We start from the raw sequence: 72,089 nt of genomic DNA, 5'->3' as shown, positions 1-72,089 counted from the left end.
TGTTTTTATATTAAAAATATATTTAAAATAGTAAAAGATTGATTGATGAAAGATAATCTCAACGAAGATAGTCGTGATAAGCAACCATCACAATACAAATGGCCTAACTTAAATCAAAACAAACATCGAATAATTTTAAAGAACTTTTTCAATCCATAAAGGAAGTTTCTACATAGTTTCGATTTGTTTGATGTTCTTAAAAAGTCTGCTACGTCAGTCTTACCTTCTGTTCAAAAGTCTATTTCTCAAGGTATAAACCTGGTACAATCATCAATATTTAGAACCATTTAAAGTATGTAAAATTGTACTCGCAACTATTCGTAAGTAGCGAACCAAACCCCATCGCTATCTTTAATTTGAAAACTTTGCTCATCAATTCATTGATTTACGTTATTCGATTATCTCAAGAAGTATCTCTCTGCTTCGTTGCCATGTTCAAAGTTTCTTATTTAAGCCCTGACCACGGTTAGCCAATTAAGTTAACTAAAAGCCGTGACGATTTTCCCCTCAACGATACAAATATTCCGAAAATGAAATCAAGCGAAAGGTACAAACCAAGCGACAGTCAAAAGTTATTTCGACATCTTCTCAAGCACTTGCCGTTTCTACTTCTGTATTTGTAGAGCTCTCGTTGTGTCTTCATCTCAATCGGACAACAAACTAAGGAATAACATGGACAGCGGACGAAATCCTGAACTTTATTTCGTAGAAGCAGTAAGTGTTTTTTCTTATAAGAAAGTCGGCATCTTTCACACTTTTAACTAGAAAAATACTATTAATTTGGGTGTTCGTTCATTTTTTCGTGATTAGAATATCGGTTCCTAAAAGTGGATGATCCAAAAAGTATTTAAACTTATATTATAACGTTGATGTAGAGAGTAAAAACGGGTCTCTAATTTATCTAGCCTTATAGCCGTTTGGGGCATGGAGTTGTTTTAGTTTGCTTTACAGAACATAAAAAGGTAATAAAATTACATAAAAACTATATTTTTATCTCACTTTAATCGTTAATTTTAGAATTAATCTTGCTTAGGAAAACTAACAGATTAGTAACGGTAAACAGATATTATTGGGTACGCCCAATCATGTTACTACATAAAACCACAATAGAGCACTTTACTTACTTATCCAACATGCCTCAGAAATAGTTAAATTTATATAATTAAGCGTTAAATTGCAATTGAGTTGCAGACCAGTCAAGGCGAGACATGCAAACACAGATAATGCGTGTGACAATTTCGGCTGCAACAATGCTTTTACTCGGCTCGCGGTTTGTTTGTTCACGCATTGGTTAATCTGTTCGACGTTGTTACCTACCGTTCGGAACAACGTGGACGGTTTCGAAATCATGCTGGTCCTTGTTTGCATTTTTTAAGGATATTCGCCGGGACCCTACCGAGAACTTGGTTCTTTGGATGAATGAATGGGCATTTCGTGTGGAACGTGCCTCGCATATTAGCAACACTGCTCTTGACCCGCATCTGCCCATGGCATTGATAGTGTTACTACAGGTACTGTGCTGCGGAGACTGTGAATCATGTGTGTGCATGTTTGCTAAGCACCATTTTAAATCCGGAAATGGCTCCCCATGCTCCGCGAAATGCTCGATGAAAACAAATGGCTGACAACACCTCGTTCTTTTATCGTAAGTAGTAGCATCCTGATAGACCATTTATGCTGTATTGTTGTTTAGAAATAAGTATCCCTAATGACTCATTGGTATCATTGACCATGAGTCATTTATAGTAAACAGACAAAGTGGTTTAGCATCCTCAATTCTTACAATCCATCCATGTTTCGATGCACTAAATGAAAGAAAAGAAATTCCTTCTTTTGCCACAATCAATGCATCTCGCTTCCTAAGCACAAGCGATAACAACAGTTATTTTATCATCACAATATTTCGGTTATGTAGATCTACAGGTTAATTTCCAACAACAGGATTCACGTATTGCACCCACATTAAGACGAATGGTCAGAGGTTTACGAGTATCATCAACTTTCGTTGTCATGCTTTTAATTACGATGATGTGCTCAAAGTTGTTTTTTCTTATCAGCAGTCTCTCAACATGCAAATGATGAAACTTGAAACTGACCTTATCCAGTCCGCCGTTTGATTTGCAGGATGACTTATCTCATCAATCATGGCCAATTAGCATAATGTTTTGGTAAACAATCAATTAGCCCTGTGGTAGCATTCAGTGTCAGCAGTTTCCGTTTGGACCAACCGATAAAACACCCACAGCTCATTTTGCAAGAAATAGAATTAAAGGTACAATTGCGGGTTGGTTCACTTTGTAAGGATTTCAATGCAACGTTTGGTGTTCAATAGAAATCCTCAAAGCTCATCTGGTTTTCTGTCTGTTTGTTGCGTAAATCCCAATCGCTTTAAGCTAAATAGAAATAAAGTCGACGATCACACATTCACATAATTCAATAGGTGGATCGATTTACTTCAGGGTAACTGTATAAATGTTCACAAATAAAAAACCAATCAAGGCGATTTGGGATCAAGGCCGTTACAACTTTTTGTAATACTATTGGAAGGCACTTTATTTAAATTTTTGACCATAAGTAAACCTGGAAGTGCTGTAGAAGTTTTTATTTTTGCTATTTTGTTTATTTTATGTTGCTCTTTTATATCATTGCTATCTTTTGACAAAAGTAGGTTTAGCTATAACTCTACATTGTCACCCATGATCCTTTTTTCCTTTAAGATGCTTCTGTCGCCCGAATCAGGGACACATTCGTTACTGACACAGATTATGCGGACGTGTGAGAACTTGTTGAAACAGAGCGGAGAAATTGGATACACTTCGCCTCTTAGTAGAAAACTATTTGAATGTTTGTAAGAATCTTTATATAACTGGCAGTTCTTATGGACATACTATGTAAATAGAAAGAATGAAAGACAGAGAAGCAGCACCCAAAGGAGGAAAGTGAGTGGAAAACCAATTTTGTTCAAAACGCTTGCACATGCTATGAATATTAATGAGGTGAAGTTTTCCATAAGGATACTCCAAGGAGCGATTGCTCGTCGGAAGAGTGTTGAATGCAAATGTCTGCTTTTCAATAGATAGTTTGCAAGTAAGACCGTTTAGTTTGGCGTTGTGCAAAACTACGGACCGTGATTCGTGTTGCGTTTTAAGCAGTGTTCAAAATCAAACAAATTAATTTTACTCTCTTTAGCAGCAGATACAAAACGTGTTTCACCGTACTGTTTTGGGTTCGTGTACCCTTTTAACTTTCAATTTTCTTAAACCCCTAAAAGAATGATGCGTTATTTTCAGCCTTAAATTTCCGTAGAAACCTTATACACGTTATTATTTTATGTAATCATTGCCTTCGAGGGGCTCAACACGAACTCATGTTTTTTATGATTGCTGTCACCACCTTAAGCACCTTTTCCTGGTGCACCTCAATCATCTTTCGACTGAATCGGGTACACGAAAGCATCATTCGCTGTGAAAGAACACCGCACGAAACCGTATAAGTATCCAACAGCGTGAAACGACGTCGACCATCTCCCAGGAGTTGTTCAGTGAATCAACACCAGCATCAACTCCGAGCCATTTGAATGCAATTCCTGGAATACTCGTCCCGTGTCCATGTCGACATGCAACCGGTTACGAGGCAAAAAGCATCTGAGATCTATCGACTAGATTCCAATTCCTTCCCATGAGTTTGCAAAGAGATATTTCTTCTCTTGTCAGAGTTCTCACCATGACCCTAGAAGTTAGCTAATTATTTATATTTCATTCACTCTCTCGTGTTGGTTTCCCATTAATTTGTGTGACTTTAAATTTTATGAAGCGAACTGCTCATTTGGAATATGGCAAGGACAGGGCAGTCGTTGAAGTCTCTTAGCAGTTACCGAAGCACAGAATTGACATGAGGCATTTTTTATTACAATATTCTGTTCTCATACTGTAAGATTTGAAAAATGAATTGAACTTCTAGGAGAATTTCCTTTACAAAGTCCTAAATTCAGGACCGAAAATTCTGGTAAGTTTTCCAAGCATTTGTTCAACGCAGCTTAGTTTTGCATGATGGATGTAATCAATCAATAAATCAGTCTGTTTAAATATATAAATTACATATATACAACTTGGTGATATCCTATGATAAAGGTTAATTAATGATATTGCTCTTGCTGCGACCATGCCGATTCTGGTCACACACCTGTCATAACCGTTTATAGAAAGGTCCATCAATATCAATAACGTAATTATGCTCAGTAGAGTAGAGTATATCCTGATTGTGTACGGTGATTGCTTTTGGCAGGATAAAGCATCACCAGGAAACAACCGATGCCCGATGCACTGTATTGGCGTATCACCAATTGCATCACCGACCGACTCAAAACCGAACACCACGTAAATTGAAGGGTCTCTTGGTGGGATACAGCACATTGGCTCTGGTCCTGTTTTGGACGTGGTTCAACTCATCGTGAAGGATAAACGCGTAGAAATATCGACCCATGGAAATTAAATTGAAAAATAAATTCGAGCTTTAGTCAGGATATGATGGTGTTCGTGTGCTCGGAACAAAAACGAGGTCCTCGTCCGCTGGTTGATCGTATATGGTTCCCGAAGGCTATTAGCTCACGCAATTTGACGCTAATTGCATCAGTTGCGCCAATGTTGATCAGCATTGCACATATAGGACCATCGTCGTGCAAAACATATAGGCAATTAGCTTTCGAAAATCGATATATTCTGTCCAGATGCTCTACTCAGACTGAAGTGTAGTTTGATTCAGGTGAGTGTCAGGAACATCTAAGTCTGCCTCAATTTCAACACCCGATAGGTCACGAGAAAATCCAAAAGCGGCATGAAAAACCAACCAACTTAACACATCCAAATGGAGAAGAGTCTCGCCTCTGGTTGCCTCTTAGTCATGAATGCTTATTTAGTTTATAATTTTCTATCTAGGCAAATATCTAGGTATTGTACAACTCGTGCCAATGTCTAACAGACGAATAATTCAAATGCTCGTCAATTCCTACTAGGCCGGTAAATTGTCAATTTCGAAACTTAGTGACCTGAATGAAATGAGGCGAAGATATATTGAATGCGATAAGAGGAAAAGTGTTTTCAGTTGATTTTCGGTACTCAACTGCGTAACAATAGAATAAATATTGAAATATGACAACATACCGGAAGCTGAATGCAGTTTCACACATTTTGCTCAAATTTTTAATGGGTTTGACTTCCTGGGTATATGAAGCACACAGCAACATAACACACGAAATGTAATTATTTCATTTAAACATTTTTTTAAGGCAAACTGAACGTTTAAAAATCGAAACATTATAACTGAAACTTTTCATCTTTCGTCCTCAATATATTCTCTTCCGCTAATTAAGCATATGCGCAGGCAATATTGAATTTCGCGTAAGGCACGAAAAAGCAAGGAACAAGGAACGTTCTTACGGTCCTGCAAATTTAAGAGGTTTCACAACTGTGAAGAATCGTAAAAATTGTGTTGCTTAATCTGTTTTCCAATCTGCCCAATTTTCTTCAGCCATAAATTTCATGACGAACAGCATTGCGACAGCAACAAAGGCAAAGCCGTCAGTGGAAGTTTATGGAGTATATTGATTAAGCTAAAATTGTTATTAAAGCCTGCAAGCGAACGAAAATCGGCATCTTGAACACTTTCATGAACGAATCACCCGTCTTTCCAAAGAGCCTACCGAACCAAGCTATAGCGAAAACTGACGTCTCGCTGGATGGTTTGAAAACGTGACCTCTGTCAGGGTCTAATTACGCCACCCACGCCCGTCATTTAACACCCACGGAAATTTCTCACTTCCACCAATGAAAAATTAACCTTACCACACTTACCCAGACCCTAGAAGGTGCAAGCCTCAAGTGTCACTTCGTGATCGCCTTCGTTTTCGTCGATGATTTCCCAATGCAGGGTCGTGAATGCATGGTTTCGTTTGTCACTTCGCACTTCGAAATCCTACTACGGACAGAGGAGCACAAAAGCCATTCCACTGCATGTTTAGCAGAGGTTCAGAAGCGTGTGCATGTTATTCGATCACGAATCAGTCGGGACTTTCTTACCTCGAGAAACGGTCCTCCTAAAAATGTCAACGGTTGCTCTAAACGCCTACGAAGTTTAAAATGTCACCATCATCCCGAAAAATGTCAGAAATGTTGATGGATGACGAAGACGGAAAACAATCTTGAAGCCAGCTTATGTGCTAATTGACAGTCGTTTGAAGGAATCTCGTCATCATCTCGTTTCATCTCGTCCAGGTAAAAGAAAACTTGATTTAAGGATTTTCAAACTTATTGATTGTACGAATCACACGGAATGATTGATTAACATTATTTTGGCGCAAAACAGTATTTCATTTAATGTTGAAAAGTAAAATTTGTGAAATTTTTACTTTTGTGAAACGATTTAATTTTGCGAACCTCTCATGTGTAGCGATTTGTACGGAAGTAGCTATGCGCCTCTCGTATTTCCGTTGCTTTCTCAAGAAGTGAATTTAACATCATTACTAAGTTCTACTAATACGACAAGGTGAATGCTCATGTTTGTAACGCTACATTACAACTCAGGACTCTATTAGTAATCAATACTGTTTACGTTAATGGCATGTTGCATCGATTCCCATGGATTCTATTTCTTTTTTCGTTTGTTTACGGAATTTCCATTAGATCCCTTTTGAAATATTCTGTTTTACTGTTGACGTTAGCATATCCCTTTAATTGAAGTTGATTTTACTATACTTTTCGTTTAGATTGTCCTAAAACAACAGCGAAGCTTTGCGAAGAACATCGGAAACTACACGTTTGTCATTTACAATAAAAATTGTCCGCTAACATATGAAGCGATTGAAGTGAAAATGAGAATTTATTATTTCTTGAAATTTTTCTAAGTTTGAAAATCTTAGAGATAGCAGTGAATTTTGCGTCGTAAATAGCGCAAGCTGTGTAAGTTTGAAACATGCTTACTGAAACACTGTTTAAACTAAATTGTTATTCCCACATCTGGTTTTATCTGAAGCACATCATTTTGTAATCTTATTTAGTTCTTCAAAATGCATTATAAGAGCAAATATTGACGGCAAATATCCACCATTCCCCTTCGGGAGTAGAATATTTCGTACATGCCTTGGGTGCGTGCCTTTAACGAAAAGAAGCAGTCTCAATATAACTGTTACTTAATGTTAGTAAATTGGAACGTGACAATTTCGTGATTTTGCTGTTTGTTACAAATAGAGGTGAGCACGTATATCGGCTGAGGAAAGCAGACTTGATTCATTATAGATTTCCTGTTCCATTCCAAGTGCGACAAGGACGAAGTCCTGAAGCTCGAATGAATTCGGTATCGGATTGAAGATAAAGTTTTTCATCCGATGCTCCTTTTTGCTCACATTTAGGGAAATATGCAAATAGCGAATTGTATACGCCAAATGTTCTATCGTCATTAGTTTCATTCTCATTAAAATCTTTCCGGCTCTGTTTACAGTGAAAAATGTTACCAATAATTCAATACAGAATGAGGCAATTAGTTCACTTTTCAAGTGAACCGCCAGTGCTCATAAGACATGTACCAAATTCAAAAAGGAAATCGTACGGATTAATTGTAGAATGTCTGATTGCCGTTGCCAGAAATTACCTTCGTTCAAAAAGCAAATATTTCTCCTAAAAGAATAGGAATAATTATCGTACTTTAAACACAACAGGGTCTTCGATAGGAAAAAGAATCAATAAGTTTTTCTCATATATCAGGGCAGACTGCTGGCTTAGTGCACAGAGTGCTGTCATCGGAAATACAAGAGACGCAAAAAAAACCATCTTCTAGTGGAACATGACCCATATTTGAATTGTGATTAAGATATTTGCCAAGCGTCGACAGAAAAACCACCCTTCCTATACAGGCTTTAGGGATGTCTTTGCCATGTGGTGATCATGTCAATTTGAAATTGTAAAACAGAATAAAAGTGAAAACTCATCTTCTACATGCAAAAGAATGGGCCTCCGCCGCTGGTGCTGCAGAATTAGTGAGCGAATTAAACGAACAGTTTGATTGACAGCTTAGCAGCTGCCCTCTGAGCGAACATCTTGACGCCCAGAAGAAGCCGAGACGAAGTGCACATACTAAAAGTCGTTCCAGTGGAACGCACTGCAGTCTTTGGTATCGATACGGAAACTCAGACAATATTTTTAATTACGTCATCTGGGGACAAGAAATGATCAATTTTCGTGATAATCTATTTTATTTACCAAACCAGAAGTGTCAGCTCCACTTGCAGATGAAAAAACAGAAAAAAGTTATTTGACAATTTTAAAAAAATCTACAGGAAGTATCTACGTTAACCCGAATATTTGCGGAAAGATACATTATTATCGATGCAAAAAAAAGATGCAGGAAAAAAAACAGACTATCAAGCGACATATCCACTACCGAGCACAATCGTATATCGTTTTATAATTTCCCGCATAATTAGGACCAGTTCCAGCCCCTTCGTGCTCGGAAACGCCACCGATCCTTGGGAAGTCCAGCAGCGCGGTGAAGTGCAGATTGGCGGGGAAGCTGACCCGCAAAGTCAGCTTCTGTCAGATCCGGATGCCACATCCTGATCAGATCTGGTCAGATCCTGATGCGCTTGCGGCATCAGGATCGGCATCGACAGCCATGGAAGGCTGGGTGTCAGCGATCCACCCCGCTTGGTGCCGTGCAGTCGCTGGTGGTGGCTGACGTTCCCTGTGAGGTCGTTCGTGACGACAAAATAGTATGTTACCCCTAAAATTTTAATCGACTACAACACGACGGATACAATTAATAACGTGTTCGCCAGCAATCAACAAATAATGAGAAGCGCCATCTTCAGTGGCCATTTCGCCAGCCGTCTTCGTTGGGCAGCATCGCTACATCTTCGTTGCAACTTCGATTAAATGAAGACTGTTCTGCTATTGCCAGACGCAAACGAAAAGATACGCACGCAAAAGGAAATGTAAACTAACCAAAGACAACGCGTGATAGTAACGAATCACGCGATTGAAACATTAATCTCGCAATCTGGGTCACCGATGGCAAAAGAACGCAACATACGTTCGAGCATCATGTAAATGTTGAAATGCTTTATGACCGCTGCACGAAAGTACGGCGCCCTGCTGATTTATTAGTTATGGGGAGACGATGTTCTCTACTTTTTCAAGATGATTTACTTTCTCTCGTCTTGCTGATCGCACATAAACCAGATGGGCTTTCAAACTACTTGGAGCACAAAGCACAAGAAAAGTCAGTAGCTGCAGCATGATAAATAGCAAAAACTCGACCCATAATTTTCAGATTTGCGGAAGAATCAAAGCGATACCATCGGGATACAACAGACCAATCAGGCGATCTTTTGCTGTAAATTAAAGATCGCGTTTAATGTTGGCAAAAAATATGCTTATGGTGGTTCAGCGAATGGAGCTTAAACATAAAAAAATATTGTATCCCTTTCTTACCTGATTTATCGATAATCGAATTAGTTAAGAAATGTAATTTTGTTAGCTTTCGTAAAAATTTAGTTGGGAGCGCTCTTTTACGAAGTGTTCCTCAATAAAATTATTATAAATTATTATAAAATTATCATTATCGATCGACAAATTTTTGATGAATGAACATCACAATCAACTGATGTTGCAGAACATCAAAATCCCAACCTTGTCTTCTATAAATGAATCACAAAGCATTTGTGATTGTCAACATACTCGTAAAAACGAACAATAAATTACCAACACGAAGAAAACATGGCCGTTTACAATATAAGCGTCTTTGCAGGGAAGTTGAAAAAATGTATTGATATATCGTTGCTGTCCATCTTTTTCCTTTATTTCTGGCGCTGCAGAGGGCTGACGTTATATACAGGACGTTGCTGGAACAACCGTGACAAATCGAAAATTCGTCAGGCGTTAATATACGGTCGATTAATAGCTTTTTCTTGATTGTATCTGCAACATAATATGATTCATATTGTATTCATGTAACCATCGGATTATTTCAAGCATGTTACCTGACCTACACATGTTGCGAACTTAGGGAATGTATACCGAGAAGAAGAATCTTTTCTCATTCATGAACCATACAGGCTCGCTAAAGATCAACATGTAATTGTAATCCCATACATGTTGCTGACGGACGTGATTGGGAAGCGCAAGTGGTCATACCCATAAATTACGTCGAGGTTGTGTCTCAATCGAATGAAGGACGTATCATAAGTTGTCCCTGGCAGAATGTGCTTGTTGTCTTGGGAAACTGCAATTGCGAAATGCTAAAAACCAACAGAGCAATCTGCCTTATCTCTATTGTTTCATAGACGGAAACCTAATATGCAAGCATACTGACCAAGCGGTGGCTTTTACAGGAAAAAAGCTTTTATAAATGTTGTGAGATGGCATACTTGGGAGAAGTTGCAAAATGTTCCATAATAGAACGTTCCATTAAAAGTAGTTTAACTGAAGTAGTTTAAAATGTCTTACCAAAATGCTCTTACGCAAAAGTTATAAGTAACACTTATGCAACGGTTTGAAATTATTTAACGGTGGTGCGTGGCTAATGGTATCAAAACAGTGTTTACAAATTTTGATTATCACTTAAAAAATCAATTTAACATTCGTCGTATTGTATTGCATTGTTCGTCATCACTAGGGTCGCATTTTGCTGTGCCAACTAGAAGAAGGGTGTTACAGTGGAGGACAGCGGCAAACTTTTGGATGGTTATAAATGTATTTCTAACCAGGACATGGATGCGTAATTGTAACAGCAGAAATAAGTGTCAGTCATACACATGACTGACAATAGAAAACAGATGTGGAACCCTTTTTAGACTTCGAGACTTCGCGAGGAACCCTTCATTAATCACCGATTGGTTAAACGTTAGTGTATTCGAGTTGATGTGAATTAAACTTACCAAACCTCCAATAACGTCTTCTGTTTCAATAAATATTAATGACATGCCAAATGCAATCCTGTCATCAACAGATGCACTGAAAGATTTTTTGAAATATGCCTTCGCTTCCGTCACAATTGAAAATAATAATAGCTCTTTATATTATGGCCTTCGCTATCGGATATTTTAAAGTCATTTTCCTTTTTCGAGAACTGGAACGATTACAATAAATCATACACAGTCACGTTACGAAACCTTTCTTTTCCAGACGGGTTTATGTCCTCTGGTAAGCATAAGTCAACTGTTAGTAAGTTCATCGTTTATGACATGTCTCTGAGTGCAGCGAGAAATACATCGTAGAGACTTGGAAATAATTCACTAAAAATATGGACAGTCTTCTAAAGATTATTCTAATTAATTATATGATAATTACAGTAATATCGATAATTACAGTAATTGACGATATCGAGAACGCTTTATTTCTTTTCAATTTACCTCAACACTAGATTGAGAATACCATACTGCGTGTCTAATACCTAAGCAAAAAAAGGATATGAGCAAGAAACTTTTACTATACCATAGCTATGAAACCGCATTTTCAGCATGACGAAGGATAAGTGAAAGGATACGAAAATCCTCGTAAAACCTTATAATATTCTTTTGCTTTGCGTAAATGAATATGTTGGTGAATTTTTTGTTTAACGTTATTGCTGCATCAGCACGAGCAAATTAAAGAGTCGTGCAGACATCATTTTGCGTTCGTTAGCATACTTATATCCGTTCGACAGGCGTCATTAGTTTGGTTGAACATCTTTTTGGAATGGCCAGAGGATATATGAGCAGAAGGTAGCGAGAGAGTAGTAATTAAAAATAAATGGAAAATATTATGTTTTTTTTTGTAAAAAAGAATCGATTGTATTTGATACTTTACTTTAAAACCACCACGATATAACCTTCAGTAAAGCTTATTAGCTATAAACTTTGTTTGTATGTGCTATGATTTTGGTTTGTTTATAGTAAATCCTCAATTAAATTCCACATAATTCCTAAGTTAAATAACCAAATCCGAAAGAGGAAACCGTTCGGTGGCTAATAGCATTTTATGCTTATCCACCACAATAAGCACTTGTGGCCATTTCCATTCTTCCAGCCACTTCGTTGAACCTACTTAACAGATTATATTTGCCCTCGAGGAACCGCAAATTGGCCGGGATTTCAACCAAACACGAAACCGATTGCATTCATAATTCACACCTTGCACAAAACACGATCTTCAGAACATGGGTGTTTAAGCCGTAGTTTAATTGCAATGAGTGCACGGACACAAGAGCACCGTGAAGGTGGTTAGAATCGAAAACACAAGCAAAACGAGAAAAAATTAACCTTATAGAGAAGCATTAAGGATTGAATTATGTGTTGTAGGGCAGGTTTGTCTTGCGGCCATTTTCTACACTTCAATAAAATGCTGAGAAAAATTCATCGCATCGCAGTAATTCTTGAATTTTTCCCTCTAAAACGTTCCATCGTCGTCGAACACATTGTTTCCTCAATAATGCTGCAACTGTTTGAAGGTCATGTGTTGGAAGTCAGTATTGGGTTGAATTGGCTATGCATAACAAAACCAACCAAGATGATATATTTTTAAATAAAATTAAATTGCTAGCATGCACTGCAATTAATTTCATCCTCCATCAAATCAGAATTACCTTCAATTTTCTCTTGGATGTATCGATAAATGCGCTTCAGTACACCGCCACATCCTGCATGATGTTGCTCAGTTTAATTTCTAAAGGCCGTTTTGTGTTGGTTCAAATCTGGAACGTGTCATTACCGAATGGCGTGACGCCCTCAATGAACTTGTTCCAAATGATTTTCCGTCAACATAGCGTTCAGTACTTCACTTTTCCGTTGTAAACATGTAGCTCTGCAAATTAAAAGCAGAATGACGGTTAAATGGTAGCTTGAAATCAATTTCACACTTGATTTAGGCAATTTTCTTTGAAGTGCCCAAAGGAGAGATTTGTATGAAAAGCATTTTAATTAACGGTCAACGTTCCGGCATTCGTATGCGGGGTCAAGGCAGTCGAAAAAAGGCACTGGCGTTGATTCACAAAAATCATAAATGATTCAGATTATTTTTGGCTATCGATTGGAATTTATAACGTACGTATAGTTAAAACTAATTAAACATGTGAATTTTATTCGTTGTCAAATGCAAACTTAAGGAAAAAAATGTGTCGTTATAAACATATAAACATTTACGAGTGTCGTTATAATGAACATACTTCAGAAAAATCGTTCATGATAATAAAACCGTCATCGATCGTACCATGATTTCTTACAATTAAACGTTAATGGGAATGTCATAAAATGCTCATGAAAGATCACCGCACCTGGGTGATGACCGGAAAATAAATGTTTCATGAAGAGAGCGTGGTAATTTTTACTGGATGTCGGCGAAACTGCCCGATAACATTCTTTTTTACGCACATCACTCGCCAATTTGTTCTGCGGAGAAATAAAACCTTCAAACTGTCTGACACTGATTTCAAAGTTGTGTTTTAAATCGGTATGTAACTTTTCCAATTAAACCAACAAACTCTCCGGGCTTAATGTGAACATGAGTCGACTGAATGAGATGCAATTAAATTGTGGTTTTAGCTAGTTCATCAGCTAAGCATGCATTTAAAAAGTTTCTGACAATGTTAAATGTACGATGGTGAAGACATGTGGTCCGTAACGCTTTAAACTGATTTTATAATTCTTCCTTCCGTTAAGAGAGCTAACCACTATGATCAAACCTACAATGAATTTTTCCAAAAAAAAGTGTTATTGCCTTGCTCTAGTAGAAATAAATTTTGAAACAATGCTGTAAACAAAGAAAAATACACGAATTCGGTTATGTTTCCCTTTTGTAAAAAAAATCCCTTTTGTATCTTAACCAAAGATGATTGTATACGAGTAACACATTTTTATTGTACTTAAGAATACTAAATTCAGTTGGTTTTTCTAAATATTTTTTAACAACAACAATGGCGGGTTTTTGGATCCTGCCGAACCCGAAAACTTTCGGTAAACTAATCTTATTTCCAATTAATCCAATACACCTGCTCTTCCGTAAAAGCCATTTTTCTTCGTTGATGGATAACAGCAAATTTGGCGAAAGCTAGGCACTAACCCAATCTTAAGCAATCCGAACAGGGAAGCCTATACTAAAGGGCTAGATTAATGTTCTTGATGAATAATCGCCTCTACGTGTCTACCATGCGACGGAGAACGATAGAAAGAAGTTAGATAAACTATCATGTGCAACGGTTTTTTCGCAGCATGTTTGTATAACATACTAAATTCGAATACATGTTGGATACAAAAGCACAAGCACCATACCAAAAACAGCCATAGGCATTCGAAATTTAAAATTCCATGCAATCAATAAGGTGCTTTTATAAATACGGCCCGGTCTGTTCTTCTAAACTAAAAAATTAGTAAGGTGCTTTACAGTAATTTGGAAAAAAAATATTGGGGCTGTTCAAAAAATTTTACGACATTTGCATTTCCGCGGGCTACGTATATCTGATTTCGTATTTACTCAAAATGGACGAACTTTTCACCATAAGTCACTGACATGTGTAGCAACCTAACGCCATTAAATTGAAAATCAGATATACGTAGCCCGCGGAAATGCAAATGTCGCAAAAATTTTTGAACAGCTCTCGTATTACATTTGAAAAGACAATAGCAGTAAGAGATCGAAGTTACTCACTAATCACTAGTGATGCGATAAATAATTGGGTGCAATTATGCTGGCATATTGAAACCGATCACCTCTTCTATGTAGTCAACATAATCAATGCTCCAGTCAACATAATTTGACGGTTAAGAAAACTAAGGGCTTATCAACCACAGAATGCACTTTGTTTAAAGACATCGTAGGACGTACTTTTTGTGTTTGTCAAATAATTGCATCTAAATCATAGCAATTAAATGGTTGATTTCCCAATCTGTTATAAATTCTATACTGTTATCAAGTAGAGCTTTCTGATTCCTAGCGTTCAAAAAATATGAACTTACCATCTAAGTTTAGCTTTCTAAGATTCTAGGCGAAAATATACTTTAACCTTGATATGTGTTCTCATAATTACTTTCTCGGGAAGTGCCTTGATCAGCAAAATGACGCGCATGACATGTTACCAACATCGACCGATGGTTGAAAATGTTTCTTTTATGCGACATCCAAACATCATCAGTCGATTGCAGCTTCACTTTATTACGGTAGGCATTCCGTCAGCATTTTTTAATATATGTCTTAGGCAAATAATATGTACACCAAATTTTGTAACCACAGTAATTCTATATCGAAAACAAATGTTTTGAAATTAATACTATGGGACAGGCAGAAAATATAATGTTGACTCACCATTCAAACTGTACTGACGAAGGTCTTTCGATTGTAGGATCATTTATAAAAGGACGGAAATTGAATTTCTCTCCAGAACGGGATCTGATATCTTCAAATCTCCAGTTACATGGCGTGGAAATGATTGGTTTAATCATGCAACCCGTAATATAGAAACTGCTTCAATTAATTCAATGGGATAGACTGTGTTTGATACAAAATTAATTAAAAGTTTGATCCATCGTTGGCGTTGCCTGCGTATGGTTTTAAGGTATATTTTATCAATTCAATAAAACTTGTTGTAGGATATTACTTATCGTAGGCCCAAGACGCAAGTTGCTACGGCAAGAAAGGGAAGGAAATCACCACCGATAACAGCTGACAGGTGTTTCGGTTTTCATTTCAGTCTATTCATTTTGCAATAAGTTTGGTTTGATTATAGGGGATGGTTGCGAATTATGTTGCAGCAATCCTACATAACAGTGAACCTATGCGATCGTTAGGCATATGGTGGTTCACACAATTAAAAAATAACGAACCTTTTGTAAGGGAATCATTAAAAGAAAGCGATTCACAATTTTACTGTGTTCGTGAATAAATAATCTGATGCTGGTCTCTCCATACGCTTTTAAACCATTTCTAATGTGTACAATCATTGTTTTAGTCGAATTTTATACGGGTGCTATCATTTTCTACGTTGAAGTGGTTTTAAGAAATTGTTAGACTACCTTACAACACGTTATTTAGTTGGGCAGCAAAATACAAGCTCAGAACCGAAGACCGACTGTCTTTTAAATTAAAGATCAAATGACATAAGCAGTAGCGAAAAGCACTAAACTACGATAAGCTCTACTTTGATAACGTCAATCAAACAAAAATCGTTTTTTTCTGCATTGTATTTCAAAATATCAATCAGATTGTTGTATCACTTTTGTTCTTTCAAACCCTTCCCTCACACAAAGAACACAAAACAACACGATTTTCGCATCATTTTGAACTATTCGCCATCTGCTATTCATCCTCTCAAGCTGTTAGTGAAATTCCCATATTTTGAAAGTTATCTATCCGAAAAAACTTCTCTCAGTGTAAATTCTTGTCACAGAGCGTAGATTTATAGTCTCAAAACAGATGCTACGCAGCGACAAGTAATGAATAAGAACAACTTCGAATGAAGTAAGTTGTGGAACGGACTCAACTTTATAGAAAAAGCTTAATACAACTGCAAGTTCGATAGAAAAACCATTTGATGACCCTCCAAAATCGCTATCTGTAACTTTGTGCTCAATCGTACCAATAGTGAGTAATTCAAATTCCATGAAAATAAAGAAGATTTCGTGTTATTGCTTGGGTTGTGGGCTATTTCGTGTCATTTCCAGAAACATCATTTCATTTTTCCTTGAAGTTTTTTCTGAAACGCTTTACACGTTCAAATCATCAGCACAAAACTAGATGTGAGAAAAAAGTCATTTCAAAAGCAGTTTTTTGGGTTACAAGGCATACAAGTTTGAGAAGCATGGCCGGATGACATGCTATATCAAAGGGCTTACCACGTATGTAGGATTTGAGTGGAAAGTGTGTAAGGGAACTCGTTCAAATAACGCTACAGGTTCCATTTTGCTGCTTGAAAACACGCACTTGAGTATGGGATGGGAGCACTAGAAGAACGGCCACCATTCAAATGTCATTCACTGTCTTTCATTGCCTTTAAACACCACGGAAGTATGAAACCATCTTGCAAACGAGGGTACTTTTGCATCCTTGGAGTATGTGTGCTGTTGGTCAGTAAAAGTTTTCTAGTGCACTGGATGCAGCTTGTCAGTGTATTTACCTCTGGAAAGTTTCTTCGTATTAAACATGAGAACAATACGAATGAAGTACTCCAGAAGGTAAATGGAACACTCAAGCCATTCGAGTGAGACCATTAAGTGCAAATGGTCTTATGTAACAGCAGCAGATGCTAAGTATTTGATGTCTCCATAGCTCTTAACGCCAGAGACAGTTCTATTTCTTTCTGTTCTATGAAGGCAGGCGGAGTGCTCAACTAATACTATTAGAGAAATCTCAAGGTGTGCAAATGACTTTTTGCTGTCGTTTGGTTTGTGGTTTTCGATTGTTTTCATTATCCCCACTCCGGTATCGTTTGGAAGAGAATCCGTCACGGTTTTTAGCTAACTCAATTGACATGAACTGGAACATGACGAGTGCCCGAATGACAAACTTTTTAATTGTTAATAGCAACGAAAGCGGAGAGAGCATCAGATAATCGAATAAGTTAGCGTAATGAAATGATGGGTAAAGTTTTTCGCATTTAGAAAACTTTTCTGACTTTTCTGTTTGTATTTAAATTTTCCATGGATCGTGAGAACAATACGAAAATAGACCTGCGAACTTCTCAAACAAGTTTTATGAGTCAAGTGAAGAATGAAAAATCCAGCAATAAATTTGATTGTAATCCAAGATTTCTTTATCATCGCGCTAGAAGCCGAAAAGGAGATTTTCCCTGCTGCTGTAAATTTGACAACGAATCTCGGTGATAACAGATTGTTCGACTTTATTAATATTTATAAATCGGAGCAAAATCAGTTCGCATAACAATATGGATTTCGTGTTTTCTCTATTCCCTTCTATTCCCTTTGCCAAGAGTCCATGGAGAGTTTGCTCTATCGGCTATCGAAAGCATCCATTGCACACTCTATGAGAAGAGAGAAATCAGAAGTCTTTTCCTAGTCGCGCACCCACCAACGATCACATAATAGCCGAATAAATAATACCCTGGCGAGTAATCAGTGCGATTATTATGATTTCCATCACAGCCCGACCCATTTTCTCCCCTTGAGTGTCGGAAATCCCTTCGTCCATCATTCGACATCATCACCGCAGATGAATGATTATGTTTATTGTTGATGCTTTTTACAACAGAACCGTCTGCAATGCCCCTGCTGTGACTGATAGCGATGCACCATACTGATGGTCCTTGTGCGACTCCACTACTAGTGCAAATACATCCTTTCAGAATACACTGCGAACCGCAGTAAATGGCGGAAGAGAGGATTGGCTCTATTGGACCAGGCCAATGCAAAAAAAATGACGTTGCACGCAGCACGTTTTTATCCTCCACGAGTAACTGCAGTGCATCGCATCTTTTTTTATGAGAGTCATCATCGAACTATTCATTTGAGGTACACCCATAATTTTCTGCATTAAAAATGTTGATAAATTTTAGAAAAACATTTTAGTTCATCAATTCATCAATCGCAATTTAAACTGTTTAACTATTTTACTTATAGACTCATTTTATTTACGAAACAACACTTGCTTTACTTATGAAATCGAAATCATAAATAATTCTTACATATTTTTTCAATTACCATTCAGTAGCTTTAAAAGCTATTTAACTATCTGCCGTATAAAACAAACTTTACTAAAAGAACTCTTGTTCTTGCTGAAGGCCAGAACCGTTCGGCAGTTGCAGGGCAAAAGTGTCATTTATTACACAACAAACCTCGCTCATGAATTAGGTTAATTTGGTGAAATTAGTCAAAGAAAATATCCAAAAATTTATACTCTCGACGTACCCGTGTTTTCTCCTTGTGGTATGTGGATTGCCCATTTGATTTCAGTTGTATTTCGATTACTCAAATGTTTTAATTTGATTAGCGCGAGATAAGCCTGGTGGCCTAACCCGTATGCCGTCGCAAATGGAAACTGCTGCGGGTTGATCTGATGACATGCGCAGCAATTACATTTTTGAACGGCTTTTATGTCTACATTAACTCATTCAGTGAACCGAATAAGTCGACAATAGAATAATAACAGAACCAAATGTTCATTTTGGACATAGTACTGACTATGTTTTTAGAGATGGAAGAACGAAGTCCTTTTGATTTACTCAGCGATGATACGAAAAAAAAATATTTCTAAACATTTTGTTATGTGAACCTCTATGATGGGCGTGTACAAGCTTAGAAATGAAATATTCGCTGATTAATTCAATTCAATTTCCTAGCGAGGCTCATTTTTCCCTTGGGAACTTTTAAAGCGGATTGTAATTTGATCGGTTATGATGGCAATGGTTCAGAGGGTCGCATCCTCAAAGAACCCTTTTTTGAACACCATTCCGAACTATCGTAGGAACTGAGTTGTACCGCAAAACAAATACCATTTTATGAGAAAATGATTCAATTGGCACCGGATAACGACTGTTCCGGAGAGGAGTATTATTTGCTGGGTTTACCATCATCTTTTTACTTAATTGGTGTTATTCAAATTCAAAACACCGTGCACGGAACATCATTGTGTTTATGTGCTCAATGTATGAACGAAATTGTCAGGAAGGTTATTGGATACCTGTGGGAATATGTTGAGCGCTGGATTATACGTTAAAAGCAAAGAAAGATGTGTCCCTCGAGAATTTCATAGGGTAATTCAAGGCCAATGAATGACGCGCGTCAAGATATCGTAATTGTTGTGGATAAATTGCCCCAGTTCCGTTCTCGTGAACACGACATCTTTTATTTTCCCAATTAAACCACAACAGAAAACGTGAATGCTGGGCAAGTAAATATGATGTACATAATCATTTAACAGTGAAAAGCATAATCACTTTATGTAGAAGGTTTTTAATGGTATCAATCAAATATTTGAAGTGAAAGTTCTTCACTGTTTTGCTCATATTTTTGATATAAAGAACAACGTAATCATATAAATATGAACCGGTCCATTTTTCTAAAATTTAAAAAAACCAACACTATGATAATTTACAAATAAATGAATGGTTAACAAGACAAAATAGCGCCATAACCAACTGCTTTCAGGGGCATTCCCTGTGTCACATTGAATAAATAGATTTATCGCAAGGCAAGCAATTGAACAGATTTAACGAGAAACTTGCACACAGTTGAAATATTTTTTTAAATTACTTTTTTACTTTAAGTTCAACGACATTATCAACCCAACATTGTAACATAATGTAGATTTTTCTGAAATTATTCATTCAGATCAAAAAAGATGAGCTTTGCAAATGTGTGCAATTAATGGAAGCGTGACGACACATTGAGCTGAGCCATTACCAACATCATCGGCGATTTTCAGCTCTCTCAATCGAATCGAGCAGTTGTCCCTGATGACGAAAAACTACGTGTCACTGTATATCATGTAGAATGTCATACATAAAAAAGGAGAGCCTATTGGATTAACGGGGATTGCTGCTCGCCCTTGTTCCGGACCAGCAGTACTCACCTGTGTCATCAATTTTGCATTCGCCACCTCGGCAAACAATGGTCTGCAGATCCTTGCCATGGCAGCCGTAGGCGCTGCTGTCCTGCTCGTCGTGATCCTCCATCAAGGCTGCCAACTGTTGATGGCGTTTCACGAGCGCCTTGTCATAATAGTCTATTCCCTGCGTATGGCAAACTCTTCGTCTCGATTGTGTGCATTTGTTCGTGCACGAACTCCAGGCCGACCACGCTGACCAACGGCGCACTGTGATTGTTGTGAATGATAAGACGCAAAAGAGAACTCAGAGACGATTAGTCCCATTTAGAAGTGAGATGCATTTCGATTTGGAAGGACATGAGGAAGAAATGAATTGCTTTCAATTGGCAGAAGTGAACTCTTCGTCAGCATCTTTGCATATTTCACGTCTAACACTAACACGTGCCTTAGTTTCAAAACTCCCTCAATCGACTTCAGAATGCGATAACGATGTAAGGTTCCTCGGAACGGTGTTGAACCACAGAGAAGCAATTAGAAAGATGAGAATCTGTAGGATTTTTTTTCTACGAGTTTTAGCTCGAAGTTTGTACCAAAGATTTCTCATCGCATTCGTCACCAACCAATTTGAATCATATTTTTGGGAATCAACGTGGATAGTTTCGTCTGAAACCGGCTGCCGTAGACCAAGAGTAAAGCACTTCTGTTTGTAGAGTAGTTTCGTGTCTCGTATTTTTTCTTCCTGAATTTTACAGTGAATCCTGCATGCAGCATTGTCTTAAAATTCTACTAAAAGAGAAGCTGGGTTTTCGGTTAACATAACGGTTAGTTATAATTGTCGGTTAATAGCAAAGAATGTTCAGGCATTGGATCTTTTTATTTGATAACTTAATTTGGTCTTTCGTTGATATCTTTTATACAACTTTGAGTTTCATAGTTTTTTTTATGTTTCTTACTCAGGAAACCCATGGTTTAGAATAACAGTTTATGGCACAGCCCTACTCTTTATCAAAATCAGGTTTAAAAAAACTCAACCAGGTGAAGCTCCTTTACACCATTTCAAAAGTGTCTACGCACATGTATCTAAAGAAAATCTTTGCCAACTGTTACCGGTGGGATCTTTTCGATTTGCCGGCCCTCAAATGTATGAAACAGAAAGAGACAAATTTACATTTTCTCCAGTCTATTGTCAGCAGATGTGCCACAGTTCCTTCAACTTATCTCAATATTCAGAGCTGGATGGAGGATGTAACCCAAGCTGTTCGTCATGTTGTTTGCGAAAGTTTTCGAAAAAACATGCTCGGCCAAGCCTTACATTGCTTTACTAAACTTTAAAATTTGAATAAGGAAAGACATTTAAAGATGTTTTGTAATGGATGGTTTATTGATTTTCTTTGTCGTAGTTTGACAGAGCGATGTTGGAAGCCTGTCTGAATAAATTATGATATGTTGGAAACAGTCCAAGTTGATGAACTTATTCTCCAGCTGAAGCTCCTATTAATTACGAATCAACAGTTAAACCACCATAATCATCATATTATGATCAGGTGCACTTGGTATCAGGTGGAAACATACATCAATCATGAACCACCGTTTCTTGCTTAACCCGTTTATATACCGAGTTGACCCTTTTCATCTATTTATGGACAGAATAATTGTTAATAATTCTATGCACTTAATTATGTTTTACATTATTTAAATTCTCAAATTCCATGTTTGATATTTTCTAATGAGCAAAGAGGTGTTTTCGAGTAAAAAAAAGAATTTGCTCTAGTAACACAATGTCGTCAAAAGGCAATGGACGTAAAACGATCTATACGTGAAATGGTCTAGCGCACAATGACATTTGCAACATAAATCACGTTTGCACCCACTTCCTGAGTTCTTGCCCTTTTGCTGTTTTTGACTAGCGACGACATTTTGGAAAGGCTACATTTTTTTCTATAAAGCATTTCTGCATCATTACCCTTGCCGAAAAAGTTTTTTTGACCTTTTAGTGGTGAATCATCAATTCTCCCGCAGTTCTAACTGATCGTTGACGATTTTCATTTTTTTCGTCGCTATTGCACACGTTTTAAAGTATTCATGTTACTAAAATGAATGATTTCTTATTTCTTTTAAATCCAACTCGAATAAATATTCAAATGTTCACTTTAAAATATGTTCTAAGAGTATTATACACCAAACATTCACAATACACAGCCTTTCTGATTGGCTTGCCGTAAACGATTACTCCGGTTGCTTAAAAAGTCTGTTTGACGCCAATTCTCTCACCGACCTAAGTGAAGTTCCCGGTGTTCTTGATAAAATCCATTGATTCCACAATATGTTCCACCGAAAACCAATCCGACAAACACGTGCAGTGTTCTTTTCGGACTACTGTTTTGGGAGCATACATTAAAAGATTTGCACATTTTAAGTTTAGAATAAAATATTCCAAGGGAAATCCGGGACGTGTTTGGTAAAGAATCGAAACACATGGGAATCAACTAGGGAGGGTAGTAAAAAGTATTAAATATTAATATCTGTTGTTGTGAAATTTACCAGCTGTTTTTGGCTTTACATGTGGACATCGATATCGATTTATTGGATTTCAGCACTCTGCACTCGTTAATATGATATTTTTCAACATTCGTTCTGTAACCTGTCGCTATGCTGATTACGATTTTGGTTTCATTATTTCGCTCAAATTACTTATAGTTTTTACACGCCATAGCATTTTGCGAACTGTACGTCGTCCTTCCATTGTACTACAAAAGAACCGTGTCCTTGTTAGATTAGGTTGAGATAAGAGAGTCAATGATAAAAAAATAGATCTAAGTTATGGTTGTCTCAAACGTCATATCTACAGAAGCCTCAAAACTACTCAAAGTATCATGTTGCAAATATTACATTAGTCTCCCTTTTTCTGTGAGTCTAAGCGTTACCTAAGAACATCCATGAGCCTCACACATAAAACCACCAAACACCATAAACCATAAAACCTTGCCGTTCAGTTTCGGTCGTCCGGCTTCGTTGCTTTCGTCTCAAACACCATCATCATTCCTTGAAACGTGTCTTGGGCTGGCATACGGCCTGTGTTACAGACAGGAAGAAGCAGCCGGAAGCAGAATGCTGGCGGAAATTCTCCATACCCACACCGGAGCACCAACTCCTGCCAGAAAAGTATTAACCACATGTTTTGAATGTCGTTAACCGCATCGAACGCCAATAAAGAGTTTGGGGTTCAGTTCCGACAGGAGCGCAAATACCAATCGTGACGATGAGGGTTGCGGCACCAATGAAAGGAAGGTTTCGTTCAGGAAGGAAACAATGACTCGATGTGTCGATTGAAAGTAACATGAGCTTTTCATGGGTTTAAATTAAAATTTATGCAGCGCCTAACACGAGTCGCGTTGTGTTTGTGCACACTACGCTATCTTCCCTGTATGGAAGGTTTGGCATGGTTCTCGACGACGCTCATTATCAAACGATGAGGCGTACCAATCTCAAGAATTTTTCATTTTTAAGTATTTAATGTGAATTTTCTGAATAAAAAATTTAACAAATTCTTTGAGGCATTTAGAAAACGATTCAAGGTTAAATTGCGATCATAAGACCTCAGAAAATAATTATCTGTCAGCTGGTTTTGGGGTGCCTCTCGGATGATCAACGGCAGAAGAACTCACACCGTAAGAAACTGTAAGGACCTGCTGACTTTTACCGACTTCTTTTTAGATTTACGAGACAACAATGGTCCGAAAAGTGTTTGAAATGTGTCTGGAGAAGGAACATTCGAATCTCCGCCAAAGTATTTTTTGTGAAGAAGACAAAGTTTAACACGAGCACGAAATATTGAAGGGTTTTACGTTTTTCAACGCCTCCAGCACCGACGAGTAATTAATGACGACACGGGCGTTTTATTGCTTTCCACTTTATATCCAACCTTTCGCAAACGCGCTTGGCAACTGCTTTATTGCTGGAAGCTTTAAATTCACGATTCAATCCACGTTTAACAGTTGTTGCCGATTAATAGACTCGGAGGCTTGAAACATCCCCTAGGGAACGTTGAAACTTTCTTGCATTGGAAATAATGAAGGTGTTAACCTTCATTTTCAACCTTGACGAGCAGCCATTGGGCTTCGTTCTTACTTCGTGCAATTTATAAATTTATAAAGGTCCTATTAAAATAGGTATGAAGCAAATGCTGGTAATAAAATGCACTTTACTTTCCGCTCACGGCTAGGAAAATATTTCTTCGCTTTTAATGTGTTTTCTTAAAAAGTAATGGCGACATTTACTGCCAACCATGCCGGAAACCGGCTGGCTGAAAGCTGTTCCACGCGGATACCAAAGGTGACATTTGTACTTGAACGGCTGCTTACCGAAGTATTCGTAAAAAATTGGAGCACATATTGTAGCGGTCAAACATTACGCAAACCGCAACCCTATCTTTTTAGGTAAAAAAGCAGAAAGCAAGTTCAAAAAATCTCGTGCACTAGGTGTCTTCTAAAATGTCCAGAAGAAACATTATTATCACATTCATCACTGAATAAAACAACGTCTGTGATCTTAGAACGCGGCCTAATGGTGGTCATCGCCATCCGAAAGGGTTAGAAATCCATTAGAATGTTGGATTCGTCACGACGTTCCTTCGCATTCAAACGAATCTGCCAGTTTCACAGCTTTCGAGCAAAAGAACCCGTCAGAAATGGTCCGTTCGCTATAAGCTGACCAGTTCAAATATTCATGGGCTAAAAATACTCGTAACCTCATAAGTGGCATCGCAACAAGACATCGAACGAAATCGACTTAAACCAGGAAGCTTGTGTCTTGCCACGCCAAGCGAGGCTCTTCTTCCGGCTTAAATCTTCCAAGAAACATCTCGTTGGATGGAAGAGCATGGAATTAAATATTAAGGATGCTGTGCTCCTTTCCCGCCATGTCCTTCGTTCTTTCAATGGTCAACTTATCAGGTCTCTCGGAGCGGAAGGAGCAAGAGACACATTTGAATAAAATAATTCCGGTTTTTCGCTCTCTTGCAGAAGTTTCAGGAACCTTACCAAGAGCGTCTCAGAATCCGACCTTTCTCGTGAAAATTCTGGTTGCAGATTGTGTTCTCTTATCTAAGACGTGTTCAGGCCATCGACGGGATGGTTTTCTCTGCCTGCGAGTGATTGTTTTCCCACAGCCAACTCTTCACCTCTTGGTAGGTGTGGCAATCCGCGAGGAAAATCTTTTCCACCGTAAATCCTGAGAAACTCGCACCAAAAACCCCAATGCAAACCACTTGCTTCGGTTGCTGAAGGTAAACAACCGAGGACACCAAAACTGAACAAAAATACATAAACCATTGTGGTCTGTTGGTGTGTATCGTCAGAATAATCGTACATTCCGAGACGCGAAGTTCTGTAAGGAAGCCTAAGCACAACCATAGGCATAAGCATATAAGCATACACGAAATTTGTGCGTTCTGTACTGGCCTCGATGTCGCAAGAGATAAGAAAACGCCACAAGGGCATGTTCGGAACCTTTGTAAACGCATTATGGAATGCAAACCCACAGAACCAGGAAGAAAGTTTGTGAAAGATTACACGTTGTTTGGGTTGTTGTTATTTTATAGTTTGCTTTAAATTGTTTCATCTTTTACTAACTGCGTGAAGAAATTTTCATTGGTTTAACTTTGATTTGACGGAAATAATTCCTCTTTTTTATATCACGTTCCGTTAAACAAAAGAAATAATCTGTTCATTTTTAGGCCATCTCTTCAGCTTTAATCAGTTGAAAAGATGTCTGTTAAACAATAAATATGGCTTTTCAATTATTGGTAAATTATGATCAACATTCACGAAGCATTTCATGAAACTCCATCAGAGTTTTCCCTATAGTTTTTTTTAATAAAAATACAAAAATATCAAAACAGTAGACAAATAAAAATCTGTGAATACTCTCAAATGAATTAAAAAAACAACTAACTACCTTTCGTCTGCTATTTTTAAAAAGGGACATTGAACATATAGACTTATTTAAAATTGACCAAGATTTGTGGTTCTGACACAATGACATGAAATAAATTTTACGAAAATAAAACCCACAAAGCATGGGACGGAATGTCTATCAATCAGGACTCTTTAGCGTGTCGTACTCACGGTCAATGCTAATTCATCAGCAAAAATAGCGATCAACATATAGCCACGGTCAGGGTGCAATTTACGATGCTTCGGCATCAAAAATGTCCCTCCGGTGCATAAATTAAAGCACTTCATGTCACGAGCCGAAATCAGTGTTACCAACCTGCAGCGTGTTGGCAGCTTTGCACTTCAGAGAGGCCGGTTTGCTGCGCAGGACGAAAGTGCTCTGCGGTTCCACGAGAAAGTATGGCGCCTCTTCCACCTTCACACCCCCGCCACCACCTGCCGGTCGCCCTCCGAAGCTATCAAACGCTTCACTCGGCGGAAGCACATCCTCGCCGTACGACACCTCACCGTCATCATCCTCCCCTTCATCATCGTCGTCATCGTCGTCGTCCTCATCATCATCATCGCCGACGGAATCCGGCGTCTGCTCGTCACCATGGAGTCCGCCATTTTTAACGTCGACGCCACTTCGATGTTCGTTAGGGTCTTTCATATCGAATAAGCTGTCCAACGAAGCCGGATTGATTATTTTGCCATCCTCATAATTATCACCGCCACCGACTGCCGAAGTATCGTAGTAGTCATCCTTTGCAGCGTCTACTACGTCATAGTCCTCATCATTGACAAGCATTTTTCCGTCCTTCAGATTTTGACGGGAAAGTTTCGCTTCCGGTTGATTGTTTTCAGATTTCGTTGGCGTTAAACTGGCGTCGGCAGCGTATGGCAGTAGATGTGCATCCTGATGGTTCCTTTTCGAAGGATTAAAAGTTGTTCGTTGCGAACCTTGACGGCGAATCTCTGCCGACTGGAAGAATCCATCGAAGTCATCGATTGTGGACTGAGCCTTTAACCGGGAGGGATGATTCTTCGATAAGTGTCGGTCGGCTGGTGACTGCAGGGTTTTATCCTTCGCCCCACCGATATTCTGGTGCGGTGTTGTGGTCCGTGACAAATGTGAAACATTTTCAGGCAGATTTTTCACAGCCTCGCCATTCTTTTCCTTGGCGGCCACCAATCGACCCGCGACTGCCAGTACCGTGATGGTGGTGAAAAATACTTTTAGGAAATGTGGTAATTTACAGGGTATTTTCATTGTACAATGTTTGCTGTTTCCGCAGGCACGCGTAGGATAAAAGGATTCGTGAGGTATTCCTTTCTCTTTTCGTCGTTTCAACGATTTAAGGAAATTCTTCTTGTCCATGGCTTGCCCTAAGGCTGCAACTTAAGAATGCATTTTTTCAGCGGTTCGCAGCAGGTCCGAAAGAAACGATGTTTCGAAAGAATCTCTAGTGCGCCTTCGTCGTCTTTGGTTAAAGGAACCATCAAAGATCCGCGGAATGTTTCCCAGAATGTTGCCATCCGTCGTTTCACTGGCGGCGTAAATTGCTGTATGGTGTCGTTTAGTGTCGTCGTAAGGACACTCATTATTCAAAAAGGACACGACACACCGTACAAGGGGCCTCGAACGATGAAGCGATGACGTAAAAAGCTTTACTGTGAAAGAGAGAAAAAACGAAAGAATTGCACGTTAAAGCGACAATAGAAAAAAACGATGAAATAAGCATTCGATTGGCTGCATTAATCTGGATATTGCATGAAGAAACGATGAGAAATGCTTCTGTTACGAAATAAAACATTGTTCGTAACGATCGGTAGTCAGTAGAGTGAGACACGCGTAACGCATCAAGTGACAGGTTCACAGGACATTTCGATTGCATCTCCGGCGCAGCAAATTATCTTTCATACGAAATTCCGATCCTCATCTTATGGTACCTTATGATCCACTTCAATGTCTTATTAAAAATTGTGTGGAGCAGTGGAGCATCATTAGACTCGAAGTCTTCGACTAGCTGCAGGGCAATTCCTCCATTTATTTGTAAAAAACTCGACGCTCATTGAAGCAGCAATGAAGCATGATTGTTCAATTCTCTGCCTATCGTATTTTTGTATTAATTTTTCCAAAGCCATTTGTGCATTGCAGCTTGGCATTCTTTTTAAATCATTACGCTCGGTACGGATGAAGAGGTTATTTCTAAAAGTCCCTTCTTTCCAAATTCATCAGTACCCTACGTGTACTCATCCGTATGCTACATCATATTTATGCTGGTACTTTATGCAACTGCACAAGTTTACTACAGAGAAAGTATTCAGCTGATAACAAACACAATAAAGTTTCCTTAAGAAGCGGGGCTTCCTCAACAATTCGCTAAGGTACGTAGGAAACAATTACTCTGCACAAGTGTCACTCCGAGAATAAAAGCGTGGGCAAGTTTGTGGTTCTACGCCATCTGCTGCAGCTGGAAATGGTTTGTGGACAAGGATTTCAAAACATCGCGTCCTGGCACTAGCTGTTAAGGCGAAGGATAGGAGAGCGTCCCACCACAAAATATGGCACTAATTTTTCGTCGTGGTTCGTCCATCCGCGGCGATGCCAAGCCTGACAGAGGCAGCTGCCTACCATCTGCCGAGCAACCGTCACTTGACGATTGTGGGAGTTATAAATTTCCATCCTTCGTCCTTCGGCGACAACAACGCGAAAAAGGTGACAACCAACGTCGAGTGCCGTCTTTTTTTGGTGGACAATTTTAATTATCCGAATTACTTATAATTAATTTTTCACTTTACCCCACCACAAAATCCGTATCATGATGGGCCGAGAAATTGAAAAGTTGTCGAAGCGTCAAGCACCGAACCAAACGGTTGACTTTTTCGTCTACTTGGGCATGTCTCTGTTGTTCTTTCATCTCTCGAACGGAACATGTTTGAACGGTGACGCTAGAACTTCACCTTCTATCACTGTAAATGACAGTAACCAAACGTGACAGAAAGCACGGTGAAGCTTCTAGCTTTTAAATTATTTTTAGTTTGATTGTTTTTAAGATTTTTGTTATCGCTTATTGGAAATCCATCGAGAAAATTCCCGTTTAAAATCAGACACAAAGGTTATTGATCTCACTAACGGAGTAGAACATCGAGGAAAGAAATTTTCAACGAGGCTACACGGTTAAAGGAAAAAGACCAGGAGAATTTTTGTTTTTTCTAGGCGATTTTAGGACTCCGTTTACTCACTTTACCTGTTTTCAGAATTAAGAGCTTCACCTGTATTTTCCTAAGCTACAAACGCCGGTTCACGAATTCGTTAGTCTTTACTGATCGAAATTCACACCATATTTAGAGCATTATGTTCGATGAGAATGAGAGATTTTATATTCCTTATGCTTAAATAAAGTCCTTATGCTTGTTGAGTTTTCTGGCAAACTTCCAGCTGATGGCGTTTGATGGGTGCAACAAACGGCACCAAACGATACAATAGAACCGCTCCCTCTCCCGCGATACAGTGAGCTCATTCTTGAGCCAACGTTTCGGCATACTCACGACACAATATGATGCCAGCCAACTTTTTAAAATGGAAACTCCGAAAAACGAAGCGTAAACCAGAATACTCAAATGACAATTTGTCTAATAATGGATTCAACAGTGCAATTACCGCCTTTTCGGATGTCTCAGAGTTTGATCCCTCAGACCTTTAACTTATGCGTCGACAATGTCGTATGTCTCCTATGTCGGCTCTGAACAGCCTAAAGACTGGATTGGACAGATCCTTCCTTTTCTGTAAACAGCAGTATTTTTGCATGTTCATGGAAAGACTGAGAAGAATTCATTTTAATCAACGAAGCGCATCTCAACGAATATAAAAGACAAAAAGACGCTGACCAAAAAATAAAATGAGTTAAAGCAACGGATAAACTCCGTCCGGCAGACCACGGTTGATCGCCTAAAGTCTGTCGCAGGCCTCCAGGAGGCCTCTTTCGATTAAAGAAAGGATACTTTGTATGCTCTCAGACAAAGGAAGGAGCAAAAGAGCAAAAAATTGGGTGCATTGAGTAAGTGCAACGGAGCTTTTAGTATCTTAAAAGAAAACGAAGGTCTTCCGTATCCGCTGTCGTTTTAGTTCAAAATTTCCAGCCATCCTTTGAATTTTTCCCCACGGTGAAATCTGCTAGAAAAGTGTGCCGAAAAGATAAAGCACTCCTTCGCAGCTTAAGTCCGGTGAATAAAATGAACAATGGTCTCCGGTAGGCACACAGGACAAAGGTCAGTTTCTACCCCTTTTCCACGCCACACTACGGCTTTCTACGCTGCATTCGAAGCTTAAGCAAAGAGAAAAGAAAACCGAACCACATCCAAACAACAGAAAAACCCACAACTGACCTTTGAAAGTATATGCTGTTGACCGTCGTCTTCTTTTGCCGAAGCAACAAGAAAACGGTTATTCCCTAGTTACGGCCCGGTGCACCCAGATAAAGGGTACTACAAAAGAAAACTTATCGAATCGAATCAACGGTTCAGAGAATGTACCACACATAATTGGGATATGTAACGACAGAGAAAACGCTCCAATTTGGGTCAAATTTAATTGGACTGTTTTTTCACAAACATACGATTATTTTTCCACAGAAAACAAACAGGAACAAATTGATATTGACGAAAGAACCAAACCCGATAGTAATATAATGAGAAATTGAATGAGAAAATTCCTTTACAAAACTAAATCAAAGATACAAAAAACAAAAAAAAATGGAAAGCAAAACCAAAGACAATTCAAAACTGTAAGCTTTCGGAAAGATTTTGCATGCGAAAAAATGCAGTCAAAGACTTAACAAACAACTTCAAAACATTCTCATCAGTAACCAAATATCGATCGACCCATATATTGAAATCAAAGCAGAAGAAATGATAAAAGTTGATGGTAAAAACTTCGTTGTTGTTTCTTCGCATCCGTTTTGAATCCTGATGAGACCATTGAAATTTATCTTCGCCTGCCATCCCACCAAAAACCGACAGAGGGTGAATCTCAAGAGGCCAACCCATAGCATGTGACCCTCCATTATTCTTTCAAGCTCACTCCTCTGCGGAAAAATTGTTGAAAATTTTTACGGCTCTGTCCTATCTGAATCTCAGCTGTTGGCAGATGTTTGCTCTATCCAGGAGAGTTTCGTTTCACAAATTTACTTTTCGATGTTGAGTGTTTTTATGTGTTTGGTTTGGGTTCGTACCGTAACGTCCATTTTGTTTATTTTATCGATAACCGCATTTTATGTATTTTATTATTACGGTGGACAAGGTTAAGCATAAATGGTCCATTTTTCTGACCAACAAAATCGTGATCCCAATTTTTATATATCCCCACGTTTAACACATAACAGTGATGTGGCCAACTCCGTTTTATGAATTATTGGGGGTATTTTGATGGCGTAAAATACTTTTTTCATGGTTTATTGCCATAATTTTCAGCAAATGTTTCAAGATGTATGCCTTGAGTACGGAGAATTGACAGCTTTCATCGGCTTGAAAAAAACCAAAAGAAACTGTAAGGAACTTGGTGTATTTCACAAATTCCCCAGGACTGAGTCATCAAAATTCAGTTTAACCTTAAATTAGCATGCCAAATTACTTTGAAAACGATTTGTAACCAGGCTTCTTTTTCTATACGTGCTACGAGCAATTATGCATCCGAAACGGCCGCTAATGCAAGGAGTGTACACATACAATTACATTGGTAACGTCATTCTGGAACAGCAATGGGTAGAAATAGGCACGATGAACCCGAGCCTCAGAATGTTCTTAATTATGGCCTTTCGGCGTGAAAACCGTCATTCTAGTCCAGAGACCTAATCAACCACCGAGACTCCCACAGTCGAGAGTGGATCGATCGTAATGAGGTGAAATTGAATTACTCTACCATTGTGAAGAGCAACCTTCAAGCGCCGTAGGAGCCGTCCAACATCGACATCCCCTTCACGTTGCGGATCACTTCAAACAACGCCGCCATAACTGACAGGGTGGCAAACTAGTCTCGACTGCAAAATGGGTAAATTGCAGGGTATTTAATGGAACCACGCGTTAAACTGAGACCGGTTCACGACGACTCCGAGGAATCCGCCATCTAGTTTCCGGTAGCATAATTTATGCACGCTGCATTTTAACCCCAGACGAGCTACCCCAAGCCACTCATTTGTGCATTTGAGGGAAATTCGAGCCTCCAACGTCGGTTAGACGCTGGGAAACAGGAATTGATATTAATTTCACCTCGACATGCAAATTGGGTATCTGATGTGATGGTTACGCTTGCGAAACCCTCAAACCTTACGTCGATTTGTGGAATTTCAACCATTACCCGAAATTATGACCACCAACTGCGCATGGCCCCCCGGAATTCAACCACACAACCTGCAGACGAAGTTCAGTGTAAGGCGCCTTGTGAGAGCCCAGTTGGCGCCAGGTGTTGAGAACCATTGTAAAACCGTAATCTTGTCCGACATCCGGTAATATGCGGTATAATGCTTGCCTCCTTCTTCTAAACGGGTCTAATTTTCTCGTTCCACGAAAAGCGCGGGCATCGTTCGGATAATTACTCCATTCTAAACGCTATCCGATTCTGAGACGGCCAACCCACACCACAACTGTGGAATTGAAGCCCGACCCTGTTCGAGGTCTTTAGCATTATCCGCTTCGTTTCTGATCTGCAATTAAAAGCTGCTTGCGAGAAGGATGTAGAGCTGTTGGCCACTGTGTATTAACTTGGCTAGGAACTTACATGTTTGCAGTTCTTGCTTCCCAAATTATAACCGCGAAGAAATGCGCGATTCTATTTAACCGCGAAGGAATGTGTATGAAGGAAAACAAATCGTAAATCTTTGCCTCATAACATAATGTTGGTAACGGAAATTACAAAATTTGTATCACTCTTCTAAAAATGAGATCTGAAACTAACTGTTCGTCTAAGAACATCAGCCGATCTCTTCGTCTCAATTCATGAAACAATGTACTTAATGTACTTAGTCCATTCCAAAGCGCACTTTAGTGGCATTCATCACTTAATTACGATTCGATTTACTTCGTGAGCTTAAACTGTGGCATTAACAGAAAGAACGGTGTTCAACGTTCCGAAAACAACCAAAGGTAATGTTCTATCATACGGAGGTCTATATTGCTTCATCTACTATGCAAATCAGTATACAGATGTTCGCTTTCAGCACTGTACGGTGAATCAGAAAACCACACGATCTGAGTAAAACTAGAAATTTACTGTTCACGTATGAAATGGATCAAGTAAATGGCCTCAAATGCGCTATGTTGTCAAAACATTTTGCAAAATCAAAAGTCATTTCCTTGAAACACTTAAAACCTCCCTTCACAAAAATAAATCTAAGTAATTCTTATAGCTACCTCATCAACATATTAGGAAGCTATCCCCTTTCGACATATTTGGAATTCAATGAACCACATTTCGCCACTTGAAAAATTCCATCGATTGATCTACGTTTCTGGAATGTAACTACAACTATGTTGAGTCATGCTTTGGATTTGCGGGATTAGATGTTTCGCTTTAGACATCAAACTCTTCACTAAAACATCAGAACTTTTTCCAATGCCACTCAACAACAAATTCCTGGCGGTCAAGAAAATTTCCTAATTTCTATGCAATCGATAACGGTATCTGAACTCGAACTTCTTTCGGCTCTGCTATGAGTCGACATTCGAAAAATTATTCTCGTGATTGAGCCGTGTGCCGTGAGAGCACGAAAGGTTCGCTGGCCGTTCGAATTTTGCGCATTGAGACTATCAACCACGAAGAATGTAAGAGCATAAGGGAAAGCCATTTCCAAATGAATCGTCATCGGCGAAACTCTTGACCATTGGAAGATTTTCGCTCGTCGCGAGGAAGTAGAATAAGATCATTTGAGATAATTCGGATAATCCAATAAATTATTACAAGACAATGTTCCAGTGGTTCGTTGGTCGATTTCGTGCTTGGTCACTAACAGAAAACCATTACACAGTTCCCATTTGAATCGACCAATGATATCTTCGGTCCGTTTTGGGAATGCTACATCATCGGTCGGATGCGAAATAAGACACACACTAGGGGGCGTTTGATTTACTGTCAGCAGAATATCGCGGTACATCCTACTTTGACGGTGGCCTATCCCATCTGACAACACATCACAAGGGTCACGAGAAAAAGGAAGTTTTCCGTTACTTATGAAGCGTTTTTCATGGCGTGTTTTTCTACCACTGGTTCTCTTCAGAGCATCAACAGCAGATTACTAGGACATTGTTTTAGATATGAGGATGGAGATGAGTCCACGTGCAGTTCCAAACATTGCAAAATGATTTATGAGCTTTGGTTGCTACAACTAAATCACGCTCCTTCCTCAATTTGTATTTTTCCGTTACTACCCAAGGATTTGTTTTTTACAGTTTTCGCTCTTTACATACGATCTGAAGTCGAACGGAAAGCTAGCTCCTTCGGAAAACGTTGACCTCCTTCTGAAACTTGAACGTCGACGGACACAAAAGGTACCCCGACCAGCTATCAGCAACCTGTACATTATTAATCATTCTAGCGAGCATCATAAATATAGAGACAACTTTTTATATACGTCTTCCGTTCCGCAGATCACCGTAGTGACAGTATTAACAATTAAAAAAGGCTCCAATAATTATCAACTTCCCTGCCGTGGCCGGAACCCATCCCATTACCCATCGTTTTCTATTGCTTAAAATTTGCTTCTTTACTCGCTTTTGCACAGTGGCCATCACAAATCCTAAAGCAACATCATAAAGTTTGTACCGGCTTTGCTCGAGCCGCACAAAACACGAGAAGTCGCAAACTGCCCTCTGCCGTGTTGGTATGATGGTCCATTACCACTCTTGTCCGGAGCCTTGAAAAGTCACCCCACAAAACTGGTCCGAAGATACAAAGCTGTCCCGGGGGAATTGGAAAACTTTTTAATAGTTTTATGGTTTATTGTTAAATCCGATAACGATATAAACAAAAGTTGAGTCCTGCGAGGAATCAAATACCGACGATTGGATAACCCACTTAGGAACTGGTCGCCCTGTGTTCTTGCTGGAAATGGGAAGGAACGCGAAAATTATTCGCTTCAAATACGATACAAACCCCTCTTTGAATGTAGACACATCCTCGCCGAGAAGTCCCTGATCGGGGAAGTTCGGGTTCGAGGAGTTTAATTGTTATCGTTGCAGTTTGGTTAAAGTTGTGATAAAATTTCGTCCTATTGCTGCTCACACCCACAATGGAGTGAGCCAATTTCGTTCCTTGTTGGTTTGTTTGGTGCTTAGATACGGTGTCTTGGCTACATTGCGTGACTAGGACTTTCTAGCCCAACACCTCAGAATAGAGTTTACGGAATTGAGTTGAATGATATAAGGTCGATTTCCAATGCCTGAAACAAGTACATACAGCATAGAAAGGAACATTCACAGAACGCACTGATAAATGGCGGCTGATAAGAGAGACGATGTGAAGGTTTCATCTATTGTTTGGAACTGGTGTACTGCAAACTTTGGGTTGTTTGATTGATTTACGGTGTACTGGTCCAACCAGCCTCGAATACAATCCGCAGTTCGCAAACGTTAGCACAAGAGAGATTAAATAGCTGAATAAAACATCTACTTCTCGCCTGTGGTGTTCAACCCTCATGTATCTGGCTGCAGGGGTGTAAACTCCCAGCGTATCGGCAAGCCCATCCTTGATTTCCTGGGTCGCTTGGGGCCAGTGAATCAGATTTATCGCTTCCACAAACGAGAGTTGAACACAAAACCCTGTATGCAAAATGCAACACACTGAGCGAAGGCGTACGCGTTATCGAATGCGGAGAAAAAATCAATTTCTGAAATGGAACATATTGGAACCATGATGAGATCCCGATGCCCCTTCGCTGCGGAACAATATCGCCATAAATCTTTGGAATTGTAGCTTTCAGTAGCAGTGACACGAGAACCAACATAACATTAGACTTCCGTCTGTCAGCGTTGATTTGAGCTTCGATGGACACACAATGATCGGCTGGAAGTCGGTGTAAAAAGTTGGCCCGGCTCTCGATTTCAACAAATCGATTTTTATTTAAAGTAAATGAATAAAAAGGCCACACCTGCACTCTCCTTCTGATTCCGCGCAGTCTAGACCAATAGTGATGTACCCGGTACCGTAACGGTGGACACCATGTAGAGGAAGGTTGCCGAACAATGGAATGCATCTTTTCCGCCATGGAGTAATAAATTTTCTCTTCGCTTTTCCTCTCGGCGTGAATGTGTGGAAAACGGCTTTCCACAACCGTTCACCATAGGTTCTTGATTTTTCATGCACTTATGGACCCGGAAAAGATTAAGGGGTTTTTCCAGGCCATGTGTATGTATGCTAGATTTTGCAATATTCCTCTTTCCACCGATACGGGTTTGGTGAGTGATTTTCGTTTCCGGTGCTGTTTTCGGAACGTGAACGTAGCAGGAGTTAGCACCACGTCTGGGAATTAATTTCGGTTTCCAACTCTTGGTTTTTTATTGCCAAAAGAGAACGAGAGAGCTTCCTGTTTACGGCCCTTTCGATTGCAACATAAGCGGAAAAGTGCACAGAGCGGACGTTAAACAAGGAAACAGCACTAGCATCATATGGTGACTTATTGCGCAATGAATGGAGCTTCTGGGTCTATAAATATCCGGCGCCAAACCGGAAGTCCTTCTACGAAAAGGCTTTTGAGATCCTGCAAACGTAGAAAGCTTCAATGATTCCGTGTTTTCGATGGGCTAGCGTAAAGCATTGGCTATCTTTCAACTATGCAATTCGTTGCACTTATTTGAGCAATAAATTGGTTTTCGCGTAATATGGAGTGCGCAATTTTGTGTTGCTTTCGGTATTTAAGGACGTAGTAGTACGTAAATATAGTTGATTTCGTATAACGTAACCACATTTCAGCATTTGATTTTCTCGTTAATGATCTCTACAAATTTTTGTTTGCATTAACAAGTCAAAAAAATAATTACAAGTAAAATAAAAACTAACATAAGTTGACAGTAAATTTGTTCAATAAGTCTTGCGGTTTCCAGTCACCGGTAAGGATTGTCGTTTTTAGACCTGTAAAGTACTTTAGAACGAACCAAACGAAGAAGATTGAAACGATATAAAACCGCCGTTCGTTGCCTGAGATGACGACGAGATTGGTAATGCTTATTTGTGCAAAAACATCCATATGCTGCTTAGAAACGCTCCATCAACTTGATGAAACTACAAAGCTCTATGATTGACAAATATTTGTGGATTCGTCATCATAGTTTCTGCCATCATCATTATTACCATCGTTGCTCATACGGCGACGTATCAGTGGCATCGTGCACTTTAATATACATTGCATTCTTGGACGCTGCATTCTGCTTTCGTTTATTGGATAACGACTGTATGAATAGTGAAGTTATTCAGTAGAAGTAGAAACGAGTTTTCAATAAAGCAGAGACCTTAAGGACAATGATATTTAGTGCATTTCAAATACTTCAGAAAATTATATACTTATCGATTTATCAAACATCACGTTCCGTACAACGATTACTTATAACAAAGTAAACTTGTAACTCAACAGCTTGTGTTTTATTTATTGTTTTTTGGTTTGTGTTACTTTTAGAGTTAACGGTTAATGTACATCAATATCACTTTCAAAATGTGAATGTGTCTTTCGTCTGGTCACTAATCACATTCTTAACACAATAAGTTTTTGGAATTTATTGAATCGATATATTAAGCAATTAGTTTATGGTAGCACTGGTTCAAACTTTCTATAAGTTGATATTTATTTGTATGTGTTTATTGACTCAACCAAGGGCGCATAGCCTATGTAGGGTAGGACGCAGTCTCTCCTGATGTCTCCTGTCCATTGTGCCGGTTTGGCTATTATTACAATCCGAGAATGCAGATTACACTTCCTTAAAAGAAGTTCTTAAAATAAAGCGATGTTTAGCAACAACTTCATTCTCACTGTGCCATATATACAAAATATAATAAGATGGAGTATTTTCAACATTTTTAAGTAAAATTGAAAATAAATCTTTTGTAATTTAACAAAATGCACAAGTGCAAAAGATGCCAGCAAATGCCAAAAATACATCCGAAACGAAAAATACTTAATCAAACATTTAGCGTCCAAATAAGATGCTTATCTGGCTCAAAGTTGCTAGAATGGTAGAACTGATTTGAGAAATTGGTGCACATCAGGTCTGAGAGGAAAATAATTCCTCACCATTTGTTTTCGACCCAAAATCCCGAAACTTAATCTTCGTTACACTACCGTTTATCGTCGATGATGGAAAGTAATCACACATCTTCTAAACCTTCAACATCTTAGAATCCATTTGCTACTCTTTTGGGTGTTTGATTTCGGTCATTAACCTTATTTGACCAGAATCAATTGGAAACGTACTTGCGAAGGGTTCTACAGCATTTCACTACATACTTATTGCATAAATGAGAAGCATCGTAATGGTCGTCGGCGTTGAACCGGGTCAGTGATGTGTCGAGACCACCGATCGGCAGTGATAGTAGTTGGGACGATTGGTTCGGGAGAGCTGATTCCTCACCCAGTATGCTGGTGTTGCAGGGAAGACAGATGATGATGGACGGGACAGCCCAATGGGACAGCGTCAATTGATGGAGCTGTGCTGTCAAAGGATACTCTTTAGTTGATGCGTGTCGTATCTTGGGTCAAATCCGACGGAAAGTGGGTCAGTTTCCTATTTTCGTTTGCGAAATATTCCGTTGGCATTTCTATCAAAGACATTGAAAACAGGGAAACCATTTTTTAAATTGTGCATAGTTCTAAAACACTGATTAACACTGACATCGCCATCTGCTTTTAATGTGATCACTTTAACACGCAATAATTTCTTCTAAAAACTTCGGAAAAAGATGTAAAGGTCGCGAGCCACTAAGTTTCTTGATTTAATGCCCTACCTTGTAGGATGAATCGATTTAATTTTCCACCAAGGCATTCAAAAATTAAAACTTAAAAGTTTATAATCGGTTCCGGAAGAAATGGTGGTCTGTGGCGTTAAACGCCCCATCCGTTGGCTGATCCATCATAAACGCGAATGACCTGATGGTTCTATTAGCGAAACATCTGCTGTTGATGAGCTTTGCATAAACGGCTTCGAACAAGTTAATTACCCATCTGTAACATGAGAGCGAACTTAAATTGAATTAATGAAAGCTATTCATGGATATTATTTCAAGCCTTACAGCTTTTTTCTAGTCAATTCTGTTCTCATAAAGTTATCTGTTAACATAAAGTAAAGACAGAAACTGTAATTATTGTACTTTTATAATAAAAACTATTTTTACATTACACTTTCAGTAAACAGTTCAAATTAAGAAGTTGCTCTAGCTGAAAACCTTTCGGAAAACTTCTTTTTCAAAAAATTATTGATGATTCAATTATCTTCTTTATTCTCTTATTCACTCTCTTTATTCAAGCTTATCTTTATTCATTGGCATAATGTAACCTACATCTCCCTAAGAGACGTCTAATCGGATTTCCTACAGCTAAGCCATCAACCACTAATTTCCCCAGAGATCATTTAAATTACTTGAATTGCTCTGGGTAGCATTTTGGTAAAGAATCATCTTCAGAGTTTCCGATTACGTTGATATGGTAAAAAATGTGATGAAATTATGTTCATTAAAACCTTATAAATCTGTTTAATGGTGGTTTTCACAATATTTGCAACTGATTTATTATATGCATAGTTTTCTTACTTGAAATAACTTTGTTTAACATTAAACGAAGTCTCTAAAACGTACCCAGACATTTTGCAGAAATAGTATTACAATATTATTACACAAAACTATAGGAACGAAATGGATTCGAATAAACTGTCAATTTAAATGTTCAAATAATTTTTAGGAGAATAAATTCAATTATTGTATACAAAGTGTTTTACGGTAGAAAAAATTTTCCCTCATTTGTAATGTCTGTCGTTTAATTTGGGGCGTTTTCCGTACCCAAAACCAAGCTAACGAAGGAGGTGAACTCTTGCCATAAATTATAGGGTTCAATCACAGTTGATTTGCGGTTCGGTTGAATCGTACCGATGCCCACGAAAAATTCGAATGAAATCCTCTCGAAAGCGACGTGACAGCAAAACGACACGTGCATAGCGCAAGTTGAGCGCGGCAGGAAAGCCCTTGATTGCGTCGCCAGCATAAAGCATGGTGATTAGTAAAAACTTCCCGGATTCCAGCTGCGATTTATTTTAACGCAGGATGATTCACATTTTTCAAGTAAAGAAAAGAGAGGATAATTATGTGAGATGCTTTACAAAACTGCGTTACCTTTGTGTTACTGTGCACTTTTATGGTGTGTTACAAGAGCCTTGGATGCAGCAAAACTGGTATGGACTAGCAGTAAAACTTGTTTTGGAAGTCAGGAAGCCCCATTGGAATGCAGCCAAGTGTACACTATCTTGAAATTTTACACAAGGACGACTTCAACGACAAGCAACGACATGAACACGGCGTTATATGCTCTCGTGGGCGAGTATCATTAACGAGACAGCAGCATTAAATTTGATATGAATTTGGGTGTAACCTAATGTCTCGTAAAACATTCCAATATCGCTAGCAATACATATGGTAGTTCCATCAATAAGGCAAGATCGTCAAAATCGTGCGACCAGAAAAGGTATAGCATTCCACTCGTATGACACACGACACCTATAGTAATTAATCGCTCATCAAGTAAAACTATGCGTTGTGTACTTCGTTCCAAACATATCACATTGATAGGCAGTTTTAAGAAGTTATCTTCTGCAACCTAGTGTTTCCTCGGCGCGTATCAAGCGTTTAAGGCGAGGACAATCAATCGTTAAGTAATCAGGATGCTTCTCGTTAGGTACGCTAGCGACATACCGCTAAAGAGCCACATAGCGTCTCCAATTTGGGCATTGATAACGAACGAAAGCTGTTCACTCTGACGAAATTTAACTATTAATGCTTGTTCCCGCTGGTTGACTTTTAAACAAGTCAGCTGTTGCTGTATATAGATTCGTAGTTTAATTAAAACAACCCAGTAACATTTCAAAGAATTTATAGTATCGTTCTCATGGAAGATAAAACACGCGTCATTCGACCTAAAATAGATTTTTTTTCTCAAAAAACGGAATGAAATTAAATTTGATTTTTCAGCAGAATCAAAACACTAACGATGCATTTTAATCTTACCACGGAATACGATGCAAGGTGAAACCTATTTTTATTCGTTCACCCACTTCTAAGAAATCTTTTGATAGCCCTTTGATACGGATTCCCTCTCCATAAATCTTCGAAGCCCACGCAGCATCGTAACGCTCACGCGAGCGATTGTATATCCAAAATTGTTTCCATTAGTTTTGTAAAAATTTAAGCTGCCCATAAAAATCTTATGTTTCAATCTGCCAACGATTGGAGCGGTTTGACGCTGTAGGGCGTGGATCTGATCGAGCCCACTGATAGTCACTTTACACTACAAAAGGTAGCCCAACTTAGTAGCAGCATTAGTAGTGTGTTTTCGTTTGTGCCATTTCAATGTTGCTCAGCATGGTGAGTCTCATCAGCGTCTGCAAGTGCGGTATGCCCAGAGGATCGCCCATGACGATCGAAGACTGATGTCTGCAGGAGCCGTTCGCGAGAATGCTAATTTATGACAGGCGGTTCACTGATTAGCGGTTTACAGGTGCTCTTCATCATCACGTGCTCTGGAGCTGTAACCAATTGCAAACACATGAAAATGCATCCGAGACAACGAATGACCGCTTCCTACTTCATAAATGTACTCACGACGAAAATAGAAACTGCTCAATATTCAAAATGACTGTCTTACTTTCTGAAAAGTACGCTGCTGCACTCAAAGCTGACCCTTTTCAGACAGGCGACCGGTAAGTTCAAAAGGTCACAAACTAATGGGAAATTGATGCATCAATGTAGGTTCTAAATAGAGGGAAAATGTTTGACCTCCATCACTGGTTCCTTACAGATGTAACGGAAGCGACTGCAACGACTCATACTCTTCTTACTTAGCATGAAAATATATCGAATATATCGAATATATCATCATTAGGACAAAGCATCATTACTTTCAATTAATGGTGCGACGGTCAATGTGAATAAATAAGCCTTGGTTTCGGCAAAATTTTTGTTATTCTCATGAGTCTTCCTTGGCATTGTCGATATGACTATTTTCGACAATTAATTATGAACGAACAAGTATAGAAAAAATATTAAGAAACGATAGTTTTATTATATTTACTTCTATTAACGAAAATAAAACTCTTGTAAGACCATAAACTGCTGATCCTTCTGTCTCTTTCGTGAAATATTTTCACAAAGATGATCTTGCTACTAGACGTGACACTCAAACTTCACTAGTGCAGAGTTCAGGCAGATTTGTTGCTACTGATGCCGGCACAATTCCGAGATGTGACAGTGACGAATGTTTGGTTGCCGCGAGGGCACTTCATCATCGATTCTTGGCTACCAAAAGGAAACTTAATCCGAAAGCCGGGTGACGTTAGAGACGAACTAAAATGGTAAACGAAATGAAAAATTTAAATTTGGGTGTATTTGGAAACCCACAAGCGAGTCACAAAATTTAAATCATGTAGCGCAATAAATGTTTGTTAACGGATTTCCCATAGTCTTCTAGTTATTGGGTTAGGTTTGGTTTTACAACTTATTAATGCTTTATTGGCGAAATTTAATTATTCAATTGTTCTAATATTCACGATTGAGATTATAGGTAGAGTCCCCATTTTATATCTTCATAGATGTGAATGAAAGATGGTGGTTTATTTGAAAGTTTTACTTCATCGCGAAATTAACCATACTCAGCATTTACCTTGAACTGCGTTGGCATCGATTGATCGGAGTGTGTGTTGTTTTTATCCTTGTTTATTTCTTTCACTTTTGATATGTTTTAAAAGAAACAAAGAATATACCCTTCCCAAGATTTAAAAACTTTATATTAAGTTCTTAGTTCGGCCAGTCGTGGTTTCAGCATTTAATGAAATATTCTGTAATTCACTCACAGGCACTTAAAGGCCAAAGGAATCTTCCCAGCATTAATGAGTTTAGTTTGCCTGGCGGTTTGGCTCCCAGCCTTTAATTGCAAACCAAGCAAATTAGTGATAGTCCAACAGTTTAATGACGATTGTTCCATTATAAGGGTGGACGGCCTTCTGTCGTACACTTCTTTCTGTGCATTGGCAAGAAAGAGAGCCATTAGCACAATCAGTAGCAATTAGGATCGCCTATTAGTGTAGAATCAGCATACTCTTACGACCAAACTAGATGCTGTGGGCGAAGGCAAAGGTTCCAGTCAGAAGCTTCATGTTTTATCTATACACAGAGCATCAGCCCTTATCGCAACGCAAGTCCTCAGGACGAAGGCTGAACGAACCTGCAAACAATCAACCCCAAAAACCGTTCGTCCTTCGTTTGGGTTTATTTGTTTTTAGAAGTCTACGAGCGAACGGGAAAGCTGATCGGGACACTCTCACCGCAGATGTTTATGAGTATGTGACCTCTAGAAAATTAGCTTTGCTAGAGTTGCACACATTATTTTTTCTTAGACCAGACAGTATTTATGCTTCCATTATTTATGGTAAATTAATATGTACTATGTTAATTATCCTCTTTCTTGGTTTTAGTTGATATGGAATCGAATTCTGGAGCAGATTCTGAACTTTTCTAATAAGCAACATACTAAAGGTGACCTTACAAGCCGAAATGTTTTCACAATTCAAGGCATAGGTCTCACGTTACGATAAGATTCTCGGCTGATATTGCTTCTCCTTCTTAAAATTTTGTTTTATCCTAAAAAAGCATCTTCATTTGGGATTTTTATCTTTCATTTACTCTTTAAATTAAATTTAAACGATCGTAGGCGATGTCTATCGAACAGAAAACCAATCGACTCAGTCACACCCAATCTGCATCTGGTTTAACTTAAGCGGCAACTTCAAACAAGTTTCTCCTATTCCGACAAAGCAGGAGCTGTCGATGGTTAATAAAGCGATCTGCTTTGTATCGGACCCATCGTAATAACAAAATATCGATGTTGCGCCAGAGCTGCGTCTCGAGCTCGACCATAAGTGGTTTATGCTGGCGCCATCCAATGGCGAGAAGATACGTGAGTCGTCTGAGAGCCAAGCATCTTCTTCTTGCTGCTGCCGCCTTTAATAGGCTTTTGAAAGGGTTCTGACCCCTTTGAATGACGGTCATGTGTTTTCAAATTGAAAATTTCTGTCGTAATCGAAAGATGGTTCTTAGGAAGGTTGAAGCTGCATGCGCCAGAGAGGACACAGTGACAAGGAATTTAATTTTGTAACTTAAAAAATCGTAGCCGACGGTTCCGGAGCTCATGTGTCAAGCACATGCGTCACTTTTCACGTCAGTTTCAATGTTTGTCACAATTTTGCAGGTTTCGTTCACAGTTTTTTTCTTGTTATTTGCATCATCTCAATGTTGGCAGGAAAAATACATTCCCTGGCCATTTGTTACTGAAAAAAGAAAATCGCTTCGTTCATGAAACAACCATGGACATGCGAGAGTGGTGAGTGATGGCGAACAACCGTGAAGTTACAATCAATTTGCACCCTCACAACGATTCCTCACATCCACATGCGCGTTCAAGATGAATCCCTGTCGAGGCCACCATCCTTTCCGGGGGGAGTTTTTCCATTGTTAAAGACTGAAAAGCGTTGACGTTGTTTGGCACGGTTCGTTAGCGATTCGAAACGGAAAACTGTCTCCAAGGGGACGGTTCACTCTCCGGAAAACAGGGAAGCAGCAGTATTTTCGACCGACACTAGGACTGAAGAATAATCATAGACCCAGCATGGCTGATACAAGTTTTGGTGCGTGCGTATGTGTGCTGCTACAAGGTGTGGTACATGATTTCGGTTCTTCGGAGTAGGCAGAATATAGGTTGGTTTGAAACCCGCCACGATAGAGTGAGTGCCACGCTATTAGATTAGATAGAGTAAGTACCAAGGCGAAAAAAATTCCAACTGCGTCAAATAAAGTATTTAAATTAAAACTGTTCCTATGTAGAGTATGTAAAAAGTATGCGAACAGTGTTAATGTGAATGTTAAGAACGTACATCATATTTTGATGTCACTGTTTATAACACATTCACATTGCAGCTCCACACGCAAATTATCAATTCTAGTCGCGTCCTTTAAGAACGCAGATAAAAACATGATGGTTAACGACAAAAAAAGGTAGACAAATGACTTACGGACAAAATGTCCGTAACAAATGCCCTTTGTTTAAGGAATCATGAATCATACTTTTAGCAGGTGTGCATAATGCTCATTCAACCGATAGCCATCACACATCACACATGAACATTATGCTCGCTGAGTGGGGAAATGCTCAACTGACAACGTGCATAGAAAGAGACAAAAGCGATGGGCAATAAAAAGATCTTAAACAAACCACCATCATCGTTGCTCCAACATTCCGTCTATCTCGTTTCGACCAAAACCAAAGCAATGCAAAAGAAAAAGGAACGGAACCGTTGTCCTGGCGGAAATAATTTAACCAAATTTATGATTCCATTACCGAATCATTTTGTTCCTAGCCATTAACCTCCGCGGGAGACGTGTCGACGGAAAGATATCTCTTGGATAGCTAAGGATAAGGAAAAGGAAATACCGTTACGAAGCTGCTTCTTTTCGCATCATTAATTATAATTCCCCTCTCCCAGTACGAAGACCAAAAGATTTTGGCACTTCAGCCTAAGAAGATGGAACCGTTAATTCGGCATGATGAATCACGTTAAAACCGGAAGCAACATTTCACGGAGCATCAAAAATATCGATTTAAAATAAATATAAAAGAAAGAGAAATAGAAACCACACAATTTCAAGAAACCATAGCTCAGATAATCGATCTCTTTTTTAGGGACATTTATGACATTTAAAGGACATTCTTTTTAAATGGTTCGCTTGTGAAAACCTCGACTTGTCCAAGTCAGCATCTAGCCAAGAGCTAGACTAACAACATGATTTGCCGAGAAATCGCATTATGCACCTTTTCAAAGGAGCGTCATTGCGCCTAACAGCAATGACGTTGTTACGGTAGATCAACAGGCTCGCTTGATTTATTGTATCTAGCATTACTTTTACATGACTCACTGACCTGCCATCGGCATAAGGTTCACAGTGTAAACAACAAAATGTAATGTCTTCCATCAATCAAAACTGTTGCTCTGTGTTAACTATTTGTGTTGAGGCAAACATTCAATAAAAAAACCAAAAAAAACTCTTCTTTTCGTCAATGACAATGTGTTTGATCCGGATGTATGGATTTGATTCGGTAGTCAGAAAACGTCGAAACAATTGTCAAGTATTTTTAAACGACCCGGTAAAGATGTCTACTATAAGCACGCACAAATTTGCGCGTACGAAGTGCTGGAAGTTGTCGTCCACTTGTAATGCCGCCATTTGATTCAAAATCTTCTTCACAACCCTCATTGTATAAAAGCCGAAATAATGCTGAATCATGATCGTCGACTGAAGTCAAGGGAGCAAGAGCTCCCGGGAAATCTTCTGATTTAATTATTCATGAACATTAAAATGCAATTACGACGCCAAGTGGACTAGGGCAACATCAAGAGCATAAAAACGAGTAGTGCGAATCCGAATTTACAATGATCCTTAAATTGTTTCACTGCTTTACGGACAAAAAAGGTATTTGTCTATAAGACATTTTAAGCGCAGTAAATAAGCTAACACAGTCTTAGATAACACATGACATGACATTGGTTGATGGTGATAATCCGAAGCACATCCGCTGATGTGCTTGTTAGGGTTGAGCTGTAAATAGGATTTACCTTGCAGAGAGTAGTTCTCCGTCGCTCCGAAATATTTGACGAACTGTGGATGGCTCCAACACGTGCTGTCGATCAGAGGGTCCTCATTACCCGTAGCAGTTGGCTACCAGAGTTGCTACGGCTGTAATGACTTCGGTGGTCGCTGAGGCGGATATCGAGAACCCTCTGATGCACGATCATTGACAAGTATGGGTACAGTCCGGACCAAACTCGTTCCATTCTGACCAGCTCGGCTGTAATTGAATTATGCAAATTCGAAGTAAAATGAGACAGTGCAATGTTTTAACAGGGCAACGATCAAATAGGAGACCCAAGCGGGCCGGAACATGTAATGGAGAACTCATTTTGGAACATGTTCTGCCAGAAGCTCGATACCAGGTTCGGACAAGGTCTTTCGCGACTCCGAGCGTGTGGAGTGATTGCAAAATGTGAACCGTTTTTTCCCTTTTTAATTGCATGCACATATTTCAACATGTATATGTAAGAGGAAAGGAATGAACTGGCACTGCATGGGGGAACAGCATAACACGTTATTGAACACTGGCGAGAAGTGGAATTTCAACATTATTTGGTCAAAGCTAATGAAAAAAAGAAGTAAGAAAACAAATCAAACATGAAGAGAAAAGATCCTCAACTGTGATATTATAATTGAGTAATGTTAAAATTGATGATGCATGAAAATAATAAACTATTACATGAGCAAATATCCGATGCTTTGGTCGAAATTAAACAGGAATCAATAGGATCAATTCGATGCAAATTGTAATTCATGCAAACATGTACGCTTACCGGAATATTGTAGACATTCAGGAGTGGGTTCTGAGTTTCGGTTCTCGTCATGGTCTGCGACGGAGATGCGACAAATTTTCGTACGTCGTTGACCCTGTTTCCCAGATCGTTGCTGAGGACCTTTACAGTCGTTCTGGGGACTCTATTGTCTCCAGCCACCATGATCTGTTGCGTAAGAAAGAAATGAAACGAAAACGTATTACAACATAGGGGTCATAAAGTAACACTATGTAAGAACCGGTATCACCGGTTGGTACTGAAGTATGCTTGATATGCCCATCGTAAAAGCAACGCTCAGAACAGTGGCTTCTTGGAGGCCAATCGCTAAAGACTCTTAAACTTGGCCACGGCGAAGGCAATTAATAGATTAAAGCACCATTCTATTCATAACTTGTAGTGCATTTTATAGAAGTATTTGTTACACGTTTATGTTTGAAGTTTTTGAGGGACTGAGACTGGCACATTATCTACCGCCCATTAAAGAACTTCAAAGACTTCGAATGCGACACATTTCCTAGCATCAGATCTGCTGTTGTTATTTAGTTGCAGCTGTTGATGTGACTACATTAAAGCAATGCATGGTAGAAAACCAATCGCCATTCGAATCTATTTTAATTATGGTCGTCAAGTTGACCTGGTATGGGCTTGACGACGGCACGGACGGGCACTTAACTTTCTAAACCACTAAGAAACCTGCCCAAAAATAAAGGAAAAGTGAAAAATGTAAAACCAGACAAAAGGAAATATATTTAAGTAAAATTCTTTGCTTTTAGCTGTTGAGGATGATATGAAAGTCTTTTCAAGCGAACTTTTAGTAAAACGATATCATTTTCTCGAATTGTTACTCTCATTGTTTTGCATTTAGTTAACCTTATGTCGGTTGGTGTTGCGCTCACCTGTGCCGAAATTTCGGAAACCCATGTCGTTCTGTACTTATTGAGAATGATTGAGATGCCAATAATTATCTTGTTCGGTTCCGTTCTCACTCGAAAACCTGTTGCAACATTATCGCAAGTTAAGTTGCAAGACCTTATCCACATTTTTCCAGACTTTTGCGTTAAGTTAGGCAACTGCCAAATAGCAATTATTCATTTTCATGGTTGACGCCATGGGAAACAACCAGCAGTTGACTATCCGAAAACGTGAACGATATGTCGAAGAGCCATAAGCACCCCTCCAGTTTTGAATGATTGAATAATGACATGTTTGATCTCAATCAATCCCACGGGACTAGGGAGAGTAGCTAGAAAACTGTGTGTCCCCTTTTGTGAATATCTTTGAAAGAAAACTATCCCGCGTTTTCCCTTCGGTGGAAAAGTTATTCACACCCGCAGTGTCACAGCACTACAAATGGTGGCCCGAAAATATCGGTAGATAAGTCGTTGCGCATACAAATGGCCCACATTCTTCACGAGGGTCGAATATTTGAGATGCTTTGGGTTCTTGTTCCACTTTCTTGCGGAACCCGGAAATGTTCGAGCAGAGAAGATCGCGGGTTTAAATTAATTTTGTCAGGGAATTTAACAAATATTCCCACAAGGATTTTGTCACTTGTCGAATGATGGGCTGTCAGGCCATGCTAAGTGAATAGTGTGGGAGAGATGGCGACCCTCTATGGTTAGAGGGTGGAATAGTTTCTCAAGCACATGCAAATGAAGTTGAAAAATGAATAATGAAAGGGAAAACGTCTCTAATGCTGCCTTTGTTTCAAGAGCGGTTATATAAGTTCACAATACTGTTTTGGGGAAACACCAACGTCTACAAACGATAACGTTTTGTGAAGATTCCTTAATGTAATCGGCAATAGGCGATTTCCTTCTGGTTTTCTCTGTCGTCTCTAAAGTATTCGTTGAATGAAATGACCAAATAAGGGGCACCAACAATTACCAAAACCGATTATTTGAACTTTTTCCAATATAAGTCGATTACGATTAACCGTTGACAATGTTAATCTTTGAAATACTTGGATAACCTCCGGTGACAATGTGCTTCTGAATCTAATACCAATCGCAACATGCGGTAGTTGAAAACAAAATTTAATGCTTCCGTCGTAATGATTTTTACTTCAATTTTATTGTATGTTATCCCACAATTTTAAGAATGTCGAACCTTTTTTTCGAACCTGGTCATAACAATTAACACAACTCCAAAACTCCACAACAAACTCTGTAATCCAACTTTTACTTGCATTTACAGGATCTTGTATCTTGCTTTTACCTCATTGCATCGGTGCCATAAGAATGTAGTGTTCGACGATTAAGACATTCGGTGGATTGGCCTATAGCAGAACACTTTTCTTCTGCCAGACCACCTTCGGTCACCGGAGTTGCGTTTGCGTTGCAAACCAGCTCAGATCGACCACCCGTACTGACGCACACGGTCTTCGGCGTAACGTTAATTTGCATTTTGATGGCAACGAAAGGAAGAAAAGGTAACACGAGTAACACGGTGAAAACCGCCAAAGTTAACAACAAAAAAAGAAGCAAGTTTTTGGGGCGACTTGCTTGCAGACAATGCATCGGTGGTGATAAAAAAAAATGCAACATAAAGACGAAACAAGACCTCCACCAGCGTGGACCACACACTTGGAACCATGAAGAAGATGAACAAGTAACAAAGTCTCAACGAGTTGAGGTATATTGCGCTTCGACATTTTGTATATTGGTTTAATATTTAACGAATATTTGTATAGTCATTGAGTTTTTGTACTCAGATCATATTCTTAATGACGTTCAATGTGCATCACATTCAAATCAATAAATATTTCTCGCGTTAATAAATTATTTCACCTTTACTTCGCAATGTCATATTATGTCATAAGAAAATCGGGCACTTTAAAGAGCTTGAGCTTGAATTTCAATGCTCGTTACAACATTTGACGAGTTTTACAATACAGCATACATATTTATGCCACCGTTTGAAAGGAAACAAACATTCATTTGCATTTGAACCGAATCGTTAGGCACGCGTTGTCATTAATCTTGGGTCGTCAGCGGTCAATCACACCGAGCTCATCTCCATATTTCGAAAATTCATTCTCCTCTGCATCATTAATAGATATCGTTGATGTTGGGTGTTCGAAATAGACATACTTTTTGAAACAAAAGCCGGCCTTTTACAGAACATGCTAACAATCGTCACCATTCTTCACCTTCAAGAACAATAAATAACCCATCGGCGCAACGCAGCACGTTTCCGGTCTGGTGGTCGCTTAAAGGTGGTCAACCTAGAGACGTTCTTAGAAAGGTACTTTGTCTAATGCCTCTTGAAAACTGTTCTCTCTTTCTCCGTTTCTGATACCATATGGTGCCTGGTTGGTTGCTCGATATTTATTGGGCAACATTTCTCACATCTTTTGACACAGTTTCGTCTCAAGTCGTCCTGTTCGTGGAGTTCCTTCCTGAAACTTCACATTCTAAATAATCACCCCTTCAAAAAGGTGCTCCCACAAGAACAATCGACGACATCTTGAACGAGATGATTGATGTAGGGTGTACCATCCGCTGCTTAAATAGACGGGTGTTCAAAGTTGCATTGCTCCGGCCACATTTATTCTCACGCTCTGGAAGCGCCGTTTTAGTCATAAGACAGAACTCTTCTTCTATGGTTCATTCCCTTTCGCTACTTCCTAACAAGAAAACAAGGTTTCGCTCCTTAATGAGCATGTGTTCATCTTTTCAACAGAAACGAGCATTACTTTTCAGTGCGTTGCGTGGTTAGGACCATGCGCTTGATTTGAAATAGGACGCGGTCAAAAGCATCATTTATCTATAGTTAAACATCCTCTTCGCGCGATAAAAGCATGTTATTTGTGCTTCCAAGCACTTCAAACACATGTTACGACAATGTATAACTTCATACGGTGAGCAGCTTTTACGGTACTTTCTACCTTAACGTATCTCCAACCTAACTTCAACATTTACCAAGTGCACCGATTGTTGTTTATCCACATCTTATATTTGGATGGGTGACTTGGCCATAAACGGCCATCTTCGAAAAATAAACAGCATTGTTGTTTTCTAGAGCCAACCTTATCATCAAAATATAATAAGCTACTATGAATGGAATGATAAACGAACATTAGCAGTGTCTTAGGCCTTCATTGGCTTTATTCATTCATCCAGCATTGCTCATGATTCTCAATTGATTAATTACCGCTCACAATGTTCTTAACTTCCTGTACCAATCTTAAGGGTTGTCACGGAAGTTCAGCAAGAAAGCTAACACTAAGAAGGTTGGCCACATTTCGATGTTTGTCATTCAGCCGAGACCTAGTGATCGGACTCACGACTATTGGGAGCTGCGATTTTATCATAAAAATAAATCGGCAGGACAGTCAAATACACCTATCCCAGGAGAATGGTTCACGCAGAAACAGAAGTCTTCAACTCTCTAAAATCACAACTATTTGTCGCCGTAACGGAAAACAGCTTCTTGTCATCATAAACCTGCTTTACGCTGCGCCACTAGTTTTTATTGTGCCCCTAGCCCCACGCGATCATTTTCACAACGTCCCAATAGCCTTCGTGTGGCAGATTGTCACCCTTGTTGAACTCACAGACCCCGCTAAAAAGTTGTAATGGACCTCCATCAAGAGATCCGAACAAGTTGAGTGCAGAAGGCTCATAAATAACACGTTCAGCTTCTGTACTATCTTAATATGCAAATCAAGATTTATCGAGATAATAGGATTATAGCTGTCACCATTAGGTCGACGATTACAGGTTATATAACCTGAGCGCCGCTGGTTATGCAGCCGATTGGTCCACCGATACGTTTGCATCACCAAGACCCAAGATCACAAGCTTCAAAGAGTGGAACCACCTTACCAGAGGACATGATCATGCCGTTGCTGAACTCGTTTTGCGATGATAATTTAGAGCATTCAATCAGATCCGTTAAGCTATGATAATGAGCAAAGGCAACACTGCTACATATCAACTTAACGTTTCTTAAACTTACTTAAAAGTTTAATAAAAATCAAAAATGAATTTATTATTGACCTGGAAATGCCAAGCTGAAAAAAAACTACGAAATCGCTGGACTTCATGGTTTCGGAGTATATCATGAGAAATACAGTATGAAGAGCACAATCAAACTAAAGGTCTGCCACGCATTCCAACACTCCATGGGGTTATTTGGGGTGAAGAGTTTTTTCTTCAAGCTTTGAACTCCACCCATGGGTAATTTGAATAACAAATGATGTATTAAGGAATTTTGTCATTTCCTGTTAGTTTTCTGGAAACCAACATAATGCTGGCACCACAACGAACTTGCAACACAATGCTAAGAGCTCAAAGGCGCCTAGCTCAGGTTTATTGAATTCAAAAAAGTTTTACATTCCGTGTGAGACTTCAAAATACAATGCCGAGGCATTGTAACATAAGATTATGTCATCAGCTTAGGAACAGTTCTCCCAGAAAACCAAACGTTCCTTGCTTCAATACCTAAAAACTAAAGAAGTATAAATACGGCCCGGTTCGTTCTTCTAAGATTAAAAAAAACTAAAATGGAGCCATATTTCTTTGGTTTAATACGCAATTTTTTTTCTGATTCTAAACAGTATTCCAACCAACCTGTATCTGTTTGATTGATTGATAGTTTAATATACAGTACATTTGATTAAGCCAGTTATTAGAAAATATCAAATTTGAAATTGACATGGCCAAAACTTTACCATTGGGTTGGTCACAATACCAGCGAAAAGAAACACAAATCACTGGTTTCGTGTTGGAAGGACAAGGCTAAGATGCAGATAACATCAACCTTCATAAATTCATATTCCCTTCCCCATTCCCTTCGTACGAAATTGTTAGTTTCAATGTTGATATATTCTTTTTAAATTATAAATAGTTTGAAATTATGACATAAAGATTACAATGGATTGATACCAATACTAGAAAATCTCTAATTATGGACAGGGAAAGGCTTCCTTTTTTCTCTTATAAGAATGTCTGACGAATTGATCGTCTTGCTTCCTCGATGTATCTGTTTGCAGAAGTCAATTAATGGATAAAAAATCGACATAAAAAGATAAATTAAGCCCCAACATATGCCAATACATGCAGTGAATGTTCAGCCGAATTAATTTGCTCGCAATCGAACCAATCGAATATATAAGGACTTCCGAACGCACTACAATCGACTGGATGGAATTTAAGCCGACTCCAAGACGAGTTCTTCGATGATGCAAATCTAAATGAATGAAGCGGAATCGCAGACGATGTCCATTAATAAACCGAATTAAATCTAGAGTTCGAACCAGTTTGGCCAAAAGAGAAAACGCCAAACGGCTACCAAACCAATCTGGGTGCTTCATTGAAGCATAAAAGAATGCACCGTTCAACGGATGAGTGTTTTTAATTATCGGTGAAGATGACAAAAGATCAAAAATCTTTCGGAAACTGAAAGACGGAAATGAAAACAGAACATTAACAGATTCTGCTATACTTTCAAGCTTTCCTCTTAGGCAAATAATCACGTGCTGCCTCACTTCATAATGTTGGAAGTTGGATAATTTATACTGCAACCAACAAGAGAGAGTAAAGCCACAACCATAATGAACCTAAGATAAATAAATAACTTCTCTTTAAGGCCACGGTAGCACCTACATCAAGGTAAGCAGACCTCTTAGCGAGGTGATAGGAGAAAAGAGAGGGTAACTAGTCGGAAATTAACACTCACTTGCCACTTGCAGCGCACGAGGTTGCACCTTGACGTTGTCATGAGATGCATGGTATTCGCATTTCTATAGGCCGAAGCCGAGGTATTCGACTCCCGGATGATGGTGGCCGTCGCTTCCAGCAGTTGGGTTTAAAGGTCGGTGTGGAGGTTTTTCACAGTCGGTTGCGATTTGGTGCTTCCGCTGTACTTGAACCAAATCTGCAACAGAAATGGAAATTGAAGTTGAAGTGAAGGCGGCAAACATAAACACGCGACGTCGTTATTTTATCTGCCTGAGAGCAATCTAAGAACTCCTGGCAGTCGTAGGCGGTTAAAATAAACCTCTGGGGAGAGAATTTGAACTTCCCGTCGGGTAGTGGAGTTAGGTTCTTGCAAAAGATAACTAAATACTCCAGAAAACCATGATTGAGCCCCTGTCATTTCTATTTACGGAAGTAAACCAACGATCAACTGTGGCAACAACTCTTCTCGCTTTGAAGTGGCGACAGTTCTATCGCCGAAGCTTTCAATATGATCGATGAGTCTTGCGTCGAAAGTGTTCATGTAGTCATAAGAATCGAGTTTATGAGCCCCAGTACATCGACTTTCCAATACATCGTCGTCGAAGTTGCTAATCAGCTATTCGCCATCTTTGTAGACCTCCTCTTCCTCATCGTCAATATTGTTGAACTCCGGTAGCTGTTGCGGTTTCCTGCTAGCCACCTTGCCTCGTACTCTTACAGATTCCCTCACGACAATGAGGGAGTCGAAAAGTCAGACCTCGATGCACTATCATCGTGTGGCAATGCATAGAAAAGGACCGTCATGTTGACCATCTCCTGGCCACTAACCACTCGTACCACTAACTAGCTGGCGCTCTAGCTTGCCGGCTGGCGTTATCTACCTGTGAACCAATTACATCGACCACCGAGCCAAACAAGCCGATGGTAAATAATTGAAACAGTGTCGCCTTACTCATCCCCATATAGACTGCGAAAGGAAAAAGGGATAAAGTTGACTCGGGTGTTTGTAGTCTCATGTGCCGGAGGATCGAGTATACTCGGTTTGGTGTAACCGACGCTTACTCCTGAAACGGAACGTAACCAACGTCATTTGACCTTCGGGATCTTTTACTGCAGCAAAGTTAACGACTTTTTAGGCGACATTCCCGACCTACAATATAATGCTTTACTGCACAAAGAACAAGACCCCAAACATAAAACGAATGTTTTTGAACGAAATGAAATTAAATTTGAATGAAAAACGAACAAAACAAAATGGCTACTGGTTTATTCTTGACAGCGTGGCTCACTCGAAACATAGCTCTCGTTGGCAGCCCTTGAAAAGGTGGTAAAGCATAAAACGCTTGTTACATAAAATATTGTAAGTTTTTACTACTTCCCAGCTTTCTTCAAGCGTAATCCCATTTCGTCAATCGTTTTGTTTTCGTTAACTATGTTCAGAATGAAGTTTGACGTCTCAAACGTCAAGTTAGCTGTCAACTGTAGTAAACATAGATCGCCAAAGTTCCAATCTCCGGGAACGTCCTACTATTGTGCAACAAACCCAACAACGTAATTCACACAATAACGGGCAATTTGTTGGCGATGGACATCAAACCCGAATCGCATATCGGCAGTGGTTCGGTGACTATTAATACCGAGGCCAACAGCGATGATAAGTTGCCTGATGAGGAGACGTCCCATACGAAGCGGAGCGATTCGCTGACCAAGCAACCATCCCACATCGTGGGCGGCAAGGATCATGATCAGTTGGACAAGCGTGAAATGCGGTTGCAGATAAATCGGGAAGCATCCCGCAGGTACCGGCAAAAAAAAGCGGAATACATCAAGCTGCTTGAAAATCGAGTGGCAGAGCTGCAGCTCCAGAACATGGCCCTCTTCGAAGTGCTGACAGAGCAGAAAAGTGCCAGAATCGCCCAGAACACCGATAGCAGCCGCCAATAGTGGAATAGAACACCTGCGCCACCCGCACCACCATCAACTGTTTTCTTCTTGGTTTTCAACACAATTGTATGATTTGAAATACACTTGATTGTACAGTATACTCTGATTGATTAATTTTAATAATTTTAATTTTAATTTTTTCTTATTCTGATTTCAGTACACTCTCTACTTTATTAATCCCGGGTGCATCCCTGAAGTGATAATCTGGAAGGGCTGCAAAATACGCTTAGGCTGTTATGACCTCTTCATTTGATGAAAAACGCGTGTTTTTTTTTTCGACACAAACAAATGTTGACGAGAACGTTGCATACGAATGCGTTTGTTTTGTTCCATTTTTAGCGGTGTGGTATAAGGTGTTAATAAGGTGTGGTATGAACTTTCAACATTCGTTCATAAGTTTCCTTTGTGTTTAAACATTCCAAAAATAAAAATTCTATCGCTTAATTTTCCACGTTTCACCGTTTTCCGATAGTTTTGCGACACGAAGAAGCTTTGGTAGCGCCTTTTCATAGGGGAACATTTCTTGTTGCACACCTTTCGCAATTTAATCCACCACTACACTTCTTTCTGAGCACTTCTTACCATGCACCTGATCTCGATTTCTTCTAATAAATGTTGCAGCCGATAGAGTACCATGTGAAAGGACTGCAATTCGAAATGCGGGCGAGTTTCGCGAATTAATGCACTTCAGTACTCCGAGAGTGAAGGGCTGCTTCGAGCAACTGGAACTCCCAGGAAGATAGTGATACGATTATAACCTGCCCAAGACTTGCGAGATTGGGTGCTTTTCACTAATTTACTTTCTTCTTTTCTAAGACCTTATCGCAAGAAAGGCATGACTTCTTGGTGGCGGCCAAATTGATCGCGATTCAGTTCTCGCTTCGCCCGACCGCAAGCTCAAGAGGTAGATAAAAGCGATTTCTTTTCTAGTGCCCCGGTTCCGTATCTAACACAGTAGAGCTGGGATATAAATTTTGCACAACGAACAAACCGACACGGTGCATGTCCACCGTGACTTTCTTCAATGCACGGGCAAGTCGACACGGTGTTTTCCGGTTGGCCAGAGGTCATCGCGAGTGGAAAACTTGATCAAGGTTTTCGTTCTTGAAGGTTTTTTCACGCTCCGCGGAGTCAAGACAACGTCTGCCTTTATTGGGGATGAGGTTTCCTGTCGGTTCTACTCTTGCTCAATTGATAAGGTTGGCATCGTTTCTTCGGCTTAGTGCTCGTTATTTTCGGTTTCCAACCAAGTCAACCTTGTCAGCCCAGGTGATACATTTAATTGGAAAATTGAATCAAGTCTTAGTGATTGCTTCTTCCTTGCTTGCCTTCACCATTTGTGATTTTTGGTTAAATTTGCGAATAAACAAATAGGAAGTATTTAGTAGATCATTATCTTGTTTGAATTTCAACAACAATTAATAGGATGGTGGCAAAAAGCCAAAGCATAAAAGATGCCGTAGACCTATAAAATAAAACCAAACTTCAAAACTAATCTTGTGAAAGGCACAGGCAAACAATCTGGTCGAACTTGCTTCTAGAGTTACTCACAAATGCAAAAACACGGCGAATCACAACCAGAATGAATTAAATCCGCACATGTCGATGGAATGGGACTGATAAAAACTTGCAGGATAATAAAGACATTTCTACGGCGCCCGAGAAGTAAACCCACATAAGCATTTCCACTTCTCGATGATTGCAAATTGCAAACTGGTTCTTGCTGCAGCCTCGGGAACACGTATTCAACTGCTTCTATCGCTGCCAATCGTGCGCAGAGCAGAACTAGTTTCGCCATCGGACATCTGCTACTTGAGAAAAATTTAAATTTTAGATTTCATCTAGCCACCGCGAAATAGCAGAAATTAGTCATGAATAAATGCATCTTAGGAAACTTAGAGAGGAGTTTGCCTATGTTCAATCTTATTTGCTTATCAAAAAAATCATAGAAACCTCGAGAAACCGTAATGAACACAATCCTATAATTATCAGTCTAGCGCCACAGAAAACCACAATTATGTTAACCAATTTTCTACCTTCATAATTGCTTCCCAAACATGAAGATGAGTTTGAAATCATCGAATTGTCTTTACTTTTTAGAACCGTTAAAAATATTGCTCATTACTGCTCATTACGTGTTCGTAGTGTATTGTTAAAGCGCCAGAAATCGCCAGAAGACCGTGTCGAAATGATAAGAAATACAAGATAACCTCTGATGCTCTAGAATGTCGACCGTCACTTGCCTGTAATTTGCATACGATACACAACGACGAAGACGACAGCTGCTTTCGCAACAAAAACCTCCCTAAGCACTGAATTATGTAAAGCCAACTCATCACGGGCACTTTGTTGGAGTTCCCATTTGAGTTTACACGAGGAGAAGCTAGAAGTGCTTGTGTCATGGAGGGTTGAAAAACCGTTGGAACGAACTACTTCCCTGCAATTAGAGGCCAAGTATCGTTGATTCGTTGGGAAATTTTGAAGTAATCAGATACCCTCTAGCGAGTTCACGAGACCGCGTATCCAAAGAATGAGAGTCTAAATCCCGACTTTGACGGTTGACTTTTTACACATAGTGCAATCAGGGAACATGTTTTCTTGTAGCATAACCGTAGCTCGGCGGCAATGGCAAAAGTCAGAGCCACCGGGAATAAAGGTGGTCGTTAGACCGTTGTGGTGGCGACGTAGACAAAATTCTTACCAACTTAAACCCAAGCATAAGGTTTATGAGGTATTACGCATACGAAGACCAAAAGCCACAGTACACAAAGAGCGCAACTTCACGAGCCTCGACGCCTCGAATCTCCAACCTGCCATAAATTAAAACTCAGACCCACCGATTCGATAGTAGAAAAATATACATTAAAATTGAAGGGTGGAAATGAACCAAAATGTCCAAATAAGCTGTGGTAGCGGCTTTATTATGTTACATCCGTTCTGTCGAGTGAGTTTCCGTTGTAAAGGGAAGAAAAATAGGAAATGGCAATAAAATGCTAATGTTTATTTTTGCGACTGGCGCCCATTTGATGGCTGATTGCGGTGAACTCCAGACTTCCAGCCAGAGTTGCCGAGTTCGCGCCACGTTTCAGTGTCTTAAACGCGTCATTAGTCTAACTCGCAAGAGCATTTCACATACCCATTTCACGCCGACGATTATGACATAGATTCTCAGTTTATGTTAGTTCAATGCATGTTAGTTCGTATGCGGACGAACAGATATTGTAATATAAATACACAAGGATTTTTTTATGATGTTGGATACGTTTTGATAAAGACGTATCCTCTTAAAACAAGAAGAGAAATAATTTTTTAATTCTACTTTGAAGATTAGTGTGAAGAAGACAAGCGAAACCCCTCAAATTTTGTCTTTAATCTTCTATTTTCAAATCAGTTGTTTTTAGTTGAAGTAAGTAATGAAATTTACTTAACTATATAAACCAAATAGCGAGAAAACAAATTAATATCGACGCTATCGAAGTCTATGCACTTCTAACAACACATTAAAGAATGTTTATAAAAAAACGTTGTATAGTTCAACGTTGCATCAACTAGTTTTCTGCCATTTCACTACAAATACTTTAACCTCTCTTACCAAAGGACTATTCTATTTTAACCGCCGCTAGTGCTGAGTATGTAAGCTCGGAAATTAATTTGGCATGACGCGTAAAAGCATAGCGGCAAGATGAGTCAAACTGCCAAATAAAACACAAAAAGTGTAACGCTCCCACAAGCGGGAAACATAAAGCCATGGAGCGAATGGATTATTTATGAAACTCGGTGTGTCGGATAGGAAATCAACGAAACGCCAACCAACGTGACATTTTGGCTGGGCACTTATTACCATGACGGGCTGCTATTTATTATGCCCAAGAAATGCTAATCACCTGGAAACACGCGGTCAACAATGTGGCGGCGCATTCGGAATACAAAGTGATACACAAGCCTTGAAACCTCCGCTGACCTGTAGAACCGCCGTGACCGGAACTAACCGCCGCGCAGGAGGCCTGAGATGAGTGATCCATGGTCCTCCTGGACGACAGCAAGGGCGAACGAGCAGTTTTGTTGCATGATTGACGGCGTGTTGGCAGCGAAGGTTGCAAACGCCGTGAATCCACGTACTCGAGGAGCGATTTTATGGTAAGAATGAAAATGATGCACGGAGATAACGTGAAATGTTCGCTGAGTGCAATAATCATTAAAATATGGTAGCATATTTATGTTGTGCATATCTCGGACCACAACTTATGTGCAAGATGACATTTTTGCTCCCTGCCTGCGTTACTGTTAATCCCTACCTCTAATGTACCTCACCACTGCTGCTTATTTTCTTAAGGGATCAAATTACATCATCTTAAAAATAGGTCGGTTTTCTCGAGAGGACGCAAAGTGGAACAAAAAAGACAAGAACGTGCTACTGTCGCAGCATACGGACAGAATGATTGGGATCAGTTTTTGTAAAAAAAATCAGAACTTGCCGATGATACGCCAGGCGGAATGCTGGCGCCAGGCAAAAACCCTCCCCTTCTAACCGTTTGTTTTGACGTGTTGTCTCGATTTCTGTCCCTGTTGGGACTTTTACAACGACAGCGGCATGTCCCGAAATGACGAAGCAGTCGAAGGTCAAAATCCTTGGCTCAAGAATGTCTGCAGTTGAGTCGTGGAACCCTAGTGGCTGTAAAAAGCTTTTGGAGTGCTGAACACATTGCAGTGCCACCGAGGGAATCCTAAAAAAATCTCTACGGGCCAAACAGGATGGTTTCGTTTTTCGTCCTACAAAGGGTCGAACAGCAAAAACTAGGCGTCCAGATGATTGACACAATTTCTGCATCACGTATACGCGGGGACGAAAGTGGCGGAGACGGAACAGTATTATCGAATGAAGCAATCGGAGTGATAGCTGCTTTGGAGGTCCAGGTCGATTGCAACCAAAAAATGATCCGTCGGCTCTGCGCCTGTGAGCCTCACCAATCATTGCATCGAGATGGGTGAAGTTCATGTTAAGGCGTGATATGTAGCTTTTGCAACCACATCCGTACGAAATCGAGTGTCGACCCCAGAGGGTCATGGTGGCACATACTCAAATGAAACAAATACTGCATCCGAATGGCAACTCGAAAACAGGAAATATCGGTTGCGCCGATCGAACGGGAATAGCATTGTCCTTCGGGGCCATTGCCGGTGGGTTGTTGTGAAGCATTTCAACATCGAAAAGAGCTTAAGCATATTGCCCGTTTCGATTACGGGGTTGGAAAACAACTACGCCAAGGTCCCACGGTTTCCTGAGACAAGGATTGATCGATGTGAGTTTCTCTTTAATTTAAATCTCAGCTGATACACATCTAGGTTCTATTATGCTGACGTAAGTGTAGAGCAGTATTACCTGTGTGAAATCGGTTACATTGACCTATTCAAATATTATTTCACAATGCAATCCTTAATCCAGATACCTTCTTGGTGTGTCTTAGTACATGTCGAGTACTGTCGAGAAGTGTGGACTCATTGAATGTAACGTTTGTCGCTGTTCTAAGCGTCCCATTTTGCATAGACATCATTACGAATCCATGGACATTCATGGTAATTATTTTAATGGTAATGGTAAAGGTAATTAATTTAATGCAGTACTCGACACTACACATATTTCTTTTTTGTTTGGTACCAATGATGTCCATCACCCTGCTAATTTGATCAGAAATAGGACAACACGACGAAATAAAATCCCGCAGATATTTACTACTTAAAAAAGGAACCTCACGATGTTTGAGCCATGTGGCATGAGGCCTTCGCACGAACCGAAGTCAACGAAGATGGAAAATCAATAAAAGGAAAGAAGGAATGAAAGGAAATCGAGCTGCGTGCCATCCACGTGTCAGAAAAAAGACCTCCCCAAAAAACCATGCTGAAGAAACCGTAGAACTCCTTGTCGGGCCGTGTGGTTAAAAATTGCCAGTAGCTTGAGACAGCTACCTTCGGTAAGATAAATGGCAAAAACATTATGAGCCACGTTAACACAAGGATGCAACAAAGAGGTACAGGTTGTTAATACCCCAAACAAGGGACTTATCATTCCATTAGTAGCAGAAATGAAAATTTTTACCGAACCAAATCAATTCATCAACCAAACCATATACCTAGCTAGTTCGAGTATTCTCACTATAAGGTCTCATAAAAATACAAGCAATTCCTAGTCTCTTGGGAATTTGACCCAGAATAAGGTTGAGGAATCGGACCAGATGAAAAACTACGAACTAAATTGTATGAGCCCTAGACCAAGAGCCACATACGTTACAGCAAAAGATGCAGCTTCTAGCACCTAAGACAGCTCTTAAAACCAACCGGAAACCATTAACGAGCAATAAATAAGGATTAAGGTTTTTGCCTTAGAACGCAGGCCAAGCATACATGGATACTTGCAGTATACTCAAAGGTACATATACAATCGCACATTCAATGGTTGCGGCAGGTTGAAACACGTTTCCCGCTGTAACGTTAAAAGCATAAGATTTTCAACGGTTCAATGATACTCGTTCTCCAATCAGCCTTTCAAGCATAATAACGGAAGTTTCCAATGTCAAGACTCGGTTCTTTTACTTTTTTACAGCATAACCTTACCAGACTACTTGGCAACGAATTCGATGGCACCAAAAGATTCACGAAAAGTCATGGAGGAACAACTTACAGAACGGGCGCGACAAATTTCGAACGCAACTCGTTCAATTCCTTGGGATCATTAGGCATTGGCGGCAATATGCGGCATTTTTAAGAGGCGGAATTTCGTCTTTTTCGGCAACACAATCTGAAAAGCCATGAGGAACCAAAACCAGTACACAATAAAACGGTTCCAAAATTAAATCTTATTCTTTTGCCTCAAAACATGCTGCTTTTGTGCACCTGCAGCGTATATATTTTTTGGCGACCGTTCGGGCGCCAATTTTAGAAGTAGACGGTTACAGGCATTTTTCGCGAATGCTTACAGCCATTTTGGAATGTTCATTTTTCTTTTCCAAAAAGCTTTTCGGAGACTTCCAGCCTTTCTTTTTGAAGAATCCGGATGTTTTTTAAGTCCATCTTTTCTTCTCGTATGCCACACCACGTGCGGCGATTTGCAGCGCCAGGGGGTAATATCACGAAGCGTTCACTTTATGACTTTGCGAAAAATGTTTTGAAATTTTGTATTTTTTGCAGTAGAAAGGTTTGGCGCAGTGATTTCTTTTTGCTTTTATATAAAGCATCAGTTTCCTTTTGGTTCCAAATCGGGTACGAACAAGAGAAAGAAAGGGAAAGATAAAAATATCTTTTCATTGGTATTCCACACGAAACTATTTTCGACCTAGAAATACTTTGCGAATGGATTTCAACGGAAAAAATTCCAAATAGCATCGGAAAAAACGACTTTTCACTCGTTTCATTTTGTTCTTGTGATTTACAATACACTACAGATTATTATTCTTTTATTTAAACAGTTAGTATTAGCATCATTCATCTACTAGTTGAGTGGTTTGCGACTTCTTTTTCAAAACTTTGTAATCTTTTCCGTTGGCTTACAGAGAGCTGCTTTAACTTCTGCGCGAAGGTTTAGCGACGAGTTCATGCAGCGACTGAAATATAAATTCAAATGCTCACCCGGAAGTGCATTTGTCACTGTCTATTGTTTGAAGATGACGAGGATTATCATTAGTAAAATGAAAATGAGAAAACGTATGGCCCGTACGATTCATTTCACTATAGGATTTCAGCATAGGTAGGGGTTTCGTGGGCCGATTCTATCAAAATGCAATCGGAACATGATGAAGAGAGGATGGAATCGGAACTTTATTAATTAACTTTGAGTAAATAAATCATGCTAACTTTCAAGGGGCGTCCTCGGGCGTCATTTTCAGCATAATACCAACGCCAACATAAGCAGCATAAATGCATACGCTAATGCTGAACTGGGAACGATGATGATCAATGGACATTCACCAGTGCTTGTATTTGAAATACTTGCCAGACAAAGTTGGTAACCCAACCATCTGGTAAGCTGAAGCAGAGTATCGTTTTGTGAGGTTTCATATGAAAATAGGATTTCATTATCCTCAGCTAACTATACCCTGAGAAACTGATGATTGACGTTCCAACATGCTCGATGAAAACCCCCACATGACATTGAAACGAAAAAAACATGTTTGAACCCCATATAAATTTGAATAGCGCTTCAAAGAAATGTGTGTAATAATTGCACCAAAAATAAAAATACGGCCCAGTCCGTTCCTAAATATATATAAAAAAAAAAATTGCTCCAAAAATACTGCAAGGTATACGGCAAGTAGTTTAATGCTACCTTCTGTTTGTACCAGTCACGAGATGTTATCATTTTATTTGAATTTGAACTATAAATGCAGAAGCAAAAGTTTTAAAAGGGGGCTGTTGGCCTTTAAAGTTGATAAAAGAACCAACGATGATTTAGTATCGGTTCCATGTCTCCACTGTTTCGCTCTTCATTATCTCAAATCATGACATTTGCATTAAAAGCCAGCAAGCCCTTTACCTGAAAGTAGTCACAGTTAGCAGCAATCCTAAAATGAGATTTCTATCATCTAATCATGCGCCACACTACCGAAAGCGGCCATCATTACGCAAATTCCTTCACGAAGCGAACAAGTCCTCATCGATCATTTGTCTTTGACTTTGCTCCGCGATGCCGACAGAGAGTTCACATAGAAACCCGATCGAAAAAAACGGTGCCAAGCTCGTTGACATGTGACTGGCGGTTATTATAAGTCGCGGTTCAATCCACGATCGCCTCTCGCTATTGGAAATGTGGTCTCGAACATGTTAACAAGCTAACCGGGTATACGTATGAGAGACTATGATTAACCTTACAAACATTGCAACATGTTTCTGCATGGCACAGTACACGTATGTGTGCTGATGACTACCAAGAAAGATAGACTACCAATATAACGCACTTATGATGCCTTGCCAATCCTCCAAACAATTTCTGACTGAGCAAAATGATTTGCATTTTTACTTCCCGAAGTGCGATAGTCCAGCTACAGCTAGTCGGAAGCAGTAGATTGCGCTGCGCAAACCAGTCATACCTCGAGAAGGTGGTATTTCGAAATAGGCTGCTGATTCCGAGCCCTAAGGGACAGATATCCCTATGATATACTGGAAGTGGAAGGTGATTAAAATAGAGTTAGAAAATCTGATCATTGCTGCGATAAGTCTTCATCTTCATAGAGTAATATCCGTTACTAGGGAAGCAAATAAGAGATTCTTCGAAAAATATTTAGGAAAAAAATAAAGTACAGATTGAAATTTTCCATACATAACATTTGGAAACATATCTTACATTGAAATCATATTGAGCTATATTAAAAAAGCATAATTTCTTCAAAACTGTAAACTCACAAACAGTTGCACATCAAACAGAAGACAAGTAAATGGTTGAACATAATACGAATTTTAAAATATAAAAGGAAACTAAATACTATTTTACACAATTGTGACTAGTTGTGATGTAGTAAATTGAACTTCCAATTTTGCGCTCAGCAGAAACAGGCTACTGTAAGCGGTTTATGCCAGTAGTTGAAGAATCAAGAGAGAAATAGCACTCTGAAGTTAAACCTATTTCACGCATCATTGTCGTTTATTAACCAGCAGTGTTTGTCGATGACTTAAAGGGTTAAGGCAAACTGGTCAGATAATCAACGAACGTTTCTAGCAGACACGAGAAGCCAAGGAGAAAAGCAGAACTCTCGAAACGCAAACCGCTAATTACGGTGACACGTTTATGCCGTGCGTTTGTTTGACGGGTCTCGGGATCAACTTCATCATCTGGACTCTATAATTACCCTCTTCATGGCCAACGGCACCATAACAGTTGCTATGTGTGGTGGAGCATGGCCGATCTTATCCCAAGCCAAACTATTTCAGTCAGTTTCTGTCATCCATACAAATATGAGGGTAGAAAACCTTAAATTTAAATGGCATGTAATTACTTAAGCCTTGGAACGTGTCCTTGATTATGTTATTTATACTGTATCCTTTCAGATGTGTTCCATCGCAGCACGATGATTCAGGAGATTTTGGGTGTGCTAAAGGCCCATGAACAATGTTGACCTTTCATTCACGTGAGTAACTAACTACTTTGTTTATCTACGGCCTATGTTTATCTAACAATTTATCACACCCACACCCAGGTTAACGAACCTAACGGGCGGCATACCATCCAAAATACCCTTCACGACCTCTCTATTAAATTGGCAACCTGTTTTAATTTTTCCCTGAAGCACGCAGAGCAAATCTCTGCAGTGTCGGTAATTGAGGTTAGACTAGAGAAGAATCCCTTTTTAAAGGCCATATTGATAAAAATCAGCTCTAACGTTAGTCTGATGGCAATGAGAAAAGTTTTGATCGAAGCCCAACAGCGCATTAACAGTTAATGATGCCATAAAACAATTCCGACAAAATTTCGTCCCAAAACAGATCTTGATGGGGAAAACCATGCACCGTAAGGCTTTACTCGAACACAACAAAGCAACCAACTATCAGCGAAGGACGCAAGATTGTCAATGAAATTGATAAATCATTTTCGTTGTCCCTATGGTGCTGAATCTTGAGTCTTCTTTAGATTGATCGTAGAGACGAAAGAGATAACATAAGGTCTAGCGGAATAGGCATGATTTTGTTTTGAGCAAAGTTTTTTTTTACAAATTTGTTGGAAACATAATTTTGGAGCACGCTGAAAACCCAAAATAATAATGAGTCATAAAAGGATCTTATGTCAGGAGGTTTAATTGAGAGCAATCTTTAGAGCGGATGCCACGCAGAACATGAAATTTCAATTTGAGATTGTATCCTTTCATTTGGTAGCTGAATCGTTCGCCGGGTGCAAACAATATCGGTACCAGTGTCCTTAAAGTGGAAGAAGCACCCAACTCGTTAGAAATGGATGAAAAATACAATTGCATAGTTTCTTGAGACTTTTAATGACTGTATTAAATCTTTCTACCTCAGATTATCTCTCTATCTTTTTGTTCTTTCATTCATTTGCTTTCATTCTTTCTTTACGATGTCGCCAGTTGTTGCTCTGCAAGGTTTTGTCTCTATTGTTTGAAGATTAATGCTGGATAACTCAAGAAAACCCGATCGTTCAGTGTATCATTTATTTTTTGCAGTTTGGTTCCCCCCATAACGTTGGATTTGTTACTCCGTTTAACCGTTCTTTGCATGCCAAAGACTCCCACTAAGGCTGGCAAATCTTCTTTCAAATCCCTCCCGAATATGTAGAGAGTTAATCCTTTCATTTCAGGAGAAATACTCGCTGTACCGGTGGTCCTTCGAGTGGTCAGAGGACAAATGAGTTTCCTCGGGCCATGATGGACCGGACAATTGGAGTAGCTAAGCAACAACTTCGACGTCCGGTTGATCACAAAAGACGTCAGGTTGAACATCCCTTGGCAAAATGGGTTGCTAAAAATGGGAATGACGACGAGGGATAATTTATTCATTTATTTAAATTAGGCAAATTAAGCATGATTATAATCGTTATGCTAACATAAACCTGAGTGAGTCTGCAATTGCATTCAATGGTTTCACAAAGTTTACAGAACAATAACCTTACAAGAAGCAACATAAGAAAGAAGTAGTCCGCATTGTATCATCCCTTTTTTTGGGCTCGACCAGCGAGGCAACGAAGTAATGGAGAACTTTCAAATAGCTTCACACGACCGTGACGACTTGCTAAAAAGTAGATCTTTCAAACACTCTCTATTCATATTTTGATGGTTTGTGTTTTCTGTAGCTCTGAATAGTGGTACTTGCAAACAGTAGACTGCTTTTAGGACTACATCCGATGTTTATAAAACTAACTTCGCGAACAGAGAATGGTTTTTTTGGACCTGTGTAGCATACGGCAATTGCGGTGTGCGTGCCTGAGCTTTTTTATTTAATTTGAGTTCTCTATTTCGTCCGCATCGAAATGCACTGGACAACTAATGCACAACAACATAGCATAAACTTCATATATAGTATCATCGATTGGTCTGTTTACTGAAGTTGTAATCGTTGTAATACCCTCGATTTCCCCCATGCTATGAATGAAACGGCGAATGGCGCACTACGAAATAAATGGTGACGCTTTTTCCTATGACCTATCCAAGTAAATAAATTCAAGGAGCTGCTACCTACCCATTAACGTTAATAATAAAATGGTGTTTGGTTTGGATATATGAGTCGTCGAGGAATCTATTCCTCATCATGAGCGGATTCCGTGGTCAACATTTAGGTCACTTTCAAACGGCGCACGTGCTTGACTCGCCATTTTTGATCACATAATGCTTCTTATGTGTAATAATAATCGATTTAATCCCCATAAATAACATTAGGGGTTATCGAACGCTCGTGTGAAAGTTCGAATTCACAGCAACACCTGAGAACATCGTTTCTTTACCCGTAACATGAAACACGTACCGAATAACTTCTAAAGCAGTTGAAGGGCAAAACTATTCCGTGCTAACGATCGATCATCAGTATAGAAAGACTTGTAATTAGTAACTCGGCGATGCTGTTGAGGCTGCTGATTCCAATATTTGGCCAAGAAAACTGGCTTCCAACGGAAGAAGTAAATTTACGAGGAAGAAATGGTCTTCTCTCACAAAACATACCCAGCAGGAGCGTGAGGACCTAACAGTGTTCCTTAGAGATGATGATCAAACAATGAAGTAAGAAATGTAAACTTGTTAAGTGATTAGCAATGATTCTGGGGTAAGGAAAAACACGTAATGTCTTCTACACTTCTGTCTTCGCCGTCAACGTTTTTGCCAAAACTGAACAAACCCAAGAACCAGCTGCACCTTTTCCCTGCAATTAAAGTGGATGAAAAACAGACTCACAAGAACATCCCGTAATGAGCATCATTCTTATCGACAGGTTTAACCAACCATCGTCCATGAAGACGCCGTCTGGAAATATCGCCGTCGCAGTGTGAAATCCGAAAATCTTTACTTCAGAAAACTCTAGTCATGCTCTCTTAAAGGTCGACCTATGATGGCCACCAGACTTGCACACTTGTAAAACGCTAAATATTGTAAGTCTTATTATAGTATCAATAATAAATCCAATCTTAGTGGGTGCTTTAAGAATTGATATGGGCGTAGGTGTTTGCTCCTGAGATGTTAATTCTATCGATAAGTCTACAATACCGGGAACGCATCAAATCAGATTGGATTTTATTTCGAAGTCGAAGAGTCGACTTTTCCGTTAATCAACTCACTTTCATTATCAGAGAAGTTGATTATCTGTCCTATTTGAAAGAGATTTAAAACGAAGCTCCATAGTATAGCTCACCTTTTAAAATTGGTTTAGGGCGTTCAAATGGCATGATGTGGAAGCTAAATTCTTTGAACAGCACAAGCTTTTTAACCAATCATCATCACTAACCTATCACCAACCAAGTGGAGTTGAATATTGAAAACATCTTTGTAAGGTACTCTGAAGTTGCTGACTTATTTCACGAAGACGTCTTCCACAGATTAGAAGAAGAAAAAACAAGACATTTGAGCCACTGCAGAAAACCTTTAATAATAACGACCGTACTCTTCTTTAACGCGTAATCGGAACAACACCTTGTGCAACAACAAATACTACCACCGATGGCATCAGTGCGTTGCATAGATACAAGATAAGTTTAATTAGTGAACGAGCCCTGACCTTGCCGGACTTTCGAGGAAATGTTCAAACTTCGTCAACGAGCGGAAGATGCAAAGCAACCGACTGAGGATATCTTTTGATTCACTTCTGGACATCAATGCCGTCTTCGTATCTCGTACCGTAAAAGTTTATCTACGCCACAGAAGAAGATCATCCTGCTCATGTTAAACTTATAGTAGCGGCATCAGCAAGAAATGAGGTGGTTTTTGTGGTAGCATGAAATTGATACACATCAACGATTGCACCATGCAGATAGGGAGTGTGGAGCCCATCTTCTCATGTTACGTTGCGTGCAATAAGTTAATCGAGTGCACTAAGTGAATTCAATCCAACTACACGTGTCGTTTGCAGGTAAGATAAGAGCATCGAAGTAGTAATTTAACTATAAGGCACGTGCTTCAGGTTTGCATACCCAAGTATCAATTACAGCAAAGGAGAGCAAGGCTATTCCGTTCTGCAAGAAAGTCATCGTCTTTCGAAGAAACGTTGCATTATGATTCTATGTTGGCATCTAAACTTTCAAATATACTCAATGTATTTCTAATGCTAGTAAATTGTAAATTTAGTATTAATTAATTTACATAATTATATGCCATCTTTTCCGCTATTTCGTCCGAGCTGTTTGTGAATCACCTGAATGCTGTAATGGGAAAAAATTGCAAATGCATTGGAGTACGGTAAAAGTGTTAAACTTGTAAACTTGTAAATAAAACAGTTAACAAATTTGTGAATATTGACAAAATAATGAAGCTAAAACCATTATCCTCTTAATACTCGGATTGGACCCAAGTTCTGTGCAAACATCAAAATAGCATAAATCAAATAAAAAGGTCGCCCGAAGATATGACTTAATTGACCAGAAACTGTGAAAACCTTAAAACCTTAACTTTAACTGAGGAGAAAAAGACCAGTATAAGTAAAAGAGCATTGGAAAATAAATTACAAGATAATCCGTTGCGCAGTTTTTAATCTGATTCAAGCAGCTGAGAAGGAAATGCATGAAGTGATATTCGCGCAGCATAAAGACGCCTCAGGCCATTCGCGCTTACTTTGTCCACTCGTCCGTTACTTCTGGCCACATAGGCGTAAAAACCAATATTACAAGCGAAAGAAAACGATCAAAGCCAGCGACATGATGCTGCCTCTGGCCGACAGACCCTTGCCAAGCAAACATGCAAATATTGAATCACGCAATTGAAACATTAATCCCACGATTTGGGTCGCGTTTGGAAGATATCAAATAAAACGGACAAAAGACGGTGCACAATAGAAAGGAAGCCGAACGCAGATCTGAAACGAACTGACTGCAGATAGGGATCACAAGCCAAAGAGTTCGTTCCACGAACAATCAGCAAAAGGTCTCGCCATCGCAAACCGGAAGGACGTGACGAGCGAGATGAAGATAGAAAGCATTCGATTCATGTACCGAAAACATGTATGGTAGCAAATGTGGAGCAGTTAACTGGCAGCAGTTGTCGAAAAGCAGTTACATTAAAAATCAACCTCATAGCAACGCAACATTAGCCTCTTTTTGAAGATATCATGTGGAAAATATCAGTTATCCATTTCGGACAACCTGTCATCTCCCATCAACCACACGCAAGATCTTCAAACAAATCGAAAACCAC

The 72,089-nt window shown here is 39.4% G+C and overlaps 1 protein-coding gene across 1 annotated transcript; it reads left to right on the top strand.

Annotated features, from left to right (window-relative positions):
• The first annotated feature begins 56,409 nt into the window (after positions 1-56,409).
• LOC131207735 (cyclic AMP-dependent transcription factor ATF-1-like) lies at positions 56,410-56,769 on the top strand. The gene has a single exon (XM_058200359.1). The coding sequence runs from the start codon at positions 56,410-56,412 to the stop codon at positions 56,767-56,769; it is 360 nt and encodes a 119-aa protein (XP_058056342.1).
• The last annotated feature ends 15,320 nt before the right edge of the window (positions 56,770-72,089 follow it).

The sequence above is a fragment of the Anopheles bellator genome, chromosome 2 (assembly GCF_943735745.2).
Source record: "Anopheles bellator chromosome 2, idAnoBellAS_SP24_06.2, whole genome shotgun sequence".
Lineage (NCBI taxonomy): Eukaryota > Metazoa > Arthropoda > Insecta > Diptera > Culicidae > Anopheles > Anopheles bellator.
The sequence above is the reverse complement of the archived record's forward strand: the minus strand, read 5'-3'. Positions and strand labels throughout refer to the sequence as shown.

Coding starts and splice junctions, on each gene's coding strand:
- LOC131207735 (XM_058200359.1), top strand. CDS start 56,410: ATGGACATCAAACCCGAATCGCATATCGGCAGTGGTTCGGTGACTATT.